General features: G+C 40.7%; 1 protein-coding gene across 3 annotated transcripts; it reads right to left on the bottom strand.

Moving 5' to 3' along the window:
* Positions 1-10,792: 10,792 nt before the first annotated feature.
* Positions 10,793-66,944, bottom strand: LOC124804909 (probable ATP-dependent RNA helicase DDX49). Of its 3 annotated transcripts, none has more exons than XM_047265287.1 (9): positions 66,786-66,944; positions 66,046-66,239; positions 51,981-52,114; positions 45,888-45,993; positions 26,706-26,810; positions 13,640-13,806; positions 12,681-12,835; positions 12,301-12,501; positions 10,793-11,155 (listed from the first exon to the last, which is right to left on the bottom strand). In XM_047265287.1, exons 1-9 carry the CDS (start codon positions 66,853-66,855, stop codon positions 10,923-10,925), a joined length of 1,365 nt encoding a protein of 454 aa, XP_047121243.1. In that variant the 5' UTR covers positions 66,856-66,944; the 3' UTR covers positions 10,793-10,922. The 3 variants fall into 3 exon arrangements, with proteins under 3 accessions (XP_047121243.1, XP_047121242.1, XP_047121244.1); XM_047265286.1 differs by lacking the exon at positions 66,786-66,944 and adding an exon at positions 66,599-66,741; XM_047265288.1 differs by lacking the exons at positions 12,301-12,501; positions 66,786-66,944 and adding an exon at positions 66,599-66,743.
* Between the last annotated feature and the right edge of the window lie 1,404 nt (positions 66,945-68,348).

The raw sequence follows: 68,348 nt of genomic DNA, 5'->3' as shown, positions 1-68,348 counted from the left end.
AAAACTGCACTGATACAGGCACTGCTGTCCGCTATGTATGTTGACTCTTTCGGATTGAACCTAACGTCACATATACACTGATCTACTAGAATATTACATCCATTGACCTGCTATCAATATAAACTTGTCCAGGCGACAGCAGTGTCACCTGGTGAGAAATGACTGCTAGTCAGACACACACACACACACACACACACACACACACACACACACGGTGCACGTAGTATCTGTGAGCATGCTGTGTGTGTAGAACGGGAAAGGCGCGCAGTATATCCGAGTTTGACTGAGGGCAGATTATAATGGCCTGGAGGCTCGGCACAAGCATTTTGGAAACCGCATGCCTTGTTGCGTGTTCGAGAAGTACTGTAGTGAGTGTCTTCAACACGTGGCAAAACCAATGTGAAACCATGTCCGGACGTCATGGGGCAGCCATTCCTCACTCCAGATGTTGGACGTCTTAGGCTGGGTAGACTGGTAAAACAGTACAGGTGGTGAACTGTGGTGGAACTAAATCAGACTTCAACACTGGGCAGAATAAAAGTGTGTCTGAACACACAGTGCACCAAACTCTCCCAACAAGCGGACCCCACAGCCGACAACCCATGGATGTGATGATGTTAAAACCATAACATAAGCAATTATGACTCAAATGGGCACATGACCATCGACACTGGACGTCAGTACAGTGGCAGTGTGTTGCATGGTCTGAGGAATCCTGATACCTTCTTCTTCGTGCTGATGGGAGGGTGTGAATCCAACGTCTTACAGGGGAACAGTTCCACAACACCTCTACTGTGGAACGGAGACAAGCTAGTGGTCACACCATTATGCTCGGGGAACATTCACGTGTGCATCCATGGGTCCAGTGGAGCTCATGCAAGGCTCGATGACAGCCAAGGAGTATCGTACACTGGTTGCAAACCACGTACACCCTTTCACGGTGGTCATGTTTCTGACAGCAGTGGCATTTTTCAACAAGATAATTTGCCATGTCACAAGGCCACAAGCAAGATTGAGTGGTTCGAGGAACTCAGCAGCTAGTTCCGACTGATGTGCTGCCCCCCCCCCCCCCCACTCACCAGATCTGAACCCAATTCAACACATCTGGGATGTGTTTGAACATGGCATCAGGGTTCATCGCCCCCTCCGCAGAATTTATAGGAACTTGGTGATTTGTGTGTGTAGATGTGGTGCCAGCTCCATCCAGCGGCCTATGAAGGTGTCATTGCGTCCATGCCAGTCTTCAAGAAGGGTCGTCGAGCAGATGCGCAAAACATCTCTGACATCGATCTGTTGTAGAATTTTAGAACATGTTTTTTGCCCGCATAATGTCGTTTCTGGAAACCCAGAATCTACTCTGTCGGAATCAACATGGATTCCGGAAACAGCGATCGTGTGAGACCCAACTCGCTTTATTTGTTCATGAGACCCAGAAAATATTAGATACAGGCTCCCAGGTAGATGCCATTTTCCTTGACTCCTGGAAGGCGTTCAATACAGTTCCGCACTGTCGCCTGATAAACAAAGTAAGAGGCTACGGAATATCAGACCAGCTGTGTGGCTGGATTGAAGAGTTTTTAGCAAACAGAACACAGCATGTTGTTCTCAATAGAGAGACGTCTACAGACGTTAAAGTAACCTCTGGCGTGCCACAGGGGAGTGTTATGGGACCATAGGTTTTCACAATATATAAAAATGACCTACTAGATAGTGTCACAAGTTCCATGCGGCATTTTGCGGATGATGCTGTAGTATACAGAGATGTTGCAGTATTAGAAAATTGCAGCAAAATGCAGGAAGATCTGTAGCGGATAGGCACTTGGTGCAGGGAGTGGCAACTGACCCTTAACATAGACAAATGTAATGTATTGCGAATACATAGAAAGAAGTATCCTTTATTGTATGATTATATGATAGCGGAACAAACTCTGGTAGCAGTTACTCTGCAAAATATCTGGGAGTGTGCGTGCGGAACGATTTGAAGTGGAATGATCATATAAAATTAATTGTTGGTAGGGCGGGTACCAGGTTGTGATTCATTGGGAGAGTCCTTAGGAAATGTAGTCCATCAACAAAGGAGGTGCCTTACAAAACACTCGTTCGACCTATACTTGAGTATTGTTCATCAGTGTGGGATCCATACCAGGTCAGGTTGACAGAGGAGATAGAGAAGATCCAAAGAAGAGCGGCACGTTTTGTCACAGGGTTATTTGGTAAGCGTGATAGTGTTATGGAGATGTTTAGCAAACTCAAGTGGCAGACTCTGCAAGAGAGGTGCTCTGCATCGCGGTGTAGCTTGCTGTCCAGGTTTCGAGAGGGTGCGTTTCTGGATGAGGTATTGAATATATTGCTTCCTCCTACTTATACCTCTCGTGGAGATCATGAATGTAAAATTAGAGAGATTCGAGCACGCACGGAGGCTTTCTGACAGTCGTTCTTCCCGCGAACCATACGCGACTGGAACAGGAAAGAGAGGTAATGACAGTGGCACGTAAAGTGCCCTCCGCCACACACTGTTGGGTGGCTTGCGGAGTATAAATGTAGATGTAGATGTAGAAATTGTGGCTGTTATCCGTACCAAAGGTGGACATACCGGCTATTAGGTAGCTGCTCATAATGTTCTGGCTCATCAATGTGTTAGTGCATTTAACAAAGAGGTAGGAGCACCTGTGCCCATCTTAATCTGTACATACCAATGCAAAATATGTAGATCTATAATCATCATCATCATTTGTGTTACATGTATGGCAAAATTTGACTCCCTGCAAATGGACCAGTTCAAGTAACAATGTAGCTTATGACTGCACACTTACTGAATGTAGCGTATATTGCTACATGAAAAACAATTCTCCTATCTCTGGAAACAATTAAGTTGTGTATTTAGAAAAACTCCCATACAGAAAGAGTTTTTTTATTATATGGTACTTGCTGCGTAGTACAGCTTCTGTCAACATCTGATGAGGAAGACAATTAATTGTCACTGTGGTGCACCTCGTGTGTGGATCCTTATTGAACCACTGTGTGGGGCAGGGTCCTATACTCATGGTTCAGATTGCCTGGCTTGGAGAACATGAGTACTAACCTGCTTGTCTTCACATTTTCAAACATACACCCTCCCCACGTAAGTGCGTGCTTTTGGCGAATGGGAATTCATTGCCAATACAACCCTGATCCTGTAAGCACTACAATGAGATCTGCAGTTGCAGTCTACGTACTGCCAGGTAGAAGTCTGAATACTAAACACAGGCCTGCAAAAATCTACCTCTCTACGACAAGTGCAGATTAAAAGATCGAGCAAGAACTATTTCACCAAGCATCAGTCAAATCACTGCTAAACTGCTGGGAATGTCTAGTACGTCATCTGACATTAACTTTGTTAACTGGCCTTATTGCCCCAGCTGTATTTGGCTGACTACCGATCTGATAGTATGTCCCACACCTGATGCATTCTTCTGGTGGAAGGTGGCAATCTCTTTTGCTGAACTTGGTGCTTGATTTGAAAATAGATACAGCAACATCAGCAGAATGCTCCTTTTCCACTGCAGGTTTCCCTAAGATATCATAAAACTTCATATAGATACTTTGTTCTTTATGTTCAGCCACAGTGAAAATCCTAGAATGCATTTGACAACACAGAGAATGACCACCACTGCATAGTTTGAACATTCACAAAAAGCATCACAGATATGTAGAATGAAGTAAATCCAGACAGACAGAATTGAAAACTCAGTGATATTTTCCTACTGAATTACAGTTACTTTTGGGTTCTCCCTCGGATTCATACTTGCTTTTATAATACTGGGTTGGTGCATAAGTTTGCAACATTTTTCCATAAGTTTAATAAAAACAAGATACACTATTTAAAACAGCTTGCCAATGCTGGGGTACATTTTCAATTGCATGACTGTAGAAATCACACGGTTTAGAGGTGAAAAATTTATCAAGCCATGTTGGGAGTGCATTTTCATCCCGAAAGGAAGTTGCTTCAAAGTTGTTTGATAGGGAGCAGAAAAGGTGAAAATCTGATGGTGAATGATCAGGTGAATAAGGAGGGTGCAGAATGACTTCCCTCCTGTATAATATTTTCTGTCAGTTTAGCAGAATGCGAGTGGGCGTTATCGTGGAGTAGCATCACTTCATGCAGTCTTCCTGGTCATTGTTCTTGGACTGCATCTATGCGAAGTCTCAGTTGTTGACAATAAATGTCAGCAGTGATGGTTACACCTTGGGGAAACAGTTTGTAATACACTACACCATCACTGTTCCACCTAATGCATAATGTTATCTTTTGTGGATACGCACAAGTCTTTGTATGGGGAGTTGTTGCTTTGTTTGGGCTCAATCATTCCCTTCTTTTCCTTATAATAATAATAATAAAGATTTTATTGTCTTTAGGCCATTACAGCAATTGACAACGTCAAATGAAGTTACAATTTATAATACAGTGTGATAAGGTATTGACTACTTAAATATTTTAGCTTATATTACAATCAATGTACAGTGGGTCATCTGTTAGATTACTGCATTTTACAGTTGAAGAATTCATTGATATCATAGAATGGGTGGGCAATAAACCATTCATGCAGTCTTTCTTTGAATGTATGTTCAGGAAGATCCTGTATGGCATGTGGCAGCTTATTAAATAGCTTGTGCCCTGTGACTTCATAGCTATTTATTGATTTTGATAGTCTGTGGTAAGGCGTGTATATGTGTTTGATGCTTCTTGTGTTGTAACAATGTACATTTTCTCTACGTTTCACATCTTGTAGGTTCTTCTTCGTAAAGATTAAGACATTGTATATATAGAGGTTTATTACAGTCATAATTTTTTGTTTAGTAAATAAGGGTTTGCAGTGAGCCTTATGTGAAGAATTTGTAATTATCCTAATGGCTTTCTTCTGCAATAATAGGATGTCATGTATATGACTACAGTTACCCCACAAGATAATGCCATAGGATATTATACTCTGGAAAAATGCAAAATAAGATGATCTGATGTATGTTTCAGGTACACAATTTCTGAGTTGTCTCAATAAATAAATTACTCTAGATAGTTTACTACTAATATAGTTTACATGTTGGCCCCAGGATAACTTTTCGTCTAAATAAACTCCCAGGAATTTAACAGAACTAGGGTCATCAGATAGTGGCTTGTCTCTTAGAGTGAAGATTATCTGCTGAGTTTTATTTTCATTTAGCAGGAAACTATTTGCTCTGAACCAATATGCTGCATGAGTGAGTGTATTTTCAGCACAGGTTTTAAGATCATTAAGACTGTTACTGCTATGGAGAAAAGTCGTATCATCTGCATACAATACAGTGGTGGATCTAATAAACGAGGGGAGGTCATTGATCATTATCAGAAACAGGAAGGGCCCCAGTACAGATCCCTGAGGCACACCTACTCTAACATTTTCTATGTTTGACATTTCCTTACCAACACAAACTACCTGTTTACGGTTGTTGAGATAAGCTTTTAATAGTCAGAGACTGTTTTCTTTGATGCCGTAGAATTCTAGTTTCTCTAGTAGTGGCATGTGCTCAACACAGTCGAAGGCTTTGCTTAGGTCACAGAATGAGACCTGAGCAAAGCCTTTGTTTTCAAAAACTTTGAGGATGTAACTGACTACCGTGTTGATTGCATCAATGGTCGACAGATTCTTCCTAAACCCGTATTGTGTAGCATTAATTATTCCTAGATTCTCAAAGTGAGATGATAATTGTTGGTACATGATGCATTCTATTACCTTGGAGAATGTGGGTACTATTGAAATAGGCCTGTAGCTAGATGGAGAGTCTTTATCTCCCTTTTTGTATACTGGGACGATCCTAGACAGTTTTAACTCATCAGGAAAATATCCCTCAAGTAAGCACTTGTTTATACAATGGGTTAAGGGGTAGAGAATGCAGTCACACACTTTTTTTAGCAGGTTGGATGATATGCCATATATATCTAAGCTATCAGATGATTTCAGTTGTTTTATGACCCCTTGTACATATCTAGGCGATACTTCGGAGAAGGTTACCATGCTTGTATTTAGTGACTGTCTACCCCAATTTTGGGAGAGTAACTCTGATGGACTAATGTCTGGTTTGATAATTGTGTCTCCTATTTCTTTCACTGAATTAATAAAAAACTCATTGAGTGTTTGTGGTGGGATATTAATTTTGTCTTTTTTAGTATCTCTGGCAGCACTGTTAATTACTTTCCACGCAGTTTTGCATTTATTGGTGGAATTATGTATGCTGTTGGCATTGTAGGTTTTTTTGGCTTGCAGGATGGCTTTTTTGTATTCATTCCTGCATTCCACATAGGCTGATTTGGCACAGTCAGACTTCATACTATTGTATATATTGTACAGTAACAAAACTTGTTTCTTTAGATCTGTCAGCTGTTTAGTGTACCATATATTTTGTCTGTTTTGAGATCTGGATTTGTGGCTGCTGTCCATTATTTTTATTTTCTTTATGGGAATACTATGGTTAAATAGGGTCAAGAATGCATTAAAAAATCTATCAAATATTATTTTGGCTGGCAGATCATTACTTGATGTGTAATGTCCATCAACACTACAATGGCCAAACCAGTCTCTGTCAGCAAGGGAATTACGAAATGTTTTAATTTTATCCTCAGTTATGGGTCTGGTAATCACAAGTGTTGGGACAGGTCTGTTTGCATTGCACCTATTGAGGGGAATTTTACTTGCATAATTTAGAGATACGGAGTCATGGTCAGAGAATGGGAACACTACAACTTCGCATGTGTTTTCAGTGGTCTTGAAGTTTACAAAGATGTTATCTAAACATGCTTTGTTTCTTGTGGGCCTGTTATTAACATGATGTAAATTGTATTGTCTTAGCAAGTTTTCCAGATCTGCAACACTACCCTTACATTTAGTAACATCAAAATCAGCATTCAAATCACCTCCTATTGCAATATCATAATGTAGCCATTTAATATTACTTAATTCACTCAATAGCATGTCCATTTTTTCTAAAAATATGTTAATGCTTCCCTTTGGTGATCTGTACATGGATACTACTATTAGCTTATGACTATTAATGATTATACCCGTAACTTCAAAGTGCTGTTCATCACACAAGGAATTTAGGTCTAGTTTGGTTATTGTACAATTGAGTGACTGGTTGGAATAAATTGCCACACCACCTCTAATGTGCTTTTTCCTACAGTAGCTATTTACTATACTAAAATTGTCAAATTTGGCAACTGCAAGTTCATTCTCATTAGCCCAGTGTTCACTCAGACAAAAAATATCAAACTGGTTATCAAGTCCAAACTCATTTATGATAAGTTCTTTATCTTTCAGTCCTTGAACGTTAAGGTAACATATTTTAAGATCCATGCTCTTATTGCTAACACACTGAACACTATGGTGATTGGTTTTCAAACGTTTTTCAGGGCTTATCTTTTGGATTTCTGCCTCTTGTTGCCTTTTACTAAAAAATTGTTCACTTGGAGTGGTAGCACATCTACTGTTGTATACCTACTCTTCCCTCCTTGTGATGATATTGTAGATGAAGCTGCTACTAGAGGAGTTGATGTAACTGCTGTTATGGTGTCTGGAGGCACTGTTGTGGCACCTGGTGACTGAGGAGATAAGGTGGTTGCTTCTTCTTCTCCTGCTGTTGAATCTTGCTGGTGAAGTGTGATAGGTACTGCTGCTGCTGCTGCTGCTGTAGGCATTGTTGTGGCAACTGGTGACAGTGGAGATTTGGATGTTAGCATAAAGACACAATTTCTTGTCACCAGTAATGATACAGGATGGGACTAGTCATTTTTTTTTTGCGAGCCAATTGAAAATGCAGCAAGCAGTTGCACATATGGCCACTCACTGATTTTTGTGATTTTGGCTAGGAACATACAGTACCCATACACCCAATTCTTTAAACTTCCTCATGGTGTGCATTTGTTGCATGATAGCAGAATTTGCCAGACCTCAGGTACACTGATGTGAATCATTGTGCATTCATGTGTTTAAACAATCTTCATAAAAACCCAAAGATCTTCCTGAACATGGAGAGCCACTAATGTCAGAACAATTCTCCTCAAAATGAAAGAACCATTTTCTTGCCTTGCTCTATCCAATGGCATTATCCCCACACATGGCACAAATGTTTCTAGCTGCCTCCACTGCTGTTCACCTCTATTGAACTCAAACCGAAGAATATGTCAAAAATGTTCCAATTTTTTCACTTGTAACTCCATTTTCTAGTGCCCACAGCACCACTCACTAACTCCAAAGGACAAAATGTAACTCAAATAGCAGCAGTGAACTACAAATAAAAACTGACTGTCAATAAATAAACCCTCAGCAACCAGAATACCAAAATGCAAAACAAAAATCCTATGAACTTATGTACCAATCTAATAATTATGAAACTATCTGAGTACGTAAATGGCAGAAATGCTGTTTCTTTCTTCCTATATTTGTGAAAGCCAAGTTTTTCTGTTATTTCTTCTTCTTCTTCATTCTCAGTCTGTAGATTGGTTGGCAGCAATTTCCATTCTGACTGAATATTTGATAGCTACCTGGTGAATTTTGATAAGTGGGTTCATAAATTGTGTCAGTCCAATTGTCACTTGGTTTCAAGTTTTCATCTCACTTTTCCTTGGAATTATTGTTTGGCACTGCTTGGAAATAACAGGGCCATCTGAGAAACAAATATAGCACACAATAGTCATAGAGGATTGGAGTAATGTGTGGAAACAACTTACGTTGTTTCAGAAAATGACGGAAAACAGGGCAATCAATATTGTGATGACTGTTCTTCTGAAATTTCATTAACAAAACTGAACAAATTAAGTAAAATGAATCTTGTCTACAACAGTTATGGTAGCATAGTAGAAATCTGCCTCAGCAGGAAATTTACTGTAACAAATAAGCATCATGTGCGTGGGGATTTCCAGATCTCTTCCTAAGCCACCAGGCCAATTTCAAACAAACTTGGTACCCATACAGCTTAAAAAATGAATATCAGTGAGGTAAGGGTTAGAACCTCCTAGCCTCCATAGGAGCAGAGATAGGAGCAAAAACAGTTTCTCAGCCCCTGACTTGTAGGCTGCTCAGCACAACAAACATGTCGTGCGTAGTATTGGCCTGTGTTATTGACCTGATTAGCAGGGCAACCTATATGTTGGGGGCAAAATCTGAGTTTCATGCCCTTGACATGTAAGTCGCCCTGAGCAACATGTATGTGGGGGTGTTTTGTCTAATTCAGAAAAAGGCCTTTTGACTGAAAGCTTACTTGTTTAACAGTCTTTTTGTTGTGCCTATCTGCGACTCAATATCTCAATCTATTCTTTTCACAATACTGACATTCCATAATTATTCTTGTTTCAGTATTCTACTTTTCAAAACTAATTATGAGAAAAAATGGGAATTTTAATATTTGAGTAATGAAAATTAAATGAAATTGACATGAGAATTGGAGGCACTGTGTAAAATAACTATTAGCTGGAGACCAAGAGAACTTCGTGAGAATTGGAGGCACTGTGTAAAATAACTATTAGCTGGAGACCAAGAGAACTTCATTACATTAGCGAACTTGGTGAAATCTATATTGACAACTAAGGCAGAGGTGCTGGAAGGGTGAATTATAGAATATGTGATAAATAGAACTGATTTCACTTAAGCTACAGTGATTATATAGAGCAAAAGTGAAGTTAACAAAGTTTTTAAAAGGGAAATTCCTATTGTGACCAACTTATTTGTGCATGCATCCTGTTGTTATATCATTTACTGTACACCTAATTACAGGTAAGTTAAAAAAGGTACAGCTGTGGTCAACTTGAAGGTTGGTTTGAACACAGTGCTTTATTAGGTATTGTCCTACTTGGGGTGGTATGCCCTTGCCTTCCTCTGACCTTTGAACTGACTGACATAGAAAGTTATTGGGGGACCTAGAGATCAAACCAAGTTGCAATTCAGCATTTCAAACATTGCTGAAGATGAAAGAAGTGTGTTTTGACAGAAAAAAATCCTAGAACTGACTGGGAATTGAATCTCAGACCTTCGGATCAATAGTCTTCTACTTATCCACACTTCATAGATACCAATAAAAATGAGCAAAGCTGGATCACAGCTATTTGATTCTATCAGTGGATAAGTTTTATCAATTCTGTTAAGCAGTGCTGTTCACATTTCTTCTCAGAATTGTACCACAGAACATTAAAAATCAAACTTATGGATGCCAATATCAGATATCATTAGTAATTACCTATAACACTACCATCTTTCATCTGATAAGTTTGAACAGTCCTAATAAAATTGATATCCTACTTGCAAATGAAACCTTCAGTTTTTCCACACCAGTACAGATATACTTTCTCAATGTGTATCATCTCACTGAAACATAAATTTACACAAAAGCTTGTTGCAAAGCTTCAGTTACGTAATTAACCACATTACAGTCCAACTTCCTGAATTAATTCACTTCATGTTTTCTTTCTCAAATTATTTATTATCACCACATTGAATGAAACTCCAGATAGAGATTAACTATTTACAAATAATCTTCTGTAGCAGGTGCGTATTATTGTATCAATTTAGAGGTAATTGAAGATGCCAGGTAAAACACTTAACTGGGTCATAGTGTGACAAAGGCTATTAGTAAGAAGCAGAGAGGGGAAAGAGGAGGGGGGAGGGAGAGAGACAGAGACAGTGTGTGTGTGTGTGTGTGTGTGTGTGTGTGTGTGTGGGGCGGGGGGGGGGGGGGGGGGGAGGCCTTGCCTTAAGCTACACTAAGATAAGGAAACAATAAATAACAAAAGTTTAAAAGCTGTTTGCTTCATTTAATTACAAAAATAAACATTCTTTATCTACAAATTTATAATTGCCTTTCTCACTGTACATTAGTCAACAACTGCTGGATACATACAAAGCTGAATGAAGGTGAGAAAGTCAACTGACATGTTCCCTCTTCTTGAAGTTCTTACTCAATTTCTCCTTTCTTCTCTTTCTTTTAAGCATCTTTCTCCTTTTCTCTTCTTCTTCATCTGGATCTTTCCCCTCAAGGATTAGCTTCTTTCTTTTGTTAATTATTTTTCTCTCATAAAAGTCTGTTTCATCAAGCTTGATCTCTGCTTCTCTCTTAGTAACGGACACCTGTGTGAATATCTTTGCAACTTCTTTATCTGTAAACATAAAAGTTTTGAAAAACGAAAGGTGTAGCAATTAGAAAATAAAAAGAATCAAGTGTTTTGTGATGTTCTGTAACAACAGAAAATTAACAATTAAAATTTTTTCTTTAAAAGTTTCTAGGAAACATGAAACTTTTATAATCTACCTGAATTAATTCAATTAATGCTAGTGTCAGTTGCTCCATTTGACAAAGAGAAAATAATTAAAACTGAAGTATTTTTCTATGCTTTATCCTGCTTATGACTGGGACTTGCTATCTATTGATTCTATTGATCCAGAAATATTATGCCTTTCTTCAAATGATTACTGCACTGTGCCTCTTTTAAATGGAACATAAAAGTGAAAATTCAATCCAGCAGCTTCTGGAACAAACCCACAATGTTTTGAATGAGGAAATTAGTTAAGTTAATTTGACATTTTTGAGCTTAGCGCAATTATCAGAATATTTCCTGCTTACACTGGTGAAATGTTGCTACAGCCAAATGAATATGTTGCTCTCTCTCTCTCTCTCTCTCTCTCTCTCTCTCTCTCTCTCTCTCTCTCTCTCTGTGTGTGTGTGTGTGTGTGTGTGTGTGTGTGTGTGTGTGTGTGTGTGCACATGCGATGGGAGGGGGGGAGGTGGGGGAGGAAGCTGCTTCTATCTGTTCTAAAACGAATATAGTAGCACTCTCGAACTCTTCCTAATGAATATTACATAACTCACATAAAATAACATTGTGGCTGACAGAGTACAGTGGTGAGGCCACTGATCACATGCAGCCAATCAGATATGACAAGGCTCTGCATGTACCTATAAGACAGGGAACACAGCAGCTCATGGCGCTTGAGAAAGAACTACAGTTGGCTTGTAGCACACCACTGCTTGCTAGACTCAGATATTTATCTGAATTAAAGCATAAAAGTATGTATTATTTTCTTACTCACTGTACATTTTCTTCCAGAACTGCAAAATTCAAGTAAAACATACATACACTACACTGTAAATTTCTCAATATTCATCTTTATATCTTTCCACAAAATTCCTCTCATTAAATTTACCACAAAAATCTGTTGTATTATTCACCTGAGTATGTTACAGGGAACTGAACAGTTGTCTGAAATACTGGAAGAAAACCCCGCATTAAAAAAATACACTTACCGTCTACATCATATTGTTTCAGCTTTGTGTTGATTGCATTTTCAATTGCATGAACAAGGTGAATGTCATATGGTGAAACCAAAGATATTGCTACACCAAAGCGACCTGCACGAGCAGTTCGGCCAACACGATGGATATAATCTTTTGGAATGTTAGGCAGAGTGTGGTTAATAACCAGCTCTACAGCTGGTATATCAAGACCTATAAAATACAGAACTCACTTCATCACAGTCTTGCTATGAATTCATTTAACATGACATCTGTAGTACAGTTAACATGGATATTATTAATAAGTCACTTTGAACAAAAGAGAGAATTTTGTACATTCAGTATGTACACTAATAACCTGTTTCAAGGAAGTATGAAATATGCGTACAAACCTCTGCTAGCTACATCAGTGGCAATTAAAATTCTAACAACATTGCTCTTGAATTTTGCAAGTGCTGCCAGTCGTAGCTTTTGTTGCGTCATGGAATGTAATGAAACATTTTCAAATCCAACTTCATTTAGCGTCATCGACAACAACTGACAATTCCTGCAATGTTTCAAAATATCAACAGGTTAAAATAATGTTGATGACTGTAGAAAATATTGTACTTATGGATATTCATCTGACAGATGTGGATATGTAAAGAATGTAATAAGGCAGATCATGAAGGATACAGTTTGACGTCTTGTAAATTATGATCAGTTTGATACAATTGCGAGCATATTTTTATTAATCTCATTTTTTCCATGATATTTAAACTATTTGTGCTACTGAATTTGGCAAAAGTTTTTCTGAGCCATGTCACATAATGGCACTGAGGTTAATGCCAGAATTCTTGAAAGAGAGAATAGCAGTTTAAAAAAAGGGCATAGGAAATGGATTCGGACAGCATCAGAGCTGCTTCAGCATGGGTTCAAGAAGAATCAGTCTACCAATGGCACCCTTATCAAGCCAGAGAACAGACTTCCCATTGTGGACATAACATATTTTTATCAGTAGTGAGATAGGATGTGAGCTGGAGTATCACAAAAGTTACATATTCCCACATATTAAACAAAAGAAAATTGGGAGCTTACATTTTTTAATGTGTGATATCTCACCTGATACTCAAATTATTTTGATCACTATAATAGGTCTTATTACTGTACTGCAATTTAGGTAACAGACTGAATATAGTTGTAAGGAAGGATAGGAATAGAGTTGGGTATACATTTCCAGGCCTGATCCAAGCAATGCAAAAAATACAATCAAACTTCACAGTATACAAAGTAAAAGGCCTTAAACTGAATGAAACTATTACTTTAAGATTTTATACTGTATCAAAAGTGAGACCAATACAGAAAGACTTACTTGCACGTATCAGTGAAAATAATTACAGAGCCTTTTTCATGATGTTGTCTGAAAGTTCGAATTGTTTCGACCAAGTACCCATCTCGTACATCGTGTGGGCAAAGAACGTAGAACTGTTCTAGTTGATCAACTGTAGCAACTTCAGTCTTATCTTCCCACATAAATACCTGGAATAAGTAGTAAAACAATAAGTAAAAAAAATTGGAGGTTAAGATAGTGTGGCCTCTAGTGCCCTTACTAAACCATATAAAAACACTGTAGTTACAAGTGAGACAGTGAAAAGGTTTCATTAGAATTAGATGCATTTTCCTCAAATCTGTACACTTGCACAAACTATGCTGCCTACCAGTTCCAAAACTTTCAATAAAAGTGAAAAATTCAACAGAGATAATTAAAGCAACAAGTGTTGGTGGTGCAAGGGGTAGGGTGGGGAGCGGCATTGTGGCCAGCCGACTTGCATTGTACAATTTCTGCCTATAACTTTAGGTTCAGATCCAGCCAATATGTAACATTTTAAAATTGTTACCCGATTTGTCTGGTTGTTAGTTATGTAGAAGGCAAGTATCCACTGAAGTTTGCTTCTCCCCTTTTGTCAAAATAAAAACTGCAGTTGAAATGGACAGCCAAGGAATCACCCTTATAGGAACCATCAGTGTGGTTTCCTACAATACAGTAAAATAAAGACTTAAAATCAAATGTGTACCTAAAATATGACGAGTTAAAAGCCACATCCGTAGATAGCTAAAAAATAATTGCATCCAAAATCGACATGGGAATCTAACGTTATTATCTGCTCCAACCCTGGGGTACAAACTGGTATGGGTCATGTCTATCTCTAAAAATTGTTGATAACAAGTGATTTTATAAGTCTTTTCATTAGTGAATGAAAATGGTATGTTTTGTGCATGCCTGCTAGATGGATAGTATATTACACATTTGTCATGTCATATCATATCACGAGGAGCCGCTGTCTGTTGTTAAGAATGCTTATCAGCCTCAGTAGAGGTGGCAATCACACGTCCTTAAAAGGATATATAAGACTGACAAACCCCACTGCATGCTTAAATTGTAGAAGTGTCCTTCCTCTACAATTCAGAAAAATGATTATAGATTGTGTACAGTTTAAAATGACACAAACTGATTTCTTGATTGAGAGTTCAAAGTCTTCCTCCTTCATCCCTTTTTACTGCCTCATAACAGGCAGTTGCAGCTCACAAGTTATGACAGTGAAAGAACAACAAAATGCAACAAAACTTTCTACAAATAACCACCACTGGACAGGATTTTTTACTATGGGTGTTATATTGTTAACAACATCAGAGCACCACCCTTACAAAAAATCTTTAATAAAACTGTTCTTATGCTAAAAGTGATGATATAGGATTTTGTTGACTCAATAACATTAAAACTTCTTAACATAAAGTAAGGAGTTTTCATTTTCATTATTTTGACAGACATTTATGAGGCATATCTGGAAAGCAGATACTGTTCTGGCAAAAAACTCATTTTTTTTCATACCAACATTATTTTTACAAGAAAGAGCACTTCTTAAATTATTTTTCTACATAACTGCCACCACTGTTCAGACAACTGTCATAGCGGGAAACCCACTTTCCTATACCCTCTTCATAGGAAGACGCCACCAGTGAAGGACACTGATGAACAATGTTTTTTACATCCATATTGTTCCTCTAAAATCTCACTTCAACTCAAGAAAAAATGATAGTCAGAAGGTGTGCAGGTGACTGAACTGCTCCCAATCAAATTAATGAATAAGGTTTTAAGTGGCACCAGCTGAACAGGGATGTGTGGTATCATGAAGCAACACAACACCTTGACTGAGAATTCCACATCTTCTGTTTTCGATTCCGTGCTGAAGTTTTCTCAATGTTTTACAGTATTGTACCACAATGAAGGCACTCAACAAGCAGAATGCCCAATGCCTTCCACAGAACAGTGGACATGATTTTTTGTGATGACAATATAGTTTTGAATTTTTGGGTTTTTGGAGGTCTGTGAGTACCTCTACTCCATCGACTTGTTTTGATTTTGGAGTGATGTGACAAACCAAAGTTTCACCACCAGTCACAGTTCTGTTTAAGAATTCATCTCCCTCATCACTGTACTGGGTAAGAAATGTCAAAGCACTGCCACGTTTCTTCATTTTGAGGACATCTGCAAGCATTTTCGGAACCCAATGGGAATGCAATTTGAGAATATTTAAGAGATTTGTGATAATCTCATGCAAAACAGTCTTTTTTAATTAATTTGTGGACACTCATCACAAAGCATTCTTATTGTGAATCATCTGGTCTCACTAATTATCTCATTCACTTTCCCAACAAAAGCATAATTGACAACAGAATGGTTGCCCACTCCATGTTTAATCATAAACACTGGTCCATCCATCACTGAACTGTCTCACCCATTTTCTCACCATTCCAACAATCATTACACTTTCACCATAAATCTCTGCAAGATTACTATGAATTTCAGCTGGCTTAACATTCTTTGCATTCAAAAACCACATTACAGAACACACTTCACAGTCACCTGGCTTAGACACTGTCTTAAACATTCTGAATGATCACTAACAAATGTAAACACAACACAATACAGCTATAATGGCATCAGTGGAAAGACAGTGAACCAGAGGGAGACACTAGAATCACATCGGTGACACTTCTTTCTGACATCACCATGATGTGTACATGATCAGATTCGACTGTCAGGGATATCTATCAACTTTTGAGGTAGTATGAAGTTCTGGGAAGTGGGAGAAATGATACTGGACCTTGTCACTTAGTTGAATCTCATATTTGAGCAGTTTTAAATTATGACGTACTCATTTAAGAAAAATATGTTCCGTAATATTTGATGTTATGTACATATAAGAGGTCTCTCTCTCTCAGGAGTAAGAAGTCATGTCAATAATTGATAAATTAGGCATGAAGCATGCAAATGCCAGTTAATATTCAAAATATGTTGAGCTCAGCAAAGAAAACGAACGAGCGACCAGGGCAGACAAGGCAGTTACACCAACGCCACCACAGACGCCAACGCCAGCCTCTCAGCGACTGCCAACGTGCGGCCGCGGGCGAGGACCACGGAGAGAACGCCTCGCGGGGGAAGGGGATTTAGAACGGCCACCCGCCCTCAGGAGCTCAGTTCATCAGCGCACCTGATGATGGCGACATGTCTGATTGCCGAAATATTGTGCCCATTGGACACTATGGACCGGTAGTACAGCCGTGGACTGTTCGAACCCTCCATCTCTGTTTACAAGTCCATTAGCTAATTTCATCTCAACTGATTCCTTAACAACACTATCCCAATAACTGGAAGTTCACAACATGTTCTGTGTTGACGTATTTCATATGATGATTGGTACAAAGGCAATGCTCTGCAACTGTAGCATTGTCTACCACGGTTTTAAATTTCCTTGCACAGTATGCTCTCTTGTATTTGTGCCTTGAAAATCACAGGATGTTCATCTGTCGAAACACTGGCAGCTGCATTCCAGCAAGTTGTTTGTTTGAGACATGTAAGCCTACATATTCTTCTGTCAGACAGATAATGTTCATATACATGTGAATACTCTTTATACTAGAATTCTTTTCAACAATGGCTGCTAACATGAGAAAAACATATAGCAAAACAAAGATTAGACACTACTTAAAGCTTTTAGAACCCAGAACCATCTGGCATTGTCAGTTACAAGGAAAAAGCTGCAAACAGTGAAATAATTTTGAGATTTTGTGACAGTGTAAAGGTGTGTTTACACCTGTACGCCTTGCACCTAGCCGCCATGAGCCTGCACTTGCCTAACAAGCAAGCAAAGGCACATGTGCAGGTGCATAATTCTATCTCAACAAGTGCGCATGAATGATTCCATCATAACCCAGAGAGAGGCATTCATGCTACTCCAGTAACTGAGCTGCAGCTGCTGGTCAATGCACCTGTGGAGCTGGCTGGTGGACAGTGGGTTTGTTTATAAAAGGCAGCCAGTGGGCTATCAGTGTGTACCAATGAGGCTGCAGTATAAACGTGCCCTCTAAAGGCAGGCTGAAGACCACCTGATATTACTTATAAGGCTTACTTGCAAAATGAAACAAACACTAGAGCCTTATCATTTACAATGAACAGGTCAAGAATATGGAAGTACACATATTTTACTTATCTCGCAAACATGGAATCATAATGATGAATTCTAAATATGAGAAAAATTTATATAAAAAAAGTAACAATCATCAACTAAACATGTTTGCGAAAGCCTTCAGTTTATATTAGGAATGTAGACCTTTTCTTCACTTGGTGAGTTCGCAGACTGAATCACTAGAAAGTGTCTGAAATGTCTGGACATTCTATTGATGCTGTGATGGATACAGTCCGCTATCTAAGCCAGATACATTAGGAGTTGAAATTTGTACGGCACAGAGGGATGAAGTTTTTATTGTATATGAATCTGCAACGCCCAAGTACTGGCTGGCAGCTAATGAAGAAATACCAGTCATCAGATGTTGTTTCCAATTCCATTTGAAAATCAAAAAGTGCTTTATGGATGCATATTTCTGCTAGAGATTTAGAGATTCAGTGTTCTTCTTTTTTGTTCTCGGCGATGCAAAGTATAAGGGGCAATCAAAAAGCTTCCATTTGAGGGCTTTACTGTAGTATATGTGCAATACAGTGTAACTCCGATGAGGGGTACATAAGCACTAGCACGTAGGCAAGGCATTAGTGTGGCATTCCTGCCTTCCCAAAGTGGACGCAGTAAATGCGGAAATGTGCACTATGGCGACACTATTACGACATTATTAACAAATGCATCCACACAGGACAAATGTGCTGTAATTCTTTTCTTGGCTGCTGAAGGACAAATACCAGTACACATTCATCAGAGAATGAAAAATGTGATGGGGCAGCAAAACTGACAACCACCTTTGTGGAATAGTGTGCCAAGAGATATTGTTGCTTCATATGCGCATCCTTATGTCACAAATGTCATAATGCGGAAGTTACACCAACCCAAGTGGGAGACACTCAAGCACTCACCATATAGTCTTGATCTCTCCCCATGTGACTGTCAAGCATGTGGTCTCTTAAAAAAGATCCTAAAGGACCGTCAACTCCTGTAGGGTGAGGAAAGACAGCAGGCAGTTCCAGACTTCATGCAGCAGGACATGGTGTTCTACCAAACAGGTATCTTTAAACTGGTGTGTCAGTGGGATGATTGTTTCAATGATCAGGGCAATTGGGCCTGATTGGCATACCGCAGCCATTTGAGCATTTCAGCTGAATGCTCAGAACAGCACTGCCAGTTGTCATGGATCGTCTTGTGCCAACTCAATTATAGCCCATATCCACTGCATGCATTGCATGTTCTGGCTTTCTTCAGACAGGTAGTGAGTGGATATGCCTGTTTATTTGGCAGTGCAGGAGTTCAGTTTGTGAATATCAAATTTTTGTGTGCATGTAATCTGCTCCATGTTCATCTGATATGCTTTTGGTTATCAGAAGAGGGTCTTGGCAGTTTGACCCTGTAGGTTTGGTTCGTTTGTTGTTCTTGCTTAAGGAAGCAAAACAGCTGAGCGGTCAATTGCCGAATGAATTTTAAGTCCATAATACTCGGAGCCTGATTGAGAGACAGCTAAAAATGATCACTTCCCAGTTGAGGAGGTAGCCCAAATAGTTGTAAATTAAATTTCCTTTGCCATATTACTATGACAGATAAAATGTAAATCACCTTCTACAGTGTGTGCTGTATCAGCTAAAAAAAATCTGATAATTCTGATGGCAAACATATATTAAAATGTAAACAGTTATAAAATCGGCATTGGGTAAGAAAATGGCGCACTGCCAATGGTTGGTTGCAGTAAGCACAGAGTGGTGCAGGGGTCTCCATTTAACAAAAGTGAGTAACTGAAACGACAGAGCTTAATACACAGCCTAGCTAAAAGTATCTCCTTGAGACAAGAGGGGTTCAAGGAAGTCATCCATGCTGTAGGGGGGTGTTTAATTTTTCAGAGTTTGTTCCTATATAAAGAAGCTCAGTGTTTATGGCAGAGTGACACAATGTTCCTACATGCAGCAACACAGAGATTATCTGAAGGGACAGAATATCTAAAAGACATAGGTAGTCGGACTGCAGTCTTAGCAGCAGCATTGGCAGCTTCATTCCCTGACACAACCAGGGATTCACACGAACATCACATTGGCTCCATTAGCAGGAAATGAATGGAGGCATTCTTTGATTTTTTGTACTGAGGGGTGGTATGTGTACAGAACACAGAGGCTCTGGAGGGCACTTAGCGAATTGGAACATAATACACAACTGAGAAGCCTTTGCTGTCGGATGTACTCAGTGGTCTGAGAAGAGGGCAGAAGCTCTGCAGTAAAAATTGAACACTGTTTTAAAAGCCGGTATCTAAAATGTCTGTAGCCAACGACAAAGGTGCATCTGACACCACGGTTGATCTTAGAGCCATAAGTGTAGATGTTGATCTTAGAGCCATCAGTGTAGACAGAGGTGCTGCCTCCATGTCGTGTGCAAAATTTGAGAAACTCAGCGATAGGTCAACTCTAGAGATCCAAGACGAATGCAGACCTTTGCATGAAGAAGAGGCAGTAAAGGGTTCTCACCCATCTGGAATGTGGCACGTAATGTAAGGTTGAGCTTCTGAAGCAGTATACGAAAGTGAACTCTGGAAGGCAACAAAGAAGTTGCACTTACCCTGTATTGGCGGTCAAGGGAGTCGTCAAAAACAGACGCACAGGGTAGATGGTTGCGCAAAGATGACAGATGACAAGCACATCTCCTAAGGAGAAAATCATGCCATTATGACAGCAGTAGTTTGGAAGTGTCTGCACAGAGACTCATAACTGGGTTAGTGCAGACAGCTTCGGTGACCAAATGTATGCCTCGATGGTGTAAACTACATGGTCATGCAGACGAGTAAATGAAATACCCATAGTCCGTTTTTGATCAGACAAGGGATTGCTATAAGCAGAGGAGGACTTTCCTATTCGCTCTCCATGAAGTACCATTTAAAACAGGTAGGATATTAAAGATCAGGTACAGTGTGCTGAAATATGAGACATGTACGAGGACCAACAGAGTTTCCTATCGAGTGTGAGCCCCAAGAAGTTCATGATTTTGACAAACCTATGAACAACAGGACTCAGATGTAAGGACAGTGGAAGAAACTTCTTTTGGCACTAGAAGTTCAGACCGATAGTATTTCAGTGGAAAAGTGGAAGCACCATTGTCCATGTTCCACGAATAAAGATGGTAGAGACATCGCTAAAGTTGTTTCTCAAGTAAACAGGTCTGTTGAGAGCTGCAGAAGATTGTAAAGTCACTGATGAAAAGAGAGCCTGAGATGTCTGATGGGAAACAGTCCATGAGAGGGTTAACTGCTATGGCAAATAGAGCTACACTCAGCACAGAGCCCTGAGGCACCAACTTTTCCTGAATAAAAGTGTTCGACAAAGCCGAACCCACACTTACCTTGAAAACACAATCTTTTAAAATCTTCTGAATAAAATGGGAGAGGCAGCACCGGAAACCCCACATGTGCATTGTATGGAGGATGCTCGTCTTTCATCAGATATCATAAGACTTCTTCAAATCAAAAAAACAGCTAGTCTGTCATTTTCACAGAAAATTGTTCATTATGTAGGTCAAGAAGGTGATGAGATGATCAACTGCAGAGCGGTTCTTATGAAATCAACATTGTGCATTTGTTAGCAAATGCTGATATTGAAGCCACCATGCCAGCTGACTGATCATGCGTTTCATCACCTTGCAGACACCGTTGGTGAGGGAAATTTGGAGGTAGCTGGATTGTAGATGTTTGTCCTTACCAGGCATGGGTATGGTAATTATAATGGCTTCACGACAAATTTTGGGAAATTTGCAGTCTGTTCAGATACTATTATGTGTACGAAGGAGAAAGTGCTTGCTGTAAAGAGATAGGTGCTACAACATCAGAATGTAAAAATTGTCCGGTCCTGAAGTGGAAGACTGTGACATGGTGAGAGCATTTTTGAGCTCCATCACATTAAAACAGTATTGCAGCAATCGTGATTCTGAGAGGGGAACGATGTCTCCTGAGCCACCTCCAGTCGTTTCTGAGGTAGGAAGGCACGATGGTAATGGGCGGGGCCCAAGCTCTCCGCAAACTATTATCCCAAAGTGTTGGAAATTTCGATTGAGTCCACACTGACACTGTTCGCTACAGTCAGGCCAGGAATTGGGAGAAATACCTCACTTCCAGAAATCCAACTTACGTTACCCAAACAACAGAAGAGAGAGTAAAATGGTTAAAAGAATTATTAAAAGAGATCCAACTAGATTTTTTGCTGTCTCTGATAATGAGACGATGCTTTGTGCACAACTGCTTATAACAAATACATTTCTCCTTCATGGCATGGCATTCAAAGACACGGATAGCACGTCAACACGTGCAAACCGCATCTTGGCATTCCACAGTCCCCCACGGGACTGGGACACATTGCATTAGAGAAGAAGTTGGAGGGTGGAACAACCTGCAGTGTTGAGGATAACATTCACAAGGTACTCTACCTGATCATCACAACTGTGAAAACATCATTCATCCAAGGTGAAGAGTAGAGCCTTCATTCAGCTTCAGAAAGCTGCCAGTTGGTCTTGCGCACAGATGAGACATGAGTTAGTAGATGAATTATGCACAGGAAATGGTCACTGAGTGTGTGTCTGAAAGGACAGACCAGTCTAAACAGTGGGTAACCTGTGCATTACAGAACAAGAGATCCAGGTGCAAGAAAGTGTGTGTGGAGTCCAAAAGAAATGTGGATTTGGCAGTGCTGACAGAAATGAGAGCAAGCTGGCTGAAAATATCTGCCAGGAGGGGCAGGTTCTCAGAGAGCCCCAAATGGGATGGTGGGCACTGAAGTTTCCAAGTAGCAGAAAGAGTGGAAGGAGCTGAGTGGTAAGTTGCAGTATGTCTGCCCTGGCGAAATCAGATGATAGGGGGTGATGTAGATATTACTAAGAGAAAAGGTATAACTGGGGAGAGAAAGATGGACAGCAACAGATTGTAGCTGGGTGTTCAATGAAATGGTTTGGCTATGGATGTTGTCCAGAATGAGTGTAGGACTAGCTGGAGTTCCTTCCTCGGAATGAAGATCGGAATGTACTGGAGTGAAGTGTGAATGGTCAAAGTGGTCTTGAGGGCATAATTTCGTTTCTTGGAGGCATAAAACAACTGGACATTGCGACTGTGATAGCACTTATAATTCGGCCCCTTGTTATCTGATGCCACAAATGCTCCATTGGAAGAGTCATAGTAGATTATAGGAGATATTTATTTTCTAAGGGGCAATTAGTTTGGTAGCTGCCAGTGCCAGATTTCGGCTGCATACTATGACAGGGTCGTGAGGCTGGTGGATCTGGTACCAGTAACCTCCCTAGGTCGGTCAGTTGGCTCCAGGGTGGAGAATCAGTTGGTGATTCGCACCGGTGAAATGTAAGTCAACCAGACAGCGAAGTCACGGAGTGTCACTGTTGTAGATGATCTTAAACGATCTACAAGTTCGATAAGGGGAAGAGGGTTTGTCTTCATTTGCCTTCTTAGTACCTTTGTGTTTGTCAGACATGGACCCAGATGTTTTCTGACTTGAGGTGCGCAAAAAAGTCCTCTCAGGAGGATCCCTGCTTAAATTTCCGTTCTTCTATGCATCACATGCGACTCTTTTAGTGTGCTGACCAACTGTAGTGGGCAGAGGTGAAGATGTCACCTTAAAACCAGGCGATTTCACTACCAGGGCACTGAATGGAGTTTGCAGATCTGCATGGCCATATCTTTCATGAGCTGTAACATAGTAAAAATGGTACTGTAATTGCTCGATAGTGGTATGCAAGGCTTTTGGTTAGCTAACAGTTTGCGAGCAATACTGAAGGGTACCTTTTCCTTCACCCGGATCTCCTGAATGACTCGCTTGCTGAGGTACACAAGGCATTTGCAGGATGAAGTGGCATCGTTGCCATTGCAGTTGATACAGTGGGATGAAGGCAATGGGCAAACTCTGCCATGAACATCGTTGCTTCAAGTTACACATTTGGCTGCATTTTTTCAGACATGTGAGTATGGCTATAGTGCTGACATTGGTAGCAACACATTGGGTTCAATAAGTAGGGTCTGACAATGTTGATTTCATAGATCACCTTGATCTTCAACAGTGGCTCCAATTGATCAAATGTTAAGAAAAGTGTGTGGACAGGCACAAATTCTGCACCAACCCTTTTCATATCCCAATCTACTGCAGTTACATCCTGACCAGAGAGATAATGCTGTATATTTCCCTCAGTCAAACTATCAAGCAGCTAACTGTATATGACACCACCTAAGGAATTCAGTGTTTGATGAGCCTCTACACGAACAGGGTATCTGTGGAGGAGGGTAGCTTTAAGCAGATTTTGGGCTTGAAAGGTACTCTCTGTCTCTAGACGCAATGTTCCACTGCGTAAGCGAATGCAGAACTTGAGTGGGCCTGCAATTGTATCCACACCTTTCTGAATGACAAACAGGTTCACTGCACAGAAGTTCTGACCTCCTCCTGTGGGTGATACCACTAGGTAGTGGGGTGCAAATTGAGGATTTGTCATGTCTTTGGTATCATTCCATTTCTGTTTTTTAGATGGAGTTGAAGTGCTCATCGTGGGTGAATCCCCCATGATTTCCAACATCTCTTAGAGAGCGCTACTTCCTTCTTGCCCCCCCCCCCCCCCCCCAACAAAGGGGAGCACACCCACCCTAGGTTATTGTTCACACTTAGGTCACATCTCCTGACCTCTAGACAGAGGGACCACTGGGCGATTGGCAATCATCCTCCCTGGGCCTGGCCTTTACCAGGGGATAAGCGCAAGCCCTACCTGTCAACCCAGGTGCTGTGAGTTACACATTACCCACTCATCCTTTATGCGCCAAATGTATGAGCCAGCCTTCAGGCAGGCACATGATGGAAGAAAGACAAAAGGCGAGACCTTGAACGCCAAAGCAGAGGATGGGCGTGAGACACGGGAACAAGAAAAGAGAGAAATAAATAAATGAAATGCATCTCAGTCTTCCAATACTTTCACAAGTTTCGGTTTCCCGATTGTACACAAGATGTGGGAGGGGAGAAAAAATAGGAGGAGGACTGACAAGCTGCACAGAAAAGGAAGGAGTACTGCAAGGGTAGGGCCCCATGTGTGGCAAGTATGTACTCACACGAGAGTTTTGTGAGTCCCCATAAAGTGTGTAGTAGCTGAGTATTACAAAAGAATTCTATAGTTTAAAACCCCACACAGGAGGAATGGCAGGGAGAGATGTATGAGGAGTCAGAAAGAGCTCCTTGGTTTAATTCGTCAATGTGGGGACGGATATATGGAATTAACTTTTAGCTTATGATGCTCAAACACTGACCAATGACTGCTTGTGGTGTGGTTGTGAGGGAAAGAGTAGTAAAAGTATCTTTACACTAAGATATTCCACTTCACTGAGGATGTTAGCACTTCGTACTGGTGGGTCATAAGCTATAGAACGTGTCTTCCAGAGCAAATATAAATGGTTCAGTTCTAGACACATTGGTACAGCCTATGGCTAAAGGGAACAAATTTGCAGATGTTGAGTGGCCTTTAATAATAATCGTGCTTCACAATATAGGAAATGTCATGTAACCATGATTTAGACTATGTCCCCTGTAACTCCATAAAACTGGTTGCTAATAAATTTAATCTTGTGGAAGAAATACACTTCTCTTCTCAATGAACCATGAGATATTGATACTGGCACAAAACATGTCATCAGTAGTAGGATGAAGAATTCAGGCAAGGCATACATTACTCAAGAGCACAATAAATTCCAAAAAGAGAGGAGCTGAGAACCAATTGAAAAGAAAGTGAGAAAATATAGTGTTGCCTGAACTGTGAGAAAGGAAACACTACTCTGAAGAAATCAAATCCTTACAAGGGGATGGAAAAATGCACAGTGGACAGCTAAATAGAATGAAGTTGTGCCGATATCACAACCTTTCATTACAATAATTAATGGAAACAGGCAAGGAATAACATTTATCCTACTTGCATAGTTATCTCATATTAATAAACAATTTGAAAGGTCTTAAGAAATTAAATAATAAATAAGGTCCCCATTGTTCAGGGACATGTTTATGCTACTGTGTTCAAAAACCATTAACCCATCATGACAACAAAGCCAACTATTGACTAAAAGTAATAAAGTATGTCATGCAATAGCCAACCTGTCTCAGTTTGTTTTCCTGTCTCAGAATGTTTTCAATCAATAAAAAAAATCACATCAGATTCAAAAGTTTAGAAAACCAAAAACCAGTGAAACCATAAAAGATCACAAATAAACACAAGTAACGACACCAATCCACGCTCAGAAATCAGTGACATATGACGAAGTCAGTTTTTTGGTCTGCAGTTTGTAATTTTCTTAATTATTATTACCCTGAAAATCCATTTCTTCTTTACATGTTGTTTGTATTCCATATAACAATATACTTAAACAATTTCTCAGTTATTATATAATTTTCAGTGTCTTTATAAACAATTTCCATATGCAAAAACAAATTTTCCATTTCGTTAAAATGTTAATTTATTTTTTCTGTTTGAAACACTGACACAGCAGACATATAAAAACATAATTTCCAGTGTTTTGCCTAAACATTCACCAGCACATTTCCCTCTTTATTATGGAGATTGCACTACCACATCTACATTACATTAACCCACCAATGTCATTTTTCTATACAAATAACAACACAGTAAACCAAAGAAAGAACATGTGATATACAGTTTCCCTAACAGGTATTAAATATTAGCTAGAGCAGACAGATTAAAATCATGCACTGTATGGTTTAACTATTTGTCGTACCAAAAAGAAGAGCAGAAAAGACAATACTGCCTAGAATGTTGTGAGGTTCAGGCTTGTATGATAATGCAAATAGGTAAGTCATCATCTTATGTATAATACTCTCATTTAAAATTAAATGAAAATTTTAAACAATAAAAACACAACTTTACCTCATTTGCAGTAACAGCTCTAACTTCTTCCAATGTATCTGTCATGGTAGCACTGAAGAAAAGTGTCTGCTTTTTCCTCGGGAGAGCAGAAAAAATAGTCCGCATCTAAAAAGAATTAACAAAAGTAATTTATATTCTTAATTATTTCAGAGCACATGATTAGAAAATAGAAGCAAGATGAAAGTAAAACATACAGCAACAATGCACAAGGTTTTGTAACTCAACATGATAATACAGAGGTGATCTAGAGCTTTTATTGTGAGTATACAAGGAGGGTCCAAATTAACCTAAAACCCCTTTCTTAAGGGTGAATACGAGGTAGTATCCCTACTACATCTTGGTCAACTGATTCAAAACAATGACAATATAGTTTTGCAAGGTGGTAATAGTCAGGGATTGTGATTATGGTGTGTAGACATAAAGGGAATTGGCCACTGACTGGAAAAAGTTAGAAGATGCATTGGCTATGGTCAATAAGAATTCAGGCTGCTTCCATAAGCTCCTATGATATGGAGGCACCAGTGTCAACTCTGGCGCTAGTTGAATCCTCTGGAAAACCCCAATATCATTGTGTCTTCTCATGTGCATGATCTGACCAGTTTGTCCTCACCTGAGGACTAGTGATGGTTTGTGTATTTCTGGGTGGAAGTCAAGTATGAGAACTGGCTGCACGGCTGTCCCCCTAAGCCTTAACAGCAGCTAAGAAGAGCAGCTCAGTACTGATTACACATCTTGGCACAGAATGCCTTACCTACTGGGCCAAAAAGCCGATTTTCCAGCCAAGTCCGAACAAGCTCAGAGGGTTCCTATGATGGTCACTGAGATCTCCAACATTAGTTTCTCTCAGGCAAATAGCATGCAGATTGGGAAAAAAGGCCAGAGTGCACTTGGTATGTTTGCCAAGAGGTCTCATCTAGTATGTCGGAGAGGATCTGTTAACAGTTACCTAATGGACTTGTGCAGCTAACTGCAAAATTGTAGCTCATGTTGTCACCAATAACACCTGTCACCTGGGTTCTGACATCATCCTTGGTTCCTTTGCATGGTTGGCTGGACTGGTAAAGCCAGCTAGTTGCCCTAGTGAAGTGGAGCCATGACTCACCAACATCATACCTAGAATCAATCACGGTCATCTCGACTGAGGATGAGCTGAAGAGCTCTAAGCACAAGGTCAGACGATTATTCTGCGCCAAGAATTGTACAGCCCCCTCAATTCAAGCATGTACTAGACAAAGTAGGCAGATATTCAAGTAAGAGATTATATGTGGCATCCATTTTTTTTTCCTTTTTAGATCAAAAGAACCCCACTATACAGCCAATGATGAATTGCCCCCTGATATCAGAGGAAGATCTAGCATGTTATTTCAGAGAAGAACTTCAATCCTGTAGATTGGAAAGAGACAATATTTATGTGGTATTATTAAACTGGAGGAGCATCCATGGTAGGCCCACAAATTAAAGACAATAATGGCCACACAGTATTAAGAACAGAAAGCTAGCTGAAACCAGAATTTCTAGTTGGAATATGCATCACAAGAATGGGTTAGAAGTCATTGATGGCAGTGAATTTATTGCTTACCTAACTCGATAATATCTAGTGCAGCTCATATAGATTCTGAATGTGAAATAATCTGGGAAAAGGTAAGCATCAAAGACAACTGAATCCTTTTATAAACCACCTACCTTGGGCACTTAGTGTCAGGCACTTCAGAAAAATTTGGACAATATCAAAGATAATTTCCATTATCAAGTTAATGACATATGAGTAAAAATACTTCGAGCAATTATAGAACTGACACCTGAGGGCAACATCCTAAGTCTCCTTTACACTGATACTAATGGATGCGAACACAAGCGGATGACCGTTCCCAGACAATTCGCCAGTGTTCAATATCATTCACTTGCGTCTGTGACCAAGTATTTACACTGGAGGGAACATGACAGAACAAGTGTAGCGTCCCAAACCTAGCAAACCTGTGTTATCATTTTTTGGTGTCATTTGATATGACACTAGTTATAACTACAATACAGAACTGTGGTATTCATATAGGATTAGTTTGCAAGGCAAGTGCATTGGCTTTGAGGAAGCAAGTAAAAAGATGTAGGAAAGGAGAGATATGGACCTAGGTGTCTAAATTTGTATGCAAATGTGATGCATTTGGAGGTAGTGATGGAACACTGAACTGCAGATCCAGTCTTATTTGGCATTAATCCAAAACTTTGCACAAATACCAGATAATACTTTTTGCTGGTTCCTCATGGGAATTGGAGGCAAAATTTAACAGCAGAACACTAATAACTGATGAGAAACATAACCTGAAGAAAGGCTAGCATTTAGGCCATGTCCTACATGAGCAACAGAAGCGACTGACAGCTTCAGACCCGAAACACAACGACAGTATAGTTAAAGAAGTGTCCTAGGTGAGCAACATCCATGGCAGAGATTGTCCTCTGCTACAACTTAACGACATTTGAATTCAAACATGTTTTAATCTTGTTGCTGCAGCACATATGACAGTGAAAGCGAGAGCTGTGAGTCTTTTCGGGAAAGTGCTGGAGCAGACACACTGACTGCTATGAAATACTTACCATCTGATTTTATGAAAAATAATTGGTGAAAAAATTTGATTTTTCGCATCTTACAGCTTTATATTTTCGCTCAGTGGAGGACTGAATCTATTTTCATTATTTGTCACTGCTACTGTGCTGCACAAAACTAAGTAAATGACCGTACAAAATTTTTTAGACTTTGAAGATATAAAATCACATTGCTTAGACTTTGCGTATTGTGTCAAATGTAGCCAACATACCAAAATTGTTGAGAGCAGAATGATATTTCTTTTCATTATCGAGATATTGGTTGTTATAACCACGGACGGGTCACTCACAGAACACCTGAATAATTTTCTGCGCATCGAGAATCAAAAGTGATTGTGAAAATCGTCATAATTCATAAACAGTTCAAGATATCAAAATGAGGTTTTTTTTGGAAATGACAGCATGCAGAAAGGACACAGTTTGTCATATGATTATCACTCGAAACATTTTCGTCAAATGTTTGAGTGGAGTAAATTACACAATGAGTATCTGTCCAAATTTTCATATCTAAAGAAAGCGTGAGAAATGGATAAAGCGGGCATCAAAGTGACCAGATGAAGTCTAGTATAGTAAGAAAATGTTTCATTTCTTGAAAGTAATCAGGGCAATTAAAGAAAACTTAATTATCAATTTGAGGAAAAACTGAAATATTTCACAAACGGCTGTTGCTAGCTATTTAAATGTGTTAAACAGTTCACCTCTTCAAGGCTTAGCTCTCTCGCGCATAAAAAGATACATTGGAGTAATATTTAACTGTCAGAAAGGCTTCCTTCAAATTAAGTACTACATTTAGGAATTTAGAGAAGACACCAGGAAGGCAAATGAGGTGCCAAAAGGATCACGCTTTCTGCACAAAACTTGTGCAGACTATTTAGATTAACTGAAATGCTTGACCTTAACATTGATTCCTGATGAATTACATTTTCAACAACCAAATATCAGTAATATTTCAGGGTTGTTCAATTTGTTTTATTCAGAATTAATTGCGTGTGAATGTTCTGGGTGGGTGTAGGTGTGCATACGCTTAAAGATCAAGTATTTTGACGAGACCTTAAAAACATGTTTTTAGATGTGGTGTAAACAGTTCAGATAAAACTTAGTACACAGCATTGGTTACATGATTGTAATTGAGTCAGTTAAAATATAAGAAGAGTCAGGATCAAACCATCGGACTCAACAGTGGTCCTGTTCACTAGCCTACCATTAGACCATGGAACTTCACATGAAGCATCACTAGTTTTGTTTATTTATCGCAGTCAGTCACTCTTCTGCGCTTATCGGTTGTTAAAAGTTCTTGGTCACGTAAGAATCATTCAACTTCAATATGTTGCTGAGATAGTTGATCATCTCTCTACTCATGTGCGTATATTCGAAGCATTTGTCTGGTGATCTTCTTAGTTGATGATATAAATTAATGAAATTCTCCATGAAGATTCCCCTCTTCGTGAAGTTTCCTCCCTTCGTAAATTTTATGGATGGGGCTCCTTTACAGATTAATTTTCCTAAGCAAAGCTAATTTTGTTATCTTATTCTCAAGCGATAATATTCTATGATTTAGGGGTGCCATTTTCAGAAAAGCTGGTTGGTTGGTTCTAGTAGCCATCTTGAAGTGGGAGATCGTCACTCGCATACAGGATGATCGCCCAATGCTGTCATTTGGTGCTGGAGTGTCACATATCCAGACGTCACTCACTGTCAGTTGCTTCTGAAGCTTACATAGAAAGGACCTTTATGATCTTATTATTAGCAACTTTGCGCGTTACTGTTAAATGGTTTCACAATGGAATAGCTGATGCAGCTCAGATTCTACCTGATGTTTGCAATAACATATGTGAAGCACTTCTTCGGTGTTATGTGAATCTACCATACAACCTGTCACAAAAGCTACTTGATAAAATCCTCTATAAAATTTGCTAGGGGGCAGATAGTAGCTCACGGGAAACGGATTTTAGTTATTACTTTAAAAACTTTTAACATAACAGTCACACAATTACAACTACAATGAATGGAGCCAATTAGAATAATCAAGTCTTTTGTACACTCCTGGAAATTGAAATAAGAACACCGTGAATTCATTGTCCCAGGAAGGGGAAACTTTATTGACACATTCCTGGGGTCAGATACATCACATGATCACACTGACAGAACCACAGGCACATAGACACAGGCAACAGAGCATGCACAATGTCGGCACTAGTACAGTGTATATCCACCTTTCGCAGCAATGCAGGCTGCTATTCTCCCATGGAGACGATCGTAGAAATGCTGGATGTAGTCCTGTGGAACAGCTTGCCATGCCATTTCCACCTGGCGCCTCAGTTGGACCAGCGTTCGTGCTGGACGTGCAGACCGCGTGAGACGACGCTTCATCCAGTCCCAAACATGCTCAATGGGGGACAGATCCGGAGATCTTGCTGGCCAGGGTAGTTGACTTACACCTTCTAGCGCACGTTGGGTGGCACGGGATACATGCGGACGTGCATTGTCCTGTTGGAACAGCAAGTTCCCTTGCCGGTCTAGGAATGGTAGAACGATGGGTTCGATGACGGTTTGGATGTACCGTGCACTATTCAGTGTCCCCTCGACGATCACCAGTGGTGTACGGCCAGTGTAGGAGATCGCTCCCCACACCATGATGCCGGGTGTTGGCCCTGTGTGCCTCGGTCGTATGCAGTCCTGATTGTGGTGCTCACCTGCATGGCGCCAAACACGCATACGACCATCATTGGCACCAAGGCAGAAGCGACTCTCATCACTGAAGACGACACGTCTCCATTCGTCCCTCCATTCACGCCTGTCGCGACACTACTGGAGGCGGGCTGCACGATGTTGGGGCGTGAGCGGAAGACGGCCTAACGGTGTGCGGGACCGTAGCCCAGCTTCATGGAGACGGTTGCGAATGGTCCTCGCCGATACCCCAGGAACAACAGTGTCCCTAATTTGCTGGGAAGTGGCGGTGCGGTCCCCTACGGCACTGCGTAGGATCCTACGGTCTTGGCGTGCATCCGTGCGTCGCTGCGGTCCGGTCCCAGGTCGACGGGCACGTGCACCTTCCGCCGACCACTGGCGACAACATCGATGTACTGTGGAGACCTCACGCCCCACGTGTTGAGCAATTCGGCGGTACGCCCACCCGGCCTCCCGCATGCCCACTATACGCCCTCGCTCAAAGTCCGTCAACTGCACATACGGTTCACGTCCACGCTGTCGCGGCATGCTACCAGTGTTAAAGACTGCGATGGAGCTCCTTATGCCACGGCAAACTGGCTGACACTGACGGCGGCGGTGCACAAATGCTGCGCAGCTAGCGCCATTCGACGGCCAACACCGCGGTTCCTGGTGTGTCCGCTGTGCCGTGCGTGTGATCATTGCTTGTACAGCCCTCTCGCAGTGTCCGGAGCAAGTATGGTGGGTCTGACACACCGGTGTCAATGTGTTCTTTTTTCCATTTCCAGGAGTGTATATTATTAATTTCAATCTACATAATTAATGTAGATAATATGCAATGTGCTGACTGACTGATCATCACCACCCAGCTCAAACCACTATAGATACAAAGTTGAAATTTAGAGAGTATGTTGACCTTATACTAAAGGCATCCTATAAGAGGGGATTTTTGAAAATTTCACCCCTAAGGATGTGAAATTAGGGATTTCTCTCATTTTCTGCTACCTCTCTCTATCTCTCCCCTGCCCTCTGTCTATCCTACCGACTGCACCTAGCTGCCCTACCCTCTCTCCACGTCATCCTTGCGTGTTTTCACTAGCAGCACTTTACCATCTACCACCCATACCCAGCCATCCCTCCCCCTCTGCACCCCAGCCTCCACATTACCCCCACCCAGATGCCTCACACATCATGTGCTGCTGCTAGTAGTGTGGCCTCACCTGCCAGAGACTGCGGTTATGTGTGTGTGAGTCGCATTTGCATGGCGACTCAAAAAGTTTAGATAATGTTGCAATTTTGAACAACAGAAAAATTTAGTTAAACAAAAACAAACAAAAAATCTGTGCAGACCAAGCAGTCTCCACCAACAAAGCAGCAGGAACTAAGCTAGTACACACTTCTTCATTCCCTTCATGCCTGCTGGAAGTATCTAATGTAATTATCATCTTTCTCAAGCCTCCAGATAGACCTACGTGTCCTTCAAAAGTCTCCAACCAATCATATTTCTTTTTCTTTGGCAGTTGTGCTGTGGATCTCTTCAATCTCACAAGCACCTCTGACATATATATTTTGCTATCAAAAACATTTAATTATCTTGAGACCATTTCACCACTCAAGCAACTTGTACAACAAAAATTCACCAGTAAAACAGCAGATGAATTCTCTCTATGCTGCTACCACCAAAGTGGAGATCTGAACTTTCTTTGACAGTTCATAGCAAAACTGACAATCAGTGGAACACAATCAAGAGCCTGCAAATGTGAATGAACATGACTGACTGATGTCTGTTTAAACCAGACAGAATTCTTATGCATTGATGACCATTCACTTGTATTTACCCATGACAGGCTTTAGATCTCCCAGTAATTAACAATCCTGAACTTTTCAAAACAGTTGTTGTACAGAAAGGAAGCAGTGGCAATAAGGCATCAATAATTACATGTGTTACTATAAATGTTAAAAGAAGGTAGGAAAATGTTTGTGCTCAGCAAGAATGACATGAAACAAATTGCAAAATATCTGATCAGTCAACATAAAATGTCCATCTCTGGGGAAAAGATGTGGCGCACATAAGTGCAAAATTCTAATGTTCTGTACAATAAATCTATGACCTGTATCTGCTAGCAATGTTGTGAATGATGGGAAAGACACACTTTAGCTGAATAGCTATGTCAAAGTTGCTGCAAAAGCAAAGAGACCTTCATTAGAGATTTAAGCAAAGTCGAAGCCTTGACAAACTAAAGCTGAACAAACTCGATATAAACATAAAGAGTGCAATATGAGAAGTATTCTGTGGTATTGCACAAAGAATGAGGTCTCATGTAAAAGTTGGTACCTCACAATGACACCACAAGGAAAGACAGTTGCTGCAAAATGCAGCAACAAAACAGAGACATTGTCTTAAGACACACCCCCAAGTGTTTCCTCATACCACCACAGTCAGAAAGTTATTAATGTCTGAGAGCAGTGTTGCTCTCCCGAGACTCTCTGTGATAGCCAAGTCTCTATATAATCGCCCAGTTTCTATGTAATTGTAATTATTGCTAACGATGAAAGTATTGTCAATGCATAGATCTGGCTGCGCGCAAATAGAATGGTTATTCCGAATTTTGTATCATGTTTAAGACAATTGTACTCTGATGTGAACAATAATTCTGCAATGACAAAGTGTTAAATGCTATAATTATGAACAACAGTATCAAATACATGTCATTTGTGTGGACAGCAGCCGATTCCAAATTTAAGCATTTAGCATGTTCAAGTTTTCATAAATTACTAATAATTTGTGCGTGTTGTAGTATCTGCTCGACTTCCTCCTGAAGTAATCTAGTTTCTACAATACACCACATGTTTAATGAATTCACAGGAAAGATATTGCCAACTGATCCAACCAGGAATCCTAAGTAGTTTTGATCTTATGTAAAGGTAGTAATTGAATCAAAATCACCTATTTAGGTGCTCTACAAAAGCACTAGCACCAACTTTCCACTACGGAGCTCATAAGACAGTTTGTCCTTTCCAGCATGGCATTAATGCCGAAATGGCAGATACTGAAACTACATCTACATCTACATTTATACTCCGCAAGCCACCCAAGGCGTGTGGTGGAGGGCACTTTACGTGCCACTGTCATTACGTCCCTTTTCTGTTCCAGTCGCGTATGGTTCGCGGGAAGAACGACTGTCTGAAAGCCTGCCTCTGAAGTGCTTCAATGTCTTCCTTTAATGTGACCTGGCACAGACCCCAAACACTTGAGCAGTACTCAAGAATAAGTCACACTAATGTCATATATGCAGTCTCCCTTACCGATGAACCACACATTCCCAAAATTCTCCCAATAAACTGAAATCAACCATGCGCCTTCCCACCAAAATCCTTACATGCTTGTTCCATTTTATATTGCTTTGCAACATTACGCCCACATATATAAACAATGTGACTGTCAAGCAGGACAATACAAACGCCATATCCAAACATCACAGATTTATTTTTCCTACCCAGCCACATTATCTTACATTTTTCTACATTTAGCTGCCACCACACCAACTAGAAATTTTGTCTAAGTTGTCTTGTATCCTACTACAGTCACTCAACTTCAACATCTTCCCATATACCACAGCATCATGAGCAAATGTCCGCAGATTGCTGCCCCTCCCTGTCTGCCAGACAATATATGTGAGGGAGTAGGATATACTTGTAGGTAAACAACTAGAATTCTTTCAGATACAGATTTATTAGCACTTCGCTTCTACACAGATACAAGTCCAGAGGCTAACTGTCGTTAGCGGCCCACATCCCACCCCCCCCCCCCCCCACCCCCCAAGCCCTCTCCTCAAAGATAGTACACTTATACACTGAACAAATATCGATATTTATGGCGCTCTACGCCACATAGCCCCCCCCCCCCCCCCCCCCCCAGCACAGTATGGAGTACGTCCCTGTGAATGGGAGGGGTGAGAAGTTATGAAGGTAACATACAGTTCTTCTGCATCAAGCGGAAGCGGTCGACTGGCAGGAGACCGGGGGGTGAAACACGGTACGTCGCCGGCGAAGTCAGCAAGCGACACCGGCGACTGAAGACGACATCCCATCCTGGAGTGGAGGTGTAGCACTTCGTCAGCAGGCAGGCGGAGAATCACCTTGCCAGAAGGCCTAAACAAAGGCACGTAAATTGCCACAAACAGCACTTGTGCTCAATTTAAAGCGGTGCACCATACGAGTTTCTGCACTTCCTCCCTCAACATTGTCACACGTGAGTACCACACACACTGTATCGCCATCTACGACAACAGATAATTTATATATGTCATCAGGGTGTACATGTGTCGTGAATTCTTGGGTGGCACCTGAACGAGCAATGGTAGGGAGGCAGGGAGGTGTGGGAAACCCACGGCTGGGGGAAGCATCTGCGAAGAGGGGTGGGTGGCAGGTACACTGGACTGCGCAGGCGACAACCTTGGGCGATCAGCTGACGGACGAGGGAACGTGACCGAAGGCAACGAGGAGCCAACGTGGATTGAACGGCGTGACAAAGAGCTGTTACACGAAGATGAACGCGGAGAAGAAGCAGTGCTCGGCAGAGAAGCACGCTGTGGAGAATCAATACCTGAATGTATGGTATGAGAAGATGGATGGCCGCTCGAAGCAGGAGTGGGAGAAATAGGGGCAGAATCAGGGAGGTTCACCGGAGGCTCAATGAAACCTGGTTTCAATCGGTTGAGTGAGACCGTGGTTACAGTCTTTTATGAGGAGATCCACATTATTCTCGGAGCATTTGACGACCTTGTAAGGAACTGTGTAGGGCGACTGAAGCGGGGCTCTGATTGAGTCGTCTCTGAGAAACACGTACTCACAAGAGTCTAGCGTGCGCGGTACATACACGCGCAAAGGTGTATGAGTAGCCGGAGATGGCGGCTGAATTTTGCTGCAGTGCAAGCGCACTCACTCGAGAAGTGAAGGGAGTTCAGAGGGCTGTGGAAGTGGAGTGGGAGCAAGTAATTCTCCAGGCAAAACCAGAGGTTGGCCATACACAAACTCGGCTACGAAACTCTTGAGATCTTCCTTGAAAGTCGCACGAAGGCCAAGAAGCACGAAGGGCAGTGCTTCTGTCCATTGTGAGTCATGGTAACGCAAGGTAGACTTTAAGGTGCGATGCCATCGCTCGACAAGCCCATTGCTTCGGGGGTGGTATGCGGAAGTATGAATTTTGACAATACTACACATTTTACATAAGTCGGAGAAAACTGAAGACTCGAATTGTCGTCCCTGGTCAGTGGTGAGGTAAACAGGTGAGCCAAATCTAGAGATCCACAAATCTAAGAATGCTCGACTTACTGTCTCAGAGGTAATGTTCGGAATAGGCACAGCCTCAGCCCACCGACTCATCCTGTCAATAGCTGTAAACAAGTAACGGAAATCCTCAGAGGGAGGCAAAGGGCCTACGAGGTCCACATGAACATGGTGAAACCGGCCTGGCGGTTGGGCAAAACAGCCAAGGCGTGGGGAAGTGTGCCTGGAAACTTTGTTCTGTTGACACAACATGCATGCCTTGGCCCAAGACTGACAGTCGCGGCGCATGTCTCTCCAGACAAACTGTTCAGGTACCAGATGGGTGGAAGCTTTGACACCGGGGTGTGCTAATGTGTGTAATTTGTCATAGACCTGGCGTCGAACGGGCTTAGGAATGAATGGCCGCAACGTACCAGTCGATTCATCACACCACACTAAGTCAGATATGCCAGGGAAAGTAGAGCGTACTGGTTGGAGAGAGGAGCTGTGGTCTGAAATTAACTGCATGGTATCGGGGTCTGCCGCTTGCAACCGAGGTAGGTCCGTTAAGTCAATTAAGGTTGTGACAGCACCAACGCGTGAGAGAAAATCAGCAACCACATTGTCCGCTCCTCGGATGTAGCAAATGTCATTTGTAAATTGCAAGATGTAATCGATATGACGAAAGTGTCGTGGGGGCAGATGGATCAGCCACAGGATTTTTTATGGCAGGAACCAACAGCTCGTGATCAGTGAGCACATAGAAATCTCGTCCCTCAACATCAGTTCTGAAGTGTCTTACAGCCTCGTAAACTGCAAGTAATTCTCTGTCGAATGGTGAGTATTTCTTCTGTGCGTTGTTTAGCTTTTTTGAGAAAAACTGCAGGGGGGGTCGTAACATCATTGTATGTCTGACTCAGTACTGCACCGATCGCATTGTCACTAGCATCAGTGGTGATAAACATTGTGGTGTCCGCATGTGGGTGAGCAATAGTGGCAGTGGAGGTCAACAGCTGTTCGAGTTCGTTAAATGCCTTGTCCATGTCTGGTGTCCACGGGACCTGGCAGGTGCCAGAAATTTGCGGGCCAGCGAGAGCATCTATGAGAGGAGCCTGCACCGCAGAAGCGGCTGGCAAATGTTTACGGTAATAATTAACTGTTCCGATGAACCTTCGTAATTCCCAATAGGTCTGGGGTCATGGCATCTCGAGAACAGGCTTGATCTTGTCCTGCGGTGGTGTCAGACCGTCCGATGCACAACATAACTTAGGAATGTGACGGATGACTGGTGCAATTGAGTCTTTTTATTGTTCAGTTCAATACCAGCGGCTGCTAAAATATATGTCACGACATGAACACGCTCCTCACTCTGTTCCAATGTAGGAGCAAAACCCAATATGTCGTCCATGTATACGAAACAAAAGTCTAAATGGGATAAAGTTTGATTGATGAAACGCTGCCACGTTTGGGGGGCGTTTTTCAACCTAAACGGCATAAATTTGTATTGAAACAGCCTGAAGGGAGTGGTTATGGCAGTCTTTTCAATATCCTCCGGAGCCATTGGAATCTGATGAAATGCGTGCTTACAGTCCAAAACAGAGAAGTACTTTGCACCTGTGAGTGCATGATTGAAGTCCGCAATGTGTGGGACCGGGTATTTATCAATGATGGTGCAGGCATTTAAACACCTATAGTCTCCGACCAAACGCCAAGTACCGTCTTTCTTTTGGTCAAACAGGATAGGACTAGCCCAGCAACCAGAAGAAGGTTCAATTATTCCCTTTTGTAATAGATCATCTAATTCTTCTTTTGCAATTTTCATAAATTCCGGCTTGAGGCGGCGTGGGCATTGTGATATGGGCGGCCCATCTGTTAGATGTAACCGATGAACTGTGCCATTAGTGACTACTGCAATACATGGCGCGGCACGACAGATGTCCATGAAGCAGAGCAGGCGGTGGCGGACGGGCAAAGCTGTGGCGCTGAGGGCACGGAAGTACAGGTGTGCCAATCGCTCGCAGGCTGCATAAAGCCCGCACGTGTGTTAACATGGGCGAGGTTGGTACACTGGTTCTTGGCAGCGGGCTGTGCCGCTATGAGCGCTGTAGGCACGAGTGGGTGTTGCCAAACAGCAGATGGCTGTAGTTCATTGCCACGAGCTTGGGAAGTTAATTGTCCATTCGGAACGCAAGGAACATGAGCACTCGGGCATACACTGTCATTACAAGAGGGGGTGCTGACACAGTTTACAGAGTTCACAACATTGTCGTTAACGTGCGCGGGCACGGGCACACCAGATTGGCACAGACTAACCTTGTCTGTAGCTGACAAGTCGTCTGCTTGTAGTGTCGCGAGGCGTCGTTGTGTGGAGGCCAACTCGTGGTGTATGTGCGGGGATGCAGCAGCATTTCCATACGTTCCATCCCCAACTTCAAAGACTTGGCGCACTCCACTAGCCACTTGTTTGGCCAAGATTGCAGCTCCAAGGATAGGTTTAAACACTTCTTAGCACAGCACACATGTTTGGTGTTAGCCGAACTGTCACTCGATGGAGCGAAAGGAATATGTTTGTTTAGTGGGGGGTAAAACACAGTATTTTGCACAAAATCTAGTGACAACTGATAGTGCTTGAAAAAATCAATTCCGAGAATAGGATCTTCAATTGTTAACACTAAAAACGTCCACTCCAGCTTGCACTTGGGCGAAAGTTTCATTGTATACAGAGTATAACCCGAACACTGTAGGGTAGACAAGTTCACTGCACAAAGTACTGTTTTGTGTGGTTGCACTTTATTGGTTGCTAGGCGAACCGGCAGCAAAGAGACGTCTGCGCCAGTGTCTACCAGAAAACGTACACCTGATTGTAAATTGTGAACATAGACTCGACCACACTTACTGCTGTTATCCGAAATGGAATGCAATGTTGGATGGTGCCCGTTGTTTTACATCGCAGGAGGTGGCACCGCAGCCTACCTGCAGTTGGAGTTTGGGTAAGAACAGGGTGACTGGTATTTGCGAGCTTGCTCCCCGAATCTTGCGTGGAAGAAACAGTAAGGTTGGGCGGGCCTGTGCTCCTGTGAGTAGTTGCTAGGTGACGGAGTATGTGACCCAGAGTCTTCCACAGAGGCCGATGCACTGTCGTTGCGGGGCATTGAAGGTGCAGGCAGGGCGCCTAGTTTAACAAACTTGTTATTAGCAGCACCAGACAAGGGTGTGGTGTCAAAAAGCTTCTTAGTGCGGTCACGTCCTGAATGCAGTGCACAGAGCTCATGTTGCCTGGCAGAGTATTATCTATCGGCGGCGCATAAACGTTAATCTACTGGCCTATCTTCATATGCAGAGATTACAGTCTGGACAGGCAAAGGCAGCTTTTCTGTCCAGACTTCTGCGAGCGTGTCATCAGGTATAGCTTGCCCATCGACAAGAAGACGGATGCACCGCCACACAGCTGGGACTGAGACCTGTCGCCGAGACGCTCTTTGTAGATGAGCTATCGCACATTTTCTCTCCTGGTTTTCGAGACGCACTCCAGAATCGTCTGTTTCACCACAGCATACTTCCCTGCTAGGGTGGTGGGGGGTGCTTTGACCAGATTGTAAATTAAATCGACGCGATCGTGAAGATGGTTCATGAGGCAGGCGAAGCATGCATCGTCATCCAAAGCACAGACATTGAATGTTTGCTCAACCAGGTTAAACCAGAACTCCGGGTGAGCGGGTTTGAAGTCTGGTAGTTTCGGCAGATTCAGCACTGCAGTCACTGCGGAGGTGCGCCTATTTCTTCGGATGGAAGAAGAGCATGCAGAAGATAGCGAGTCCAAATTATTAGCGTCCCGTAATGCGGCTATCGCGAAATTCACTTGACGCCATGGGGGTGGCTGAGAAGCGACGGACACTTGAACAGTGTGAGGATCGTAGTTAAAATGTGCATTCCCATTGACGTGGTAGCTCGGAGAGAAGCCACAAGTACTTAAGTGCACCGGTGAATGTCCGTAATGCACACTGTATTCACTAAACCACTATTCGACGGGCGGTAACTCGGACGCATATTACACAAAAAATGGGGTCACCAGTGAGGGAATAGGATATAGTTGTAGGTCAACAACTAGAATTCTCCCGGATACAGATTTACTAGCACTTCGCTTCTACACAGATACAAGACCAGAGGCTAACTGCCGTTAGCGGCCCACATCCTCCCCAAGCCCTCTCCTCAAAGATAGCACACTTATACACTGAACAAATATCGATATTTATGGCACTCTACGCCACATATGAATATAGAAAACAATAGTGGTGGGGCTGGTTGTAGATGTCCGGGTAATTACTGTCCAGCACAGAATTGTTGACTTGATTAGAAGCAACACAAGGATCCCACATATGTCCACTAGGATGCACACTCGGTGTGATATTTGCTGTTTGGCGAGCATTGAGCACCTGTTGACTAGCTGGCACGGAAGGATACACACATGGCGGGAACTGATTCGAGTTTGAATTTACTACTGGATTTTCCAAAGTAGCAAAACTTCGCTCGACACCACAAACTGTATTGAATTGTGCATTCGACACAGGAGTAGGAATGTTCCAAACAACACCCTGTGGAGAACACGTGGAAAGGTCTAGGAGTCCGCGACCTTTGGCGGTTGGAAGAAACTGGCGGCACTCGATGAATTCCACTGCATGTTCGGGTTGAAGGATTCTGAAGAGTCTTGCGGCATGTCCACTACGATGGCAGGAGTGCTGGAGAGATGTTGCTGAAATCCGGGCGGCGGTGAGTGCTGAAAGGCCATTGTCTGAAGCTGAACAACGGCCCTCGCGATCGCGAAGAAACCCGATGGGGTAGGCGTGTAAATAACCTTCGGGCGGTAACTCGGATGCATATTACACAAAAAACGGGGTCACCAGTGAGGGAATAGGATATAGTTGTAGGTAAACAACTAGAATTCTCCCGGATACAGATTTACTAGCACTTCGCTTCTACACAGATACAAGACCAGAGGCTAACTGCCGTTAGTGGCCCACATCCTCCCCAAGCCCTCTCCTCAAAGATAGCACACTTATACACTGAACAAATATCGATATTTATGGCACTCTACGCCACATATGAATATAGAAAACAATAGTGGTCGTATCACACTTCCCTGGGGCACTCCTGACGATACCCTTACCTCTGATAAATACTCACCACCAAGGACAATGTACTGGGTTCTATTACTTCAGAGGTCTTCAAGCCACTCACATATCTGAGAACCTATTCCATATGCTGGTACCTTCACTGACAGACTACAGTGGGGCACCATGCCAAATGTTTTCTAGATGTCTAGAAATATGGAATATACCTGTTGCCCTTCATCCATAGCGCACAATATATAATTCGAGATGAGGGCAAGCAGAGTTTCACATGAGAGGTGCTTCTAAATCTGTGCTGATTCATTTACATAAGCTTCTCGGTCTCAAGGAAATTTATTATATTCAGACTGAGAATATGTTCAAGAATTCTGCAGCAAACAAATGTTAAGGAAATTTGACAGTCAGCTGCACTTTTTTCCAGTTGGTTGGGACTTGTGCTGATGAGAGATTCACGATAAATGCAAGCTACGTAAGAAGCTAATGTTGTAGAGAACTCTTTGTAAAACAGAACTGAAATTCCATCTAGACCTGGCGACTTATTTGTTTTCCTCTTTCAGTTGTTTCTGTATGCCACGAATGCTTATTACTATACCGTCCATAAGGGAATCTGCTTGACAGTCAAACAATGGCAGAGTATTCTGCGTGAATATTTAAAACTTCAACTTTTGTTTTGCTACCTTCAACTGCCACACTTGACTGATCAATGAGCAGCTGGATGGAAGCCTTAGACCCATTTAGTAATTTTACACAGGACCACAATTTTTTCACATTCGCAGCCAGATCTTCTGCTAAGGTATGGTGGTGGTAGCTTTTGTATGCTTCGTGCATACATATTTTCACAGGCGTACGAATCTCTACTACCCTTTGCCTGCCATCATTTGTGCATTCTCTTTTGAAGCAAGAGTGCAACAGCATTTGCACTCTCAGTATTTCTCGAATTTCTTGCCACACTGGAAGGGTTGGAAATACAAGGTCCTGATTTTAATATAGTTACCCACAATTTGAATACTCATGTTTTTGTATATCACATTACACATATGACAAAATGCTTTTGTGAAGCAATCAATCAATAAGGTCTGCAAGCCATTAAAAACATATTTCATTTCTTCCTGTTGGAATATTATTATTAATTCAGATGATACCACATGCTTTATATCTTTCTTGGGTCCTTGTTCTGGCGGAAATGATGCCAGACACTGTGCCAATGGCTCAGGATGAATACTGGACAAACAATCTGCACCATCAAAGACTGCAGTCGAGAACACCAGTGGCGCACCTGACTAATGTTCCGTAACAAGTTGGTGGCTGCAGAGCAGGAGATAAACACAACAGAATAAAAACACATCAGGATTTCAACACAAATATCAAAATACTGGGACAATGCAATTACGGACCATTGAGATATGGACTAGGGGCAATTTATCAACCAAGTTGCAGCTATTTTCCCAGCAAGGCTTGGGAAGCAGCCCTGAGACTGTGGAGAAGACATTCATCAAACACAGTGAGCTAGCTGCCAGGGTGGATGGAGCACCTACATCCGGACTGCAGCAGTTAGAGCACTGCTGGCCACAGTTGACAATGCAGCCTCAGTCCACCCACACCCTCAAGCAGGCATTGTATGCAGGGGATGTGGCGGAGTGGGGGGAGGGGTCAGAATTTAAGTCAGCTGTGTTCCCCTGGGACATCAGTGCACTTTAAGATGGTGATATGTCTGATTGCCAAAATATCGTGACTCCCATAGACTATAAACTGGTGGTCCACGTATGGACCGTTCCATCTTGGCTGAATAACTGGATAAAATTTTATTGTGACATCAATTAGGGCTACAGCTCAACAATTATTCAAATCTGACCTTCCACTTTTTGGGCACTTTTCCAGTATGTGTTTATGTAGGTTTCAGTCATTGGCGTACTTCATGGTATTGTAGCCACTTGATACTGTCCTGCTGCTGTAATTCGTACTAATCAATGTAAACAGGAAATATGTGTTTCCTTCATGCAGGAGTAAGTTATATTAACTAACTTACTAAACAGAGCAGACCCAAACGTAGCTTAGCTATTCAGTGCCACACACTTACTTGGATGGAGGACCACTGAGAAGCCACTAAATAGTTGAAAAGTGTGTATATCCTGTACGATAACAGAACTGATTTTTATTTTCAAAAATTACAAATTTCAAAGCTTAACAACTTTCAGCTATGTTCTAAACATTTTATCTATTGCTCCTGGTGTTTTCATATATTGAGAAATGATCTACTTGTTATATTCAGAAATTCTAGTTTAGTGTCTGCTTAGGAAATCTGACTTGCTTGTACAACTGAACACAAAGCCTGTAAATAATTTTGTGTGTGTGTGTGTGTGTGTGTGTGTGTGTGTGTGTGTGTGTGTGTGTGTGTGGGCACGCGCGCGCGCTCTCGAAAGCTAGCAAGTTTCTTCTTTCTCTTTTGTGATTGGGCTTGTTGACAACACCAAGTTTCTGTTATTCGGTGAGTGTTCTCCTTTGCTTCTAAATTATTTAGGTTCAGTCAGAACTTTCCTTACTATATTAACATTAAGAGAGGTGTGCTGGCTACGAATAGAATTCAAATATCACATTGCCGTATTTTATTAATCAGAAAATGCACTTTTTTCACACTACATTGCTGTCCACAGTGCCAGTGAACTTGAACTAAAAGTGATTTGTGTTAGAGACAACAGTACAATACTTTTGTTAGTAGCTAGTTTCAAAATGGAAAAAAATAAAAGGGATTCATATGATGTGGGCTATAAATTGGAAGTAATAGCAGCTGGAGAAGAACATGGAAACAGAATAACTGAGAGGCATTTCGGTCCTCCACAAACAGAAAAAAACTATTTGCGACTGGCAGGCCAGTAGAGAAGAACTGAAGAAAATGCAGAGGAGAAAATGTTCAAATAGACTGAATGCTAAATAGTCAAAACTAAAAGGTGACAATTTCCTGGGATTTTAAAGGTTTTATAAACTAAGAATTTTTTTTAGTCCAGCTTTGCAATCTAATAACAAAAATGATAAAAATGTTATTCTTTAAAAAAAAAAAAAAAAAAAAAAAAAAAAAAAAAAAAAGGCTTAAAAATTAAGGTGCATCAGTCCGTAAAATATGGTACTGACCACCGACCCAACCACCAGCCAGTATGGGTGTGTTTTTCCGGCAGTTTTCCATGGTTACTTAAGAAAATTAAAGACCAATTCTCAACTCTGCCTCAGAAGCCCAATACACGAACAGTTACAACAAAAAAGCACATAGAGCAAAGTTCACAGAACACATATGACTATCCTCAATAATGGCAACTGCTGTTCTTAGCAACAGGAAGAACAACTGTCTACAAAATACAAACAATAACTGACACACCATGAAACAGTCATTACCTATCAGTGACTGCATACAACAGGACAGTCACAGACTAAAGAAAAGAAAAGTATACCAATGAATCTCCACAAAAGTTGTAATGACAACTGAACATCCTAACAGGTGGTTGAGTACGAAATTAAATGTCTTTAATCTTACCTGCTCGTCAAATTGTCCACCAAGTAGTCTATCTGCTTCATCTAACACCAGAAATTGTATCTTCTTAAATGATGTATTGTTCCCACTTTCCAAATGATCTGCAAGTCTGCAAATGAGCCATTTTATGACAGGAAATCAATGAAAGACCTGAACGGAATAAACTGTACGTACATTATTTTGTTATGGAGAAAATTGGTTATAATACCAGAAAAACCTAACCAGGGCAATGAAGTAAGAAAAAGAACAGACTAGCATTTGAGGCTGTTGTGTGTATTAATAAAAGAAATCTATTAGCCAACAGTGAGAAGACACGAGATCACAACTTACACTTTTATTAATAACTATGACTTAAGGCACAGAGCTTATGTTTGCTGTCAAAAGCATTTGCCATATTCTCCTATGCATAACATAAAGGTTGCAGATAACTGGCTTAAATAATCAGAAGTAACAGTTGTACTTGAAAGCTTGCTTTGTTTCTAATAACAATACTAAGTTGTTGCTCATCTACTAATGCACACTTACAATTTATACAAGAATGTTTATTAATCTTTAAGAATAATAGCTATGGTTTACTCTGTATTTACCTTCAGAAGAATTAGCTCCCAATACAGTTAATAGCAAAACTGCTACCACCAGCCCTCGCTTTCAGAAACAGAAATTCGTTTTCTGGGGTGCGAGGGAGGGGGGATCAGAGGAGTCTGTTCAGGAGGTTGGATGTGATTGATGGGAAGCATTTACCCCATTTACAAATCACATGAAGACTAGCCTTCCGTAGACAGGAACAAAAGGAACCCAAAATGAAGGATGTCCAAAATGAAGGATGTTACTATTGACTGAACTGTGAGTTCCGAGCAAAAGTGCACTTATGGTGATGTTATACTAGATCACAAGTTAATCATATCCCGAGAAATTGCGGTAAATTCAAAAGTAAGACATACAACTAGGTGACTGAACGATAAAGGTAGACCTCAGACTATGCTGCATATGAGTCTGTTATCACAATAATTTTTTGGTGTTCATGTTTCACTGGCTTCACCAACTCGCAGCCAATTTCTCACATTCCAACCTTACCTAGATCTCGGGCTACACTTCAGATCAATCTGTCACCACCATCAAGGATTTGATGAGGGGAGTTTTATACTGTATACTAAGATTAAAATTACCTTATGATTGACAGATTGCAACAGAGTTGCTAGTTCGTTCACAACACGAAGCATTCTCATGTGACATATTGCTGTGCACACACCAAAAATTAAAGAACTCGTTTTCTGACCAACTGTTGTTAACGTCTTGATATGTAGTGGGGAGGGCAGGGGTGGAAGTGATATATGACGATGCTTAAGATAGCGAAATCAGACATTATAGGTGTACAACATCAATAAGATAGACATTCAGCGACAGGCAATTTGCAAAGTAATAAATTATCTAAATAAGTGGAGAAAATGGTATAATACAAATTTTTGGAAAGAAGATACTCCACTAAAGGATGCACACCAGTTATATCTGAATCATTTTCTCTATCGCCTAAAATCGCCTAAATAGTCACAAGAAATTCTGTCAGAATTTAATGAAATAATAAATTGTTCTACATTACTTTCCACTACATATTCATTCACCCATGCTTTCATTATTAATTCCCTTCATGTATCTTACAGCATTGACCTGAAATGAAATGTCATGTGGCTAGGGCCTCCCGTCGAGTAGATTGGTCACCTGGAGAAAGTCTTTTTAGTTGATGTCACTTCGGTGACTTGCATGTGCCTATATGATGACAAAGTTTGGTTAATCATGTTCTCTGTCAATCTTTGCACTTCTGCCAGTGTACATTTCTTGTTGTTCCTTGGCACATAACCTTTAACTTGAGTCCATAAGAGTTCAATGGAACTGGCAGTGATATGATGGCAGTCTCAGGACTCTATGTCCATATATTTTTGCCAGTTCATCTACAACATACAGAGATAAAGTTGGTTCATTCTGAGCCACAATATACAGTAATTCACACTATCCACCATCATCTGTTTTGGGAATGTTTGTTTGTTGTAGCCATTCGATAATGACTTTTTTCTGAAGTTACTGTAGGCACCTCATCAAGGACAGTCAAATGATATGAGGCATTCTCTGTAACGGTTACTGAAGGCTTGCTCAAGTCTGTGACGGCTCCTTGATATCAACAAGAGCTACAAATGATTCACAGATTCCAATCCTATTTGCCTTTAGCTGAGAGAAACTGTGACCACCAAAGGCAATCTTTGACTTGAGACTATAAGATGTGAAAGAACTGAAGCTTTTAACCCAATATTTTATTATCATGTGATAAAGATCGTGAATATGACACATTTCTTTTCAATATTTTTGTACAGAAGCTAAAACTTTTACCAAAGGCAAACGTACAGGGTGAGTCAAAAAGGACTTTACATCTTTAGAATGATACAGAAATTTATCGAGATAACTTACAGAATTGGTAGATGTGCCATTTTGTACCAAACAACCTCAAGTTTCACACAAAACTGTCAAGTGTCATTTTGGCTCGTTGCGACTATCATTTGTGATGTGGCAAACGCCCCATTGGTAATCAATTTCTTTGCACACTTGTTGCAGCAAATTGTGCGTGACTTAGGCAACAGCAGTGTAGATTCGATTTTTCAAGTTGGCGATACTGTTTGGTAGGAGAGGAATATACACATGGTCTTTAATGAAACCCCACAGAAAGAAATCCAGTGGTGTCAAGTCTGGGAAGTGAGGTGGCCATGTGGCTGACCCTTCAAGGCCAATCTGTCAAACTGGCAGTGAACAACCCATCTCAGCAAAGCTTTTGTGCAAAGAGTAAATTTTAGACCTGTTTGGAGGATTTTTAGCATATCTGCCACGAAATTAATACTGAAAAGTTGTTGCAGAGTTAGTTTCATGAAAACAAAACACACACTGAGCACGTTCTGCACCAGTGTAAGTAGCCGTTTTAACTGTGCACTACAGTGACACTCCTTGTGGTGGAATGGGGTACTGATGCACTACATAAATCTAACTTGAGGTTCTTTGCTACAAAATGATTGCTACTTACCATAAATATGATGTCAAGTTGCAGGCAGGTACAACTAAAAGACACTTAGACAACAGCTTTTGTCAGAAAAAGAAACACACACACAATTAATTCACACAAGCAAATACGCCTCATGCACATGACTGCCAACTCTAACAGCTTGGACCAGAATGCAACTGTCACACGGAATGGAAGCAGCAATCTGGAAGAGGGAGGGGGGAATGGGAAGGGATAGCAGTGTACATCTGGGTGGAGAGAGGAGTTCTCCCTGGCAGAGAGTGCATGGACTAGATGCCAACAGGCGCACTGTTGAAAAGCTGTGGGGCAGGGAGTGGGGGAAACAGAGCAAAAGGAGAGGAGAAGGGAGTGATGGGTTGGCAGAGGGTGGCACACAAAGAGGTGGGAGACAAGAATGGGGAGGAGGTGATATGACAGAGGGAGTGGAAATTGTTGGGTAGAGGATGTGAGGATGGTACGTTACCATCATTTGAGTCCAGGATAATTTTGGAGGCAAAGAATGTGCTGCAACTCCCATCCACGCAATCCAGAAAAGCCAAATTCTATCTGAACATCTGAGAAGAGACTGTCAAACAGTATGCTGGAGAATATTCTATGTACCAAGTTTAGTAGCATAATTCTTGATGGTTGTCACATTCCAATGTATCTACTTTCTTGTATACATGGCATATAATTCCTCCTCTCCACTGCTGGGGCATTTTCTTCTCACCCAATACTGAAATGATCAGTTTTAGAAGAATCTGATCTAACTGAATGACACCTTGCTTGAAAAGTTCTGCTACAATATTATCTGTTCATGGTGAACTATTGTTCTTCAATTTCTTCAAAGCAATGATCATCTCCCCCGGGGCGCCAGTATTTTTATTCAAGTCATTTAATCTTTGCACATCTATGGGGTATCTAGTGCACATACATGTGTGTGTGTGTGTGTGTGTGTGTGTGTGTGTGTGTGTGTGTGTGTGTGTGTGTGTGTGGAGGGGGGGGGGCATTCAATGACAAGATTAGCAGCACCCAGGGATCTCTTGGTATCATTCTGGAGTTGAGGAGTTTATCAAAATATCAGTTCTGCCTCTCACAGATCTCTTTTCCCTCATTATTTCAATGAAGGGTTTCCTGCAGCACTTACCTCCTACAAAATTTCCTCTACTTACTCTCATTCTTCATTAGCTTCAGTTCTTTGATGTTTGCTCTCATCAATTCCCTCATTTTTCATTGATGGTTCCTCTTTTCAGTCCTACTTTCTTTCTTTGAGAACTTCCCCACTGCTTTTGTACAATATGATTGTAATGTTCTGTATGCCATATTGATTTCCTGTGTTGCTAACTCACACTCAATATCAAACCATGGAGATCTTAAGCACCTAGCTTCAGTCCCCAATGTTTCAGTGGTTTATTTGCTGACACCTCTACTGCATTAGTTATTATTTCCCACTGAACCTCGATGCTGTGATGTGCTTCAGCCCTTCTAGGGATTTGTGTTGCTGGTACATCTTTCTAATTGCAGATGATTCTAGAGCTGATACATTATATTTCTGTTTGTTGGAATGGGTTCCTTTAGATGCATTGGAGATTCAAGTCCTCACTTGTGTCTATACCAAAAAGTGGTCTGAATCGACATTTGAGCCTCTGAGCTTCCTCACGTCCAACAGGTCTGACTTGGCATCTTGCACCAGTCAACACATAACCAATGTGATTAATAACATTTGCATTTGGTGACTTACATATTTCTTATGTATTATATTGTGCAGGAACAGTGAAGAATCCATAATCAGGTCTCTGGATGCTGTGAATAGGATGAGCTTTGCTCTGTTGTTGTTGCTTGTGATGTGTCTGGTATGGGGTCCAGTTGTTGATTTAAATATCAGTTCCCTTTCATTTAGATTACTAGCAACCATTTTTATGTCACCGCCTAGGCAGTCATCATATGTTCCTTCCAGGAATTCATAAAACAAGTACTATTGTTCTTCCTCAGTTGATGTATGGGTTTTGGTTAAGGAATAATTGAAAAATTTTTCCTTTGTCCTGAGGCTTGAGAGCTTAGGACTGACAAGCATGAATCCAATCACAAGGTGCTTAAGCTGGTAGTGTACCACAAATCCTGTATCAAACTCACGCTTATCAATACGACAACTATACAACATGTTAGCTTATTGCTTTTCTAGGATCCTCTGGTCCAACTTACTTCTTGAAGAGGCATAATACCCCATTCAGTTTCGTTGTTTGACCTAGTGGCGTCCTTGTGCCTCCTGGACACTACAGAGACCTTGCATTCCACCTTCCAATATATGAATCTGATTTTCTCTTTATTTTTCTACTATTTCTCCCATGATTTGTTGGTCCTTATCACTGTCCTTTCCCTTGCCATGTATTCCACTATTTATTAGCCCAGCTTCCTGTTGTTGAAGTTTTGCAGTTTGAGTTCTTCTTATGGAATGGGTTGCCAGCCCTAGCTCCAACCTCTTCAGGAGGATGGTAATTTTTAATTAGAGTTTTGTTCCCTTTGCCTATGAGAAACCAATCTCATATCCTACAACGCAGCAGCATTTTCACTGCAGCCACATTAGATGCCACTTTTCAGGATCCCTGCTGAGCGCTCTCAGCTACACAAACGCAGTCCCCACTGTACATCAGCTCATCAGGCAGCCCCTTATTTTGTGGCACTGCCTGTCTCCTACAAGGCAGATGAGGGGTTGCACTTAAGGGAGGTGAAAGAAATCATTAGGTTCAGTGATTCTCAATCACACCTGTATGGCTGTTAATAATAACAAATTGCCTACAGCAAATGTAATGGAAGAACTGTGGATACTTAAGTTCACTTTAGACTCTGTAGTGCATACTGAGCATAAATAGTGGCCAGGTCATTTTTATCTTTATTAATTTCATTACTTCCGTTACAAATACATCGAACAACTGAAAAACATTGTAGCTTCCAGAATTGTTAGAAGCTCAGTCAATCAGCTTCCTTCATGCAGATGATTTTATAATTATTATACTAATATCAGTTCTGAAAACATATTTAATACTACTATCAATACATACCTTCCAGGAGTTGCAACAACTATGTGTGGTTTTCGATCAAGCTCCTGTCCTTGTATCATCATGTCCATACCACCCACAATCACAGAATGCTTTAAACTTATTGCCTTTCCAATGACAGCAAACTGGTCTGCAATCTACAACAGTACTCATAACAGTGCTGTTTATGGAAAAATTATATATATTATGGAAAAATTAATAACAATTAAATGTAATCTTGTAAACTTTTGGGGATTGTGACTTTCTTGTCTTTATATTGACATTAGCAACTACCCATGCTTTGCATGAGTAGCACTAAGTATCTACAGCCAGACAAATCACCTGGCATAATAGGATAATGTAGGATAAAGTAGTAGGATAAAGTATTACAAGTTTATATGCCAACTAGCTCTGCGGATGACGAAGAAATTGAAGAAATGTATGATGAAATAAAAGAAAATATTCAGATAGTGAAGGGAGACAAAAATTTAATAGTCATGGGTGACTGGAATTTGGTAGTAGGAAAAGGGAGAGAAGGAAATGTAGTAGGTGAATATGGATTGGGGGTAAGAAATGAAAGAGGAAGCCGCCTGGTAGAATTTTGCACAGAGCACAACTTAATCATAGCTAACACTTGGTTCAAGAATCATAAAAGAAGGTTGTATACATGGAAGAAGCCTGGGGATACTGACAGGTTTCAGATAGATTATATAATGGTAAAACAGAGATTTAGGAACCAGGTTTTAAATTGTAAGACATTTCCAGGGGCAGATGTGGACTCTGACCACAATCTATTGGTTATGAACTGTAGATTAAAACTGAAGAAACTGCAAAAAGGTGGGAATTTAAGGAGATGGGACCTGGATAAACTGAAAGAACCAGAGGCTGTACAGAGTTTCAAGGAGAGCATAAGGGAACAATTGACAGGAATGGGGGAAAGAAATACAGCAGAAGAAGAATGGGTAGCTTTGAGGGATGAAGTAGTGAAGGCAGCAGAGGAAAAAGTAGGTAAAAAGACGAGGGCTGCTAGAAATCCTTGGGTAACAGAAGAAATATTGAACTTAATTGATGAAAGGAGAAAATATAAAAATGCAGTAAATGAAGCAGGCAAAAAGGAATACAAACGTCTCAAAAATGAGATCGACAGGAAGTGCAAAATGGCTAATCAGGGATGGCTAGAGGACAAATGTAAGGATGAGGAGGTTTATCTCACTACTGGTAAGATAGATACTGCCTATAGGAAAATTAAAGAGACCCTTGGAGAAAAGAGAACCACTTGTATGAATATCAAGAGCTCAGATGGAAACCCAGTTCTAAACAAAGAAGGGAAAGCAGAAAGGTGGAAGGAGTATATAGAGGGTCTATACAAGGGCGATGTACTTGAGGACAATATTATGGAAATGGAAGAGGATGTAAATGAAGATGAAATGGGAGAAATGATACTGCGTAAAGAGTTTGACAGAGCACTGAAAGACCTGAGTCGAAACAAGGCCCCGGGAGTAGAGAACATTCCATTAGAACTACTGACAGCCTTGGGAGAGCCGGTCCTGACAAAACTCTACCATCTGGTGAGCAAGATATATGAGACAGGTGAAATACCCTCAGACTTCAAGAAGAATATAATAATTCCAATCCCAAAGAAAGCAGGTGTTGATAGATGCGAAAATTACCGAACTATCAGTTTAATAAGTCACAGATGCAAAATACTAACGCGAATTCTTTACAGACGAATGGAAAAACTAGTAGAAGCCAACCCCGGTGAAGATCAGTTTGGATTCCGTAGAAATATTGGAACACGTGAGACAATACTGACCTTACGACTCATCTTAGAAGCTAGATTAAGAAAAGGTAAACCTATGTTTCTGGCACTTGTAGACTTAGGGAAAGCTATTGACAATGTTCACCGGAATACTCTCTTTCAAATTCTGAAGGTGGCAGGGGTAAAATACAGGGAGCGAAAGGTTATTTACAATTTGTACAGAAACCAGATGGCAGTTATAAGAGTCGAGGGACACAAAAGGGAAGGAGTGGTTCGGAAGGGAGTGAGACAGGGTTGTAGCCTCTCCCCGATGTTATTCAATCTGTATATTGAGCAAGCAGTGAAGGAAACAAAAGAAAAATTCGGAGTAGGTATTAAAATCCAGGGAGAAGAAATAAAAACTTTGAGGTTTGCCGATGACATTGTAATTCTGTCAGAGACAGCAAAGGACTTGGAAGAGCAGTTGAATGGAATGGATAGTGTCTTGAAAGGAGGGTATAAGATGAACATCAACAAAAGCAAAACGAAGATAATGGAATGTAGTCGAATAAGTCGGGTGATGCTGAGGGAATTAGATTAGGAAATGAGACACTTAAAGTAGTAAAGGAGTTCTGCTATTTGGGGAGCAAAATAACTGATGATGGTCGAAGTAGAGAGGATATAAAATGTAGACTGGCAATGGCAAGGAAAGCGTCTCTGAAGAAGAGAAATTTGTTAACATCAAGTATAGATTCAAGTGCCAGGAAGTCGTTTCTGAAAGTATTTGTATGGAGTGTAGCCATGTATGGAAGTGAAACATGGACGGTAAATAGTTTGGACAAGAAGAGAATAGAAGCTTTTGAAATGTGGTGCTACAGAAGAATGCTGAAGATTAGATGGGTAGATCACATAACTAATGAGTAGGTATTGAATAGGATTGGGGAGAAGAGGAGTTTGTGGCACAACTTGACTAGAAGAAGGGATCGGTTGGTAGGACATGTTCTGAGGCATCAAGGGATCACCAATTTAGTATTGGAGGGCTGCGTGGAAGGTAAAAATCATAGAGGGAGACCAAGAGATGAATACACTAAGCAGATTCAGAAGGATGTAGGCTGCAGTAGTTACTGGGAGATGAAGAAGCTTGCACAGGATAGAGTAGCATGGAGAGCTGCATCAAACCAGTCTCAGGACTGAAGACCACAACAACAACAATAAGATAATAAACTACATATACATGAATCAATCTACATACTAGTGAAAACTGTATCACGATCTCTACAGCGGTTCCTGAATACGGACTAAATACAAGCCAGGGGACTTTAATTTATAATACACTTAGGTGATAAAAGCCATAGGATAGCGATGTGCACATATGCAGATGGCGGTAGTATTGCATACACAATGTATAAACGGGCAGCACATTGGCGGAGCTGTCATTTGTACTCAGATGATTCTTGTGAAGAGATTGCTGACATGATTATGGCCACTTGATGGGAATTAACAGACTCTGAATGCTGAATAGTAGTTGGAGTAGCCTTACGGAGGATTCCACTTCAGAAATTGTTTGGGAATTCAATATTCTGAGAGCCGCATTTCAATAGTGTGCTGAGAATACCACATTTCAGGCATTATCTCTCACCACAGACAACACAGTGGCCGACAACCTTCACTTCACAACCGAGAGCAGCTGTGTAGAGTTTCAGCGCTAACAGACAAGAAACACTGTGAAATCATTGCAAAAACCAGTGTGGAACATATAACAAACATATCCATTACGAAGGTGCAGAAATCTGGCTTTAATGGGCTACGGCAGCAGATGACCCACATGAGTGCCTTTGTTAACAGCACATTGCCTGCAGTGCCTTTTCTGGGGTCATGACCATATCAATTGAATCCTAGACAACCAGAAAACCATGGCCTGGTCAGACAGGTCCCAATTTTATTTGGTAAGAGCTGATGGTAGGGTTCAAGTGTGGTGCAGATCCCACAGTCACGGACCCAAGTTGTCAAAAAGGCATTGTGCAAACTGATGGTGGCTCCACAATAGTGTGGGCTGTGTTTATGTGGAATCGACTGGGTCCTCTGGTCCAAGTGAAATGATCATTGACTGGAAATGTTTAGTTCAGTTATTTGGAGATAATTTGTGGCCATTCATGGACTTCACATTACCAAACAAGAATGGAATTTTTATGAATGAAAATTAGACATGTCACAGGATCAAATTATTCGCGATTAGTTTGACGGCTCCAGAGGCAGCATGGCTCAATATTTCTGCATGGGACTTCTAACGACTCCTTATGTCCATGCCACATCAAGTTGCTGCTTTATGCCTGGCAAAAGGAGGTCTGATACGATATTAGGAGGTATCCCAGGATTTTTGTCACCTCAGTGTATGTATAAATGAGTTTTCAATTTGGGAATTCTATTAAGATAATTCCAATTAATGAATAAGCAGATCTGACTTTAGTTTCCAGAGCTTTAATCAGTTTTGAATGGGTTGCATTTTTGTGGTTTGCTGAGTAGCAGACTTACAACTTAAATTGGTTTAGGCATTACGCGGTTTTAGTGATGCCAGCAAAGAATGTTGTGTCATTAGCCACAGTGCCATGTGCCTATCCTTGCAGCACTTTTAAACAAATGCTCCTGTAACTTGCCTGGGACACAGTGCAGTTGGTGGTACTGGTACACATGACGATAGCACTAAATAACCACTGCACAGTGGAATGTGTGCTAGGAAAGGACCATGTTGTGGCACAGAAAATTGTACCAATTATAAAATTACAGAAGAATGCTTTTTGTAACAGGACAATACTGTGTTTCCTTCCTGTATGCATTTAAGTTAGTAGTATCAAGATAACCAGGGCATGTCCTGAAAATCTTCAGAGGAGACCTGCAGCACTTTCCGTTGTGTCCTGATAGTAAAGAATAATCTGAAAAAATGATGTAAAGTGCTGCGAGACGCATTCCAAAAATCTCAGCAGTAATCCTTACTGGTTTGGTGCTTCAGTTGGGTATCCTTATGTGTATCTCAGTTCTGCCATTTGCCACTAGATGGCAATGGCATCCTTTTCATTATGATGGGGGACTTTAATTCATACAGTTCAGCCAAATTTCCATTAAATATTTGGGTGTTACAGTGTGTATAAAAAAGAATCATCCAATTTTTAAAAAATCATAACTATTATGTTATTGGAGATATTTGTGTGAACAATGTACTATTGGAAAGAGCAAACTCTCAAGTTTTAAACAGTACATCAAAAAGAATCACCTAATTTTAAAAAATCATAGCTATTATGTTATTTGAGACAAGGTGTATGGTCCATTTTCTTTGCGAAGAACACGGTTGCAGGAAGCACTTATCTTGATATCCTTCAGAACTTCCTTTTCCCATAGCTGGAGATCGATTCAAATGACTTCATTTACCAACAGGATGGAAGTGCAGGAATTTTTAAATCAAAGGATTACTGAACCATGGATCCATCGCACTGGACCAAATGATTCAGCTTTACATTACTGGCCCCCAAGGTCATCGGACCTGACTGTATGTGATTATTTCTTGTGAGGGTTTATAAAAGACTCTGTTTATGTGCCTCCATTACCAACAACAATGAATGAACTGAGACATTGCAAAACAGCAGCTGTGGAAGCTGTAACTCAAGACATGCTCACTGCAGTGTGGAAACAATTTGAATACCGCACTGACATATGCCGTGCATCTCAAGGGGGGCATATTAAACACCTATGAAAAGGTATTAAAAAAAATTTAAAAAAATTAAAAAAAATCTTGAGTTTGCCATTCATCAAAAAACAAAATTCACTGTATACGTTCATTAGTTTCAGAAATACAAACATGCCAAATTGTATGATTCTTTTTGATTCACTCCGTATATAGGTAAGGCTTCTTGGGAATCAATCTATTTATCAGTTCAAAACAGAATCAAAATTCCTACAACAGTTCCTGAGAAGAGCCCAAACGTACAGACAGAATGGTGTAGGAAGCTTTAGTTTATATAGGTATAGAAGACAACTGCTATCTGAACTGCTGCTCAACTTCTGTTTTCCTACCTACCATCAATGGTACTTCACTTGGAACTAGAAAATATTGTCGAGCATCACCAATTTGCAATTTACAAACTAATTACTCTCACAACTTCAACAATTTACACAAGGCAAACAGTTAAGCATTTGATAGCACCTTGCCAACTTGCAACCACATTGTCACTTTCCAACGTGATCTAAACCTTGGGCTACCTTTTGAATCAGTCCACCATGATAACCTACAGAATAAAAAAAAACTAATTAACTAATTGAGACACAACATACATATTGCAAGTTTGGCCAGTACAATTTGCTCCAAAAAGGGGGTTGCCTTCAAAAATTAATGAAATTTTGGAAAATATTTTAATAACTCACGTAAGCCTCTGATATAAAAAAATCTGAGAATGTCCCAATTTCTGAGTGGAGTGCGATGAAAAGAAAACCACCAAAATGTTGGTAATCCCCCTCCCCCCACAATTCCTCTGAAGCTACACATGTATCCAAAAAACCCAATGTGAACAAAAAAGTAGAGTGTTAAATTCTACATCGATTGGTTAAATTCTACATCGATTGAGTACCAAAATTTTGCTGTTTGATTCGATTTTCCTATATAAAAGCTACATCATAAAATGGTGATTTCTCACACTTTTCAAGAAACACTTGTTTCATCACTATAAAACATGCAGCACCTGAGACTCACCAATCTGACATAAAATTGTATAGAAAAACAGGTGCAAACTATCAAATTAAGTTCTCAGAAAGTTAAAAAAAAAGGGGCCAGCGAAGTAACTAGTAAGTAAATATCACAATTATTCAATTATAAGTAATTTATTTGGCTAAAGACTAATGTATTTTTTTCCTTTCTGTTGAATGATTTCTTCTAATGTCCACACTTGTTCGTTTCCTTCTCAGAATACTCATTCTCTGCATGTTGTTTTTCCATCATTGTCAGAAGCAAACACTTTTGCCAGGGTCCTTAAGTTGATGTCCCTTGCAGGCGTCAGTCATCACCTGTCCACTGTACAGTTATGTTCATCAGTGGAAGACAGTATAATATCTGAGCATTTTACTTATGGTGAAAGTGTTTTGGAAGGGGTAGATCTCTCAAAATGAAAGACAAAGCATGGCTGGTTTGGGGGAAGGGACCAAACAGTGAAGTCATTGGTCCCATCAGATTAGGAAAGGATGGAAAAGGAAATTGGTGGTGCCCTTTCAAAGGAACCACCCTGGCATTTGCCTGAAGTGATTCAAGGAAATCACAGAAAACCTAAATCAGTATGGCTAGACATGGGTTTAAACCGTCGTCCTCCCGAATGTGAGTCCAGTGTGCTAACTGCTGCGCCACCTCGCTCGGTGAAAGATAAAGCAATACGAATGCCTATAGAGAGGAGTAAGATGAGAAAGTATGGTAAACATGTTGATTTGGTGAACTGTACAGTGCATTGTTAATAAAAAGTACAGGAAATTTTATTCAATGGATTAGTGTGCTAGACTGTGTACAGTGGAAAATGAGCTATACATTTACTGACCATCAGTTCAAAAATTTGATTTTGAAACAAACTCTTTATTTTGTGGTCAACATGTAGAATAGGGTTGCGAGAAGAAAGAGGTGAAGAAATCGATTTCAAAAAGAAAAGTTACTTGTGATGCTATGAAAAGACTTTCAGAATCGTCAATGGAAATGGTGATAAAACGGAGTGATCACAGGGCAACTCAAGTAAAATTTCAAGTTAGATACATTGAAGATACGTACCATAGTAATTGTGTAAAAATGTGTTACAAATTTGCTCTGCAATTCACAGTACTGCTGTACAACCAAAAGATGATGAGGAATATGCCTCTTTGAATTTCATTTGTTTAAGCATTTGGAAGCAAATGAAGATGACTGCCAGTCACACTGTAAGACATTCTAAAGAATTATAATGGATATGTCCCAAAGATTGAAACAATACAGATGTGGCTATACGAAAACTATGGTGAAGACTTGTCGTCATTCACTGTAAAAATAAATCAGCTTGAGAAAAACACGGTATGCTTTCAAAACGAAGGCTATTACATCATATCTGACATGTGATACAATGCCAGAAGGAAAGGGCAACAAGAAAAACACATCTGAATTGCTGAAACTGCAGCAGCCATAATCCTGGACATCAGATCATGCATTTATGAAGTGGAGACCTAACCCACTTCAGACAGGTTCTAGGATATAGCTGCAAGTGACATTCCAAAAACATTTAAACTACTTCTTACAAAGATCATTTGTTCAGAAAAGAAAGGAGACTCTTCTAAGTTAAATACGAAAATCAACGGCCTTGCACCTGCATTTATTTCAGCTACAAGGTCGAGATCCTACGTTTCTAATAAATAGCTGGGTCTCGAGACAACGGTACATAAAGAAAGCAATTATCAAGGGATTTTCTAGCTGTGCTATCAGCTTGTGAATTCTGCAGTTTCTGTAATGATATCAGAAGTCTGAAATTAGTAGCAAGCAAAAATCAGTACAAATCTCTCAAGACAATTCTTTTATCCAGTTTGTGTTTGAAACAAATATGAAAATACTGATGGAAGAAACACTTTTCACACATGGAGATTACTCAGCCTCACATATACTGTGCCTGACCATTGTGAATTTGCCTCTCTCATCATATGATGCGATATATAAAGCACTTTTGGATGCAGCACAAAAATGTGAGTCACCTAATATGAAGAGCTGCTGCATCACATTTGTCAAACCACATTATATAAGGGCTTGAGACACTGTTGTTACCACTGCCTCCTTGGAGATGTTAACTTATGGCCTTTCACAGAAACTAGGGATATAATATAGATGGAAGCATGTTACAGGACTTGTTCAGTGTTACCTATGCAGCCACATCCAGGAACAAAATTATGACAGCACACACCTACTTAATGGCTTGTTGGCACACCCAAGTTTGGCCGCCATTGTATTATTGATGATCGATGTAACAGAGAACAAGCATTCAATATCAAACGCTATAAAACTGTTAAGGCTTTAATAGCCCCTTGTTGGCAAGTTGTCTGTTGGCTTCCATCTCAGGTTCTTTGGCCGACACTTGTCGGACAGTCTTTCTGACATTTCGCCAGCACAAGAACTGTCATTCTCAAAGCTTAACCTCCATTGCTGGTGGCAGACTGGAGTTGAGCTCAAAGCTGGAGATTATATTTACCTGGCGTGCCAGTGTCCAACATTTCCCATTGTCATACAGATCGTGCTCTGTCATGGCCAACTTCTCCATTTGTCTCAACCTGCAATGCCGCTTATGTTCAGTTATTCTGTTGTTGTTTGATCATCCAATCTCACCAATATAGACTTTCTCATGTGTACATGGTATATGGTATATTCATTCCTCACATTGCAAGTGGATTCCTTTTCTTCTTTGCTGATCTGAGACACTCTCTGATCTTCTTTGTCAGTTTGTGTCGTGTTTGAACAATATACAGCTGGTTCTACCCATCACTCTGGGAATGTATGGCAGAAAAGCTGTAACCGAAATTTCTTCCTCCAATGTGTCACTTCACCGAGCGTTTGATTCTTTAACATTTCTTATGTAATTGCTGGAGACCCACTGCCCCTTAAAATGCTTTCTTGGTGTTGCATTTCACATCTGAGGTGATCGTTCCATGTGTGCCAGTTTTCGATATACGCTGTGTCCCAGGTATATTTAGAAAGGGTAGCTGTTGATCCTTTTCTACCTATATGGTAAATTTTATGTTGGCATGGGCACTGTTCAGATTTACCGACACCTTGACTGTCAATGGAAGAAGAAAGCATGTTTGCTGTCATCTCTCAACCTTCGGTCAGGGTGTCAGAATGAATAGGCCACACCAAACTTCTTGTAATGTAAGCATCTAATCACTGATGCCCAAGTACATTGTATGTATGACGGAATAGCACATATTTTTCTCTGTGAGTGAATTCAAGCAACATAGCGAAACTTGGCAAGAACAGATGAGAAGCATTTTCTATCAACTAAGTGGCAGGATGCATCAAGACATCTCGGACAAAATCTGCAGCATCACCCATAGGAGCACGCAGAACGTACTCAACTCCTGCATTGAGTCACAAAAGAAGAAATTTGCAAGATGTGGGAAGCAGATTGACAGGTTGCTTCCTGACATGTTACGTACATTGATCAACCTCAGTGAATGACCGTTGATCAAAGAGGGACAGTCTGTCCTTCAAAAAGGAGGAAATTTCAATACCACCATGTGAACTACACCAAGAGCAAAGCTGCCATTCGGACCCTTTGTTATGAAAGAGCTGAGGTTATATGCGTTGAAATTGCCAGGATACTGCACCGAGTAAAACTGCTAGCTTGCAACCTGAGAAAATAAGAGTTACAAGCTATCAAGAGTTAATGCTGACAAGATTATATTGGTATTGCCTGCCAACAGAGGAAACATGACAGTTGCAATGAAGACCATACATTATAAACAGAAGATTTGGGACCTATTAAGTCTCACAATGTACTGAAAACAAAGCTCAGACCTGACACAGTGGATCACATGGAGTACGAATTAGTTAATCAAGGCATCATCTCTTATGGTGGACATACAGAGGAACCTGCACAACACAGATGCCCCACCACTTAGGCTGTATGTATTACCAGAAATCCATAAGGATATGTATAAACTGGCAAACGATTGGCCCCTCTGCTTCAGACACACAAGGGAAAGACCAATACATATGTAAAGGATTCGGGGCATTTCACATCTGAGGTGATCGTTCCATGTGTGTCAGTTTTCGATACACGCTGTGTCCCAAGTTTTCACCAGCATATTCACTTGGATGAAACAACATCCTGGTCAGCTTTGATGTCGTTTCTTTGTTTATGACAGTGGCACTCAGTTACTCTCTGGAGTATAACGGTTCTATTTCCTGCAAGACATCATCAAGCTCTTTCATGCGTAACTGACCACGAGCTATTTCAAACGGAAGGGTAGCTTCTACAAACAGCAGGAAGGTGTCGCCATCGGCAGTCCACTTAGTCCACTGGTGGCCAACTGCTTCATGGAACATTTAAAAGTAGAGATGATGGACTTGGCAACTTGCAAACCAAATGTGTAATACATATATGCTGATGGTACCTTGACTGTGTGGAGCCATGGCAAGCAGTAGCTTGGTGACTTCCCATGACACTTGAACAGTCTCCACCAAGTCAATATAAAATTTACCACAGAGGCAGAAAAAGATTAACAGCTATGCTTTCTAGATGCGCTGGCTCTCAGGGATGGTGAAAACCTAGGACACTGCATGTATTGCAAACCAACACACATGGATCGACAGAACCTCAGAAGCGAGATGCTACACCTAGAAAGCATTCTGAGGAGGAACAGGTTACCAGTTACATAAGAAATGTCACAGAATCAAACACTCGGTTAAGTGACACATTGGGAGAAGAAATGCCAGGTATGGTCTTCCTGCCATGCATTCCCAGAGTGGTGGATAGAATTGGCTGTATATCATGCAAACACAGCTTAAGGATTATTTATAAACCAACAAAGAATTCAAAGAATGTTTCAGATCAGCAAAGGAGAAAAGGGGTCCACCTGCTATGTCAGGAATATACCACATACCATTAATATATAGGAAAGTCTCTGTTGGACTGTCTGGACAATCAGTCAATACCAGAATCAACAAACATAAGTGGCATTGCACGATGGGTAGGTGGAGAAATCAGCCACGGCCGAGCACTTGCTGTGTGAGACCGGCCACATGGTAAAATTCACTGATACAGGAGTTCTTACTGTAGAGAAGAGCTACCACAGCCACTTGTTCAGCGAATTTATAGAAATCGACAAACATGACTACAGCTTCAACAAGAAAGAGGAAACCCCTAAGGTGAAGGAATTTTGGATTCCTGTGTTGCAGTGAATGACCTTTGCAAGTAGCGAGGAGAGAACCACAGCAGTAATCGTGGGAAAACCCTCTGAACCTGGTGTGCCAGGTACACGTAATCTGCAGTTGCAAGCTGAACTTCAGATGCCACTAGGAATGGAAACATCAGAAAAATCATCAAACAAACAATGGCTGAAGAACACGAGACACAAGCCAAGAGGCAATTTATTGCCAAAAACTATCCTCAATGACTGGGACACTAACAGTCTAGATGTAGATGTATCCTTGTTTAGAGCAGTGGCCAATGGATTTTCTCAAAAAGTTGAAATCAATGGAGATACAGCATGATTAAGGGTAGTACTTCAAAACTGTAACTATAGTAAAGAACTTTATGGGAAGCTTAGAGGAGTGGAGATTAGCAGCTACACTTCCAATGGATTAAGACTATAAATCCCTATTTTCATGCCAGTAGTGACTAACTTTTTGCAAAATCATGTAATTTATACTTACAAGACAGAATTGAACTGGAAATGAAACTTACTCAACAAGAACATGAGCTTTTGGTAACTCAAGGATGGTTCACAATCTGTAGATCAGAAAAATTAGGGGCACAAATTTGGTCTGACATAACAACTGAAAAATCTCACTACATACAGTAACGAGTAGTCATGGCTTAACACATGATAGAGGATTAGCAGACAGCACTCTGGCCAGATGCACTGCTTTGATGCCAACAGCAGCTGACAACCCTGAGTAAGATGAGCAATTTTGAGATGTTTCATTTTCAGCTACTGAGCAAAATATGGATGCTAGAAATGCAAGAATACAAAGGGATGAAGTAGATGTCAAAAAGTACCACTGTTTTTTGTCACACGATTCTTTTCCCATTCATGAGCCTGTAACGTCCACTAGTGCTGTGACAGCAGGTGATGAAAAGATCTATTGTCACAAAGCTGATGAACTTGCCAGCAGCTTTGGCAGTGCGAAATTTGAAAGATGTAATCAAACCCTACCTGTAAAGTATATGACATCTAAAGTCGCAATGCACAAAAAGGTCATTCCTGTCAACACTGAAAAAAGTTATCACAAAAAGATCAATGACAAACTTCAGCACTATTTTGAGTATCTGAGAATGAGCTGGCTCCCTACCCTCTATATTTGGCTACGTACCTACAGTATGCGGAAAACGCAAAAAGCGCTGTCTTACCAGTTTGTGGTGCCCTTAAAGGCAGAGTTCATGGGAGGAGGAGGATTGATGTTGCATAGAATGACATGGCAGCCAAAAGAACTATTTCCTTCCATAATTACAAAGAATGTAGATCACATCAAGCACTGATATGACAGAAAGGTCAGAGGTGTGTTTGATGGCTACACTAATGTGACATGTTGCAGGAGCACAAAATCAGACGAGTGGCTGCCAGAGCCACCACAAGAATTGCACCAACTCTCATGTTTAATGAAACAATGTCAGTTACCATGGCAAAAAAGATATGCTTCTGTCCAATCAACAAAATAAAGAATGCCTCATTTCTTTGCTGACTGCACAACTTGAGGGTGACCACTATTGATCAGTTTATACATACAAGTAGGATTTCTTAGGGAGATGTGGAGGTACTCTATCACACTCCATTTTCAACTGCTGTTAGGATGCTATTTAGGAATTTAGTTTACAATGATTCAAATTCAATACCCTGTGTCTTACAGTAGCTATGATCAGGGACTGATTACTATTGGCCTTTACCATTCTCAGGAAAAAAGGAGGGAGAGAGAGAGAGAGAGAGAGAGAGAGAGAGAGAGAGAGAGAGAGAGAGAGAGAGGGGGGGGGGGGCAACAGAGTTGTGGATATGAAAAAGAGTTACCAACCATCCTTAGCAGAAAGAACATCTAACATGTTGGGGAGGGAGGGGGGCAGAAATTGGATATCAAAAAACACTACTCACCTCGGAAAAAAATGTTATAAATGGCTACCTAATTCTGTACAAAGAGTTCATACAAATCATATAAAGAGTTTATACAGTCAAGACAAAAATTTTGGCATGCCCAGGAAATCAATACTGTGAGTGGGCTAAAGTTACATACTGGACCTCATCCAAAATTTTGGTTGTGGCAACAGACTGATATGTACCACAGTCTGAGGGCTAGGTTAGGTTGGAAAGTGACAATTTGGTTGTCAGCAGGTGAAGCCAAAGAATGTGAAAGCAGAAATTCTGACTGCAGTAACAACTGACTGGTAGCGAAGCCTAATGTTTACTTCTGCACCATACTTTAAAATGTCACGGGTTCTTAATATGTAACTTTTACTGCAGACTATAATCGGTTGAATGAACTACAGATAGTAACCAAATATTACAGTACAATGGAAGTAGACAGAGGAGGATGGCTACATCAACAATTAATTGTTTTCAGCTTGGTAACGAGTTAATTAAAAGAGTGAAATATCACTTTATTCTTACCTGAAATGCAAGTTCTCTTGTTGGTGTTAAGACAAGTGCAAATATACCATAAGGATCCTCACAAAGCTTTTGCAAAATTGGAAGAGCGAATGCTAATGTCTTGCCACTTCCAGTTTTCGCACATCCTATACAGTCCTTGCCAGAAAGTATATGTGGGATACAGTTAGCTTGAATTGGTGTTGGTGTTTTAACACCTGAAACGAAAATATTAAAAAAAGAGTGGACACTACATTTAAATTCATTTCTATTGATAGCTATGAGCTTTTAATTTTCAATGATATTTTGGAGAACTTCACAAAAATTTTTAACAATCTATTCTACGAAAATGTTTTCTGTGTACATAATATATGCTCTGCGTTTCACTTGACATGGTTCTTCACTTTAGTCTTAATGATTGACACAGCACTGCGAAATATTTATACACAACCTATTCCTTGTCTGTACCAACACTAAACCCTTTTAGGTTTGCGGAGATGACTGCAACAATGGACACAAAACAGATACCATAACACATTTTGAAAATTAAAATGTAGATGTTTAGTAAAAAACATACGTTTTCGGCAAGTAAAATTTTGGCTGGTACGAGAACCGTGGTGGAAAGGACTACGCCTTGAGTTAAAGGGTAAAGCCATTACGAAAATTACACAGTTTTCTCCAAACAAAACATTCTGGGGGAAAATATTCCAAACGACTCGAACACGAGGATATTTCCAAATTGTAATTACAACAAAAAAACTTACCAACGCTTTCACACTGACGGCAAATCCAGCTATTTAATTTTAAATCCGAAAAACTCTTTATCTGCTGCATCTTTAAACGAAAATTCAATTAACAAATACACGTGACTACCACATGTAAACAAACCTTTCAAACTACCTACAAAATATAAACATAATGCAAAGATGTTATACATAAAAAATAAAGCGAAGAAGATCTGATTGATTTATTCAATGATTCCACATCGAAATCCAACGAGTTTACATTATTAATTTAATTCTTAATTTTAACTCTTAGTCGAAACCCCATTGGGAAAGAGAGTCTACAATAATGTAGAAGGAGTCGAGTCATAAATCAAAAGGCAGAAAAAGCCAATGTAACAAATGCTGTGAAGTACACTAACAGCAAATAACGAAAAGCGCTCAGTACATTGAAAATTATGGGGTTTACCTACATTTAATTATTAGGAGAAAAGCAGCTGGTGTGGTTATTATAATTATGCTACTTTATACTAAGCATTTATGTACCTTTATTAATTTTACAGATTACAGTCAGTTGTAAATATATTGGAAAAGTTAAGTTACCTACTTTATAAGAATATTTATGTTAATCATAATTTACACACACACACACACACACACACACACACACACACACACACACACATACACACACGCGCGCACACACACACTATAGGTGTATGGCATCCATTAAGGAGCGAGAAAGAAGATGGCTTAAATGCTTGTGTGTTTGCAGTAGGCGTAAATAGTGTGAATTGTGAATTCATGCTCTCTACATAAGCAGAAGAATACCCCTAATACTCCTACATTCTTCATATAATACAGATACTTTAACTAGAATCGTGGGATAATTTGCGCCTATGTTCAAGGGTCTGGCAATTCAAGTTTTTCGCCATTTCCCTGACACGCTCCTGTAAGTCACACAAACATGTGAGCATTTCCGAAGGCCTTGACTTTGTACGTTGCACATCCTATACCAATCCTATTTGGCATAGGTCACACACAATTCAACAATATTCAAAGATGAGACACACAGGTCAGTTGTAAGCAGTCTCCTTTGTAGACAAACTTAATGAACAGAAGCCTATAGCCTACAGCCTGCATTATCTATGACTGAGTGTATGCGATCAATCCATTTCATACCCTTGTTGCGGAGGGTTACAATTCAAATCTACACACTTAAGATCTTCCAGTTTGTTCCCTTCCTTTTAGATGATAACACTGCGATATATTATCTTTTTATTTAGTTTGTTGATATTCAGCTTCTTTCTGCTTATTCAGAAGTTGCTAAATTTAATCAAAGTTAATTTAATAAAATCTTCTTATTACAAGTGATTTATAATTCGTGTTTCTGAGGAATGCTCACAGCTCTCTAAAATCATCAGGATATGGGTCAGAATTATGTTGATTTACAGGAAATCTAATTTGCTAGTGCTATTTTTTCTTTTGATGAATATATTTTAATCTAAATATATTGTAAAACTTGTTATTAAATGTGTTAATCTACATATACATTTTAAACCTAAAGGTATGAAAAGAATCGAAGCAAATTTTAAACTATTGGGC

The sequence above is a fragment of the Schistocerca piceifrons genome, chromosome 7 (assembly GCF_021461385.2).
Source record: "Schistocerca piceifrons isolate TAMUIC-IGC-003096 chromosome 7, iqSchPice1.1, whole genome shotgun sequence".
Taxonomy (NCBI): Eukaryota; Metazoa; Arthropoda; class Insecta; order Orthoptera; family Acrididae; genus Schistocerca; species Schistocerca piceifrons.
This window is presented reverse-complemented; position numbering and strand designations above follow the sequence as displayed.

Bases quoted from the DNA above. Each gene is read 5' to 3' on its own strand.
- LOC124804909 (XM_047265286.1), bottom strand. From the start codon at position 66,677: ATGGCTTTACCCTTTAACTCAAGGCGTAGTCCTTTCCACCACGGTTCT. The intron at 52,115-66,045 runs GTAAGAATAAAG...GTACTGTTGTAG, and splicing joins CAAGAGAACTTGCATTTCAG to ATTGCAGACCAGTTTGCTGT. The intron at 26,811-45,887 runs GTAAGATTAAAG...AATTCTTTTTAG, and splicing joins GTGGACAATTTGACGAGCAG to ATGCGGACTATTTTTTCTGC.